The 59,115-nt window shown below is 32.9% G+C and overlaps 4 protein-coding genes across 4 annotated transcripts; 2 read left to right on the plus strand and 2 right to left on the minus strand.

The window, feature by feature from the left end:
* The first annotated feature begins 7,241 nt into the window (after positions 1-7,241).
* On the plus strand, positions 7,242-29,692 carry LOC134705400 (kininogen-1-like). Its single transcript, XM_063564138.1, has 5 exons — positions 7,242-7,576; positions 10,127-10,291; positions 19,489-19,725; positions 20,070-20,201; positions 28,967-29,692. Exons 1-5 carry the CDS (start codon positions 7,531-7,533, stop codon positions 28,969-28,971), a joined length of 585 nt encoding a protein of 194 aa, XP_063420208.1. The 5' UTR covers positions 7,242-7,530; the 3' UTR covers positions 28,972-29,692.
* A 1,538-nt stretch (positions 29,693-31,230) lies between these two features.
* LOC134705401 (acanthoscurrin-1-like) lies at positions 31,231-34,114 on the minus strand. Its single transcript, XM_063564139.1, has 3 exons — positions 34,021-34,114; positions 31,345-31,713; positions 31,231-31,314 (listed from the first exon to the last, which is right to left on the minus strand). The coding sequence occupies exons 2-3, from the start codon at positions 31,703-31,705 to the stop codon at positions 31,268-31,270; spliced, it is 408 nt and encodes a 135-aa protein (XP_063420209.1). The 5' UTR covers positions 31,706-31,713; positions 34,021-34,114; the 3' UTR covers positions 31,231-31,267.
* Positions 34,115-37,183: 3,069 nt separating this feature from the next.
* Positions 37,184-37,840, plus strand: LOC134705402 (uncharacterized). Its single transcript, XM_063564141.1, has one exon. It carries the CDS (start codon positions 37,329-37,331, stop codon positions 37,788-37,790), a length of 462 nt encoding a protein of 153 aa, XP_063420211.1. The 5' UTR covers positions 37,184-37,328; the 3' UTR covers positions 37,791-37,840.
* A 7,641-nt stretch (positions 37,841-45,481) lies between these two features.
* LOC134705403 (uncharacterized) lies at positions 45,482-51,353 on the minus strand. Its single transcript, XM_063564142.1, has 2 exons — positions 51,259-51,353; positions 45,482-47,130 (listed from the first exon to the last, which is right to left on the minus strand). Exon 2 carries the CDS (start codon positions 47,120-47,122, stop codon positions 46,172-46,174), a length of 951 nt encoding a protein of 316 aa, XP_063420212.1. The 5' UTR covers positions 47,123-47,130; positions 51,259-51,353; the 3' UTR covers positions 45,482-46,171.
* Positions 51,354-59,115: the final 7,762 nt, after the last annotated feature.

A 59,115-nucleotide genomic window follows, 5' to 3' on the forward strand; every position in this document is an offset into this window, starting at 1 on the left:
ATTGCAAAAAAGGGTGGGGGGTGGGGGGGGGGAAGATGTTACATATTTCCCCAAAATTTGGCTAAAAGTAGAATTTCAATCACTTGCAGTAATACCTTTTCTGAAACTGTGTACATATATCATTCAGCAAATCCAATGAAAATCATATGTCTTTCGTCTCATTTTTTTGTAAAATTGCGTCAAAAACTTCGTGTAGAAAAAGAGTGTTTGTAAACAGTTCATTAATTTCTGGTCTAGCTATGAAAATACGGACTGTCAAACAGAAAACAGCCCATAAAACATGTAAACAATAATCTTGATGCTCTTATAAACCATCTTTGAAGGCTAAATTAGCACTCATCTGTCTAAAAATGAATTTTATTACACAATAACTTTCCTATTTGAAAAATCCACAGGGGCCATAATGCGAAACTAAACTCCTAACTGTGTATTGCTCCCCAACACGACGGGTGCCACATGTGGAGCAGGATTTGCTTACTGTTCCGGGGCACCTCAGTGTTTGGTGGGGTTCGTATTGCTAAGTCTTTTGTTTTCTATGATGTGTCTTGTGTACTATTATTTGTCTGTTTGTTTTTTCTAATTCAACCATGATTCAACCATGTCTGTTTGTTTTTTTCTAATTCAACCATGTTTATTTTCAGTCTTTTAGTTTGACTATCCCTCCGGTATCATTCGACCCTCTTTCACCACCAGTGATGGCCTAAAAACCAAATTTAATGAATTCCACTTTTTTCTAAATTTTGTTGATCGTCATCTTTGACACAAGTTGTTACGGGTTTGAACAGCAATTTTCATAGATGTTGTTGAAAAAACAATTTATAACTGAACGAAGTATTTTATGATTTATTACCAGCAACGTGAATCTCGAATTGCATTATTTTTAGACTTATAACACTGTCGTAAAATCAGAACTGTTTAAAAAATTCACTGGCAGTCAATTACGACATGATTCTTTCCAAGTTGTATTCACCTGTTAACGTCAGCAACATACTGAATTGTCCGAAAAGCTACCAAACAGTACTGAAAAGACTTAAGTCTCGAAGGTATCTGATGGACTGAACACATTTACTGAAAATTTGTTAAGACCTTTCAGACGAATGATCGTTTTAAATTAAAATCTATCAACTGCATATTCAATTTTAAAATCTTTCTCTTCAATTATGGTATTACATTATAAAGAACACAAGAACGCTAAAATAAACAGTTCATCTGTATTTATTTAAGAATTAAATGAAATTTTAATTTTAAACATCTACAGCAAAATCATAGTTAATTTATTGATAACAAAATGTAACAAATGATAAATAAATTTCAAATCCAACAAAGTGATTTCAATATCGCCGTTGATATAGTAGAAAAGTCCTAAACATATCGTTATCCTGTTACTTATAAGTTATATCGTACATTATTAACCCCTCTACGGATCCATATAGGGTTAGTAAAATTCATAGGGGGTGATGCCGAAGGCCGAATCTCCTATGTATTTTGTTCATCCTCTATGATGCATAGGGGGTTAAAGTGAACTGTATAACGAATTTATTGCACGCGGAACTTTTTCTGCTGCGTTTCATAGAGAAATAAACAATAAAACACAACCCTATTAAAAGATGACAACACCGTTAACAGTAGACGTGACATCATGAACCCCCTATGAAATTTACTAACCCCTACGGCTCCATAAGGGGTCACCACTTGACGGTGTTAAACCAACCAAAACGTGATAATTAACCCGCGATGCGATAATAAGAGAGACATTAATATTACCAAAAATCTTATTTTTTTCTCTCAAGTAGTCACTGAACCATGAAAATGAGGTCAAGGACAATGAACATTTAAGTCAGAAACTTCGTTACATTATGCATCTATATACAAAGTAAAAAGCATCCATATCACCTTCCTTTTAAAATATAAAGCTTTTAAGACATTTGTTAACGCCGCCGCCGCCATCACATCACTATCCCAATGACTCGACAAAAATTAAAAATAGTACTCTATAAATGTCATTTGTCTGAAGCTGTTTTTTTTATTTTCATTCATACGCTCAACGCTGGGTTTTGGTTTAGCGATGAAAATAGGGAAGCTTGGTTGGCTAAGTGGCACATTCAATAACAAACCAATATTCTCATCAAATTCATATCTTATCCGAAATTCTAAATTGCAAAACTGTATCAAAAAACAATTATGCATTTGCAAAACAATATTCAAGAAACTATGCATAGAAAAAAACCAAAATGACAATGTGAATCTACATTCTAATGATATGTCAATACCGAAACAGTAGAAGATAGTTATCAAAGGTACTAGGATTATAATAGAAGAGCTATATGATAAACAAAGTTAAAAAAAATAGCAAAATTCTTTCAATATAAAAAAAGAAGATGTGGTATGATGTGTCAATGAGACAACTATCCACAAAAGACCAAAATGACACAAACATTAACAACTATAGGTCACCGTACGGTCTTCAACAATGAGCAAAGCCCATACCGCATAGTCAGCTATAAAAGGCCCCAATAAGACAATGTAAAACAATTCAAACGATAAAACTAACGGCCTTATTTATGTTAAAAAAATGAACGAAAAACAAATATGTAACACATAAACAAAGGACAACCACTGAATTACAGGCTCCTGTCTTTCAAGGTCATTTCAAATAGCACTACAATTAGAAAATGTTCTTGACTTTGAAAAACTTATGTTCACTGTACATTACTCAAATATTCCCTGATTTTAATTAATTATAGCATATTGACATCTACCAGTTACAAATGTAATGACAGCATTTGGTATTTAAAAGTCAAATCACAAAAATACTGAACTCCGGGGGAAATTTAAAACGGAAAATCCCTAATCAAATGATAAAACACATCATACGAATGGACACCTGTCATATTGCTGACAGAGTACAGGCATTTTCAAATGTACAAAATGGGATATAAACCTAGCTTTATAGCGCTAACCCTCTCAATTGAATAACATTCGCATCAAATTACATTATATTTTCAACGATGCTTGAACAAAACAGACATAAAAGGTTAAATTGTAAAAATAGGGGTACAGCAGTCATCATCACCGTGTCACAATATGAATTAGAACAAAAACATGAAATATCTAACAAAGAAGCACAAAAAAGCATCTATCAAATTTAACAACTGCATTTATTGCTTACTTATATATGTATTTTAAATCAACTCATGAATGTCTGAAATATTTGACGTCATGTGACTAAATTGCAAGGTTCACATCAACACTACTAGTTTAGAGTCGTGTGTTTGATGTCAGAACGTAAACGTCTTCCGGGGAGATAAACTAATTTTGTCATTCAAGTATTTTCAAAATCATAATTTCACATCAGGAATAGTAGTTTACAGGGTTGAAAAATTCAAAGTTTGATAGAACTAATTTCAGATAAAGACCAAGATTTAAAATTACCAGAATTTCTTTAGAATTTTCAAAAATGCACATATGGTTGATACCACCTCACACGTAAACAGTTGCACATCAACTATAGTGTAGAGTCGAGTGGTTGACGTCAGAAAATAAACGCCACACAGGAAGATATATCAAATAATTTTGTCGTTCGAAGTATTTTCAAAATTATAATAGAACAATAACATAATGGCATTATAATAGAACAATAGCATAATGACAGGATGTTTAAAACAAAGTATATCATAAATCAAAGTTCCAAAGTTAAGCTTAGATCATTAATCAAATGTTGTTTTTTTTTATGTTCGAATACATGTATTAATAAAACAATTGATCTTCTAGGTAAATTAAAGCAATATGAAGTACATTAATAAAGGCAACAGTAGTATACCGCTGTTTGACGTGTATAAATCGATAGAGAAAAAACAAATCCGGGAAACAAACTAAAAATGAGGGAAACGTATCAAATATAAGAGAACAACGACACAACAGAAACACAACATTAAACCAATATGATCAATAACACTTTCAAAAATGCACACGTTTGACAATATTAACCAAAAGAACGACTAAATTTTTTTTATCATATACTTGACTTGATAAAGGCATATCCGAGGACCTAAATTTATAGCTCGCTGAACCTCAAAATGGCATGAAATGCACATAGATTTGACAACCCTTTATCATGTGAGAGTCCCAATTAATGTATTCAAAATAATTATTTTAAAAAATTGTCTGAAGAAATGTTAATTCGTATTCATAGAAAGATATTGGTTCGCCCTTAGTACACGTGATATTACAAGGTTTGTTATATGAATCTAAAATCCAATGGATAAAAAATAGTAAAGATTACGACAATGAGATCAAGCGATAAAAGTAATGTAGATGTATGCATACAAAATATGAGTCTTTTGTAGATGAAACGCGCATCTGCCGTTCAAAATGTTTATTCTTGTATCTATGATGAGTTTATTTGTATCCTTCAATTCAAGTTATTTAATAAGATGGATGTATTCCACATAGCCTCAATTTTTGAATTAATCAATGAGATAATATCATCGATCTAATGGAACGTGAATTGAAGTAAAAATGCTGTCTCCTTTTTCGTTCTATTGTATGAGAATAGCCTCGTATTAATAGAGGAACAAGATGTGAAGAAGAGGCACAAAGTTGGTTCCTTTTAGAATGATAATTATTCGTTGAAAAACATAACAAATGGTTGTCCATCAACAAATCAAGTATTCTGATTATGTTACTTTCAGAAAATTGTCTGCAAGAATCAGGGTGATTTTTTTTTAAACATTTGAAATTTACCATCAAAAACTTTGATTCAGTATTATTTTTAGACGAGTCTATCATCTTTGGAAATTATGATATTAAAATTATTTCTTGAACCGGAAAATATATATCCCAAATGCAGATGCAGCTCGAATGTCGCACCATAGAAATTGAATAACACTTTGATTTTCTTTTATTTTGAGGTTTGGAGGGGCTTAATGAAAGAAAAGTCAAAAGTCAAACACACTTATTTTCATCAAGGCAAAGCTATGAAGGAAGACAACAGTAGTATACCTCTGTTTAAAAGTCATAACTCAATAAAGCGAAAACAAATCCGGTTCACAAACCAAAAACCGAGAAAACAACTATAAGAGGAAAACAACGGAATAATAGAAACACTGAACTGCTACAAAACAAACGCCAAAATGTATATCAACGGACTATTTGATAACAACTGTCACATTCTATACTGTGTATAGGACATTCGAGTATGTATTTGTTTCATTATAAAACTATAGAAAAATAAAGGTGGTATGAGGCAGAGAATAGCCTGCAGTAAAAGTTTTAATGTATTGTCGTATACGCATGTATTATACTGGTGACAAATACAAATCCTCTTCAAACATAAACGGATTGTGTTATTTGGGATCATTGAGGGCCTGATTGTGGAATTTTAGGTCCTCAATGCTCTTCAACTTTGTACTTGTTTGGCTATTTAACTGTTTCGATCTGAGCGTCACTGACGAGTCTTATGTAGACGAAACGCGCGTCTTGCGTATTAAATTATAATCCTAGAACCTTTGATAACTATTTACACCACTAGGTCGATGCTACTGCTGGTGGAAGTTTCGTCCCCGATGGTATCACCAGACCAGTAGTCAGCACTTCGGTGTTGATATGAATATCAATTATATGGTAATTTTAATAAATTTCCTGTTATAAAACTTTCAATTTTTCGGAAACTAAGGATTTTCTTATACAGGAATAGATTACCTTAGCCGAATTTAGCACACCTTTTTTTGGAATTTTAGGTCCTCAATGCTCTTCAACTTTGTATCTGTTTGGCATCATTATTCCATTCTGCAGACTAGCATTAACTAATGATTCTTTTATTCCATCAACCATACGTCTTTGGAATAATCTTGATGATTCAACTCGTGATGTGGAATCAATTAATAAATTTAAAACTGAACTAAAAAACCGTTACCCTCAGAGTAATATTTTTGTTCCGAAGCAATATGAATTTGGAAATCGAAAATTGAATATAATTCTCACCCAACTTCGATGTTTTGCATCATCCTTAAACTATGATCTATATAGGGTCAACATTATTTCTGACCCTTCCTGCCGCTGTGGTGTTAATCGTGAAGATTCCTATCATTTCTTTTATAAATGTATATTATATTCAAACATACGAAATAAAATGTTTGAAAGTCTTCGCTGGCTTCCAAATGATTGTAAAATTAACATAGAACTACTTACCTCGGGTAGTTGTCTTCTTACTTTAGAGCAAAACCGAAACATTTTCAAAAATGTCTTTGAGTTTATTAAAAGTTCGGAAAGATTTCAAATTGTCTAGTTAGCAAACCATGATCGCACACACATCATCATCTAAGATTTCTTCTCCCTTTTTTTTGTCCCTTTTATTTTTTTTTAATTGGGTTTTTTTTTTTTTTTTTTTTTATTATTATTATTTTTATTTTTTTTATTTTTTTTCTGTTTTCAAAATAATTTATTCATTTATATATTTTTATTTATTTTTTCTGTATTATTATTGTTTTCTTTTTCTTCAATCTCCAATTTTCCGTCTTTTGATCCATATTTATATATATATTTACTAAATTAGATATACCATTCTTTACATGCATGCTCATACATATATTTTTGTATTATATTGCTATAAATGTTAAATGGAGAAGACTTCATAAGTCTGTTTGACTTGTGTCTTATCCAATTTGTACTTTAACAAATAAAATATGTTTAAACTAAATCTGTTTGGCTAATTTACTGTTTCGATCTGAGCGTCACTGATGAGTCTTTTGTAGACGAAACGCGCGTCTGGCGTATTAAACTATAATCCTGGTACCTTTGATAACTATTTACATATATTTATGATCAAGAAAAACACTGTTCTAAGCTCCTAGAACTGTTTTAAAACATTGGTTTATATTTAAAGCAGGGCCACTAAGTTTTCAGTATCAGAAAGATGCTGAATTACATCCACATAATGATCAGAAATAATCTCATTTAAAAATTAATTACGTATGCGTAAGTTAATTTGACAGTATAGTAGAAATTAGAGTTTATCTTTACAGGTCAGACATGTTCTTTGGTTTTGCGATAGTTGAAATATTTTCCAATTTTATTAATAAACAGAGTTTATCGTTGCTTATTATTGTCGGATGAATAATAACCTTCAAATACATAAAAACATATTCATACTTAAAAACATGACAATAATACATTGTTTAATCAACAAGTATAAATATAATAAATATTGTCAAGGTTTTCATTTCAACGTCTTTACCGGAAACTTTAACAATGGCCGTCGATGTTACGGACTTATGTTTAATCATGAAACGCAGAGCATACAATGATTTGAATAATCAACTATTTAGAATAGTTAATGAACGAAAAGAAAATGAGTGCATAAGTGAATGAACGATAATTATAAGTTATTAATTACGTGTTATGTATTGTGTAAGTTAGGACAGCAAAACTGTTTAACACTTACTTACTGTACAGTTACTGCATGGTAACATATGGCTATTTACCTTTACAATATAAGTAAAACCGCAAAGTTGTGTTTACATATTAAGTGCTATGGCTCAATGGATATGTGTTCTGTTACTAGTGGTAGTCGCTTCAGGTAATGTTCCATTATTATAATATATTATTCTCTATTTTTTGTGCTATTTCACATTTTCTGACCTATGTGAGAAAAATATTTCTCCTCACTAGTGAAAAATCTTTTCTCGGATATTGATTTGTTGAAATTTAATTGTGATATTAAATTTTCTTGTTTTTTTTTAAATCTTCTTATTGTGACGTCATGGAAAATGGCGACCATTCCTGATGACGTCACATCAAAAGTACACAACTTTCCTCAAATCTTTAAAAAGGAAGGATTAAAATCAAAGTTTTTCGTATTTTGAAGAGCTGGTATACTGTTACAGATATAATTTCATTCCCGGTTTTTAGTGAAGTTCGTGTGGTTTCTTATTTATTATTTATAACTGTTGATGTACATGTCTTTTGGTTTTATTATTCTTTGTTTACTCTTGGTTTTGATTTTTATTGTCTTCTATGCAGTAACCTATTTTATTCAAATCTGGTTTGCTGCCTTTTTTCAAGTCGATATATAAATATATATATTGCATCTGTGAAGTAAATCAACTTTAAAAGGTTTAAAAACAATTGCAAGGCTAGTTAATTTGTTAAAACAGTAAAATTTTGTGACCATCGTCGCATGTTATCGACTTTTCGATGTTGATCACTGCCGCTTTACCGTACGTTACACCAAGCCAAACACTCCATTGTGTGATAGACTCTGACTTTTCTGCAATTAAAATTTTAAAGAGACATAACAACATTTTTTAATAGACTGTAATTTTTCTCAGATATAAGAGAAGAACTTTAAAATTATATTAATGTTCTGAACAACCCTTTTAATGGTTTTAGCTCTGATGAAAAGTTTGATTCTATTATACACTGGGATAATGTCCTAGTTTTATTAGCCAAGACATGAATTTTATGTTTAAACGAAGGAAGATAAATCTGTAAGTTTTTATTTAGTTATTGATTGTTTAAATGAATTTTGAGTTTTATAAAAATTTTAGTAGCATATAAAAAGATTTTATTTTTAAATATTTATTTCACATTATAGCATATATTTCTAGTTTTGAACAGGATGAAACTGCCTCATATGTCTAAAAGGCAGGGATCTTATATGGTTTTTAAGATTTTTATATTGTATATTATGATTTATATTGGATCGGGACACTATAATAAAATGTTAACGCACTTACTTCCTTATATAACTTAATAAAGCAAAATAGTAATTTACATCCGTTTTTTAAGAAAATTATCATTTAGATTAATATATATGCATCACATGTTTCATTTGATAATATCAGCATAACTTCAACTTGATGATTTATTATTGATTATAACGATTGAAATTCAAAGCATTGTGCCATTTTAAATAATTTTTTGACTTATATTTTGACTTAGTTTTCCTGTCAAGCCTCGCTTTAATTGGGGGAAATGATTTGTTTTACAAATAACGAAAATTGAGCATGCATAACTTCACATTATCATGCGTTCTATTGTTTGTCTGTTTGTCTTCTTTCATTTTTAGCCAGGCGTTGTCGTTTTATTTTCGATTTTTGAGTTGACAGTCCCTCTGGCATCTTTCGACCCTCTTTTACACAAACTTATTTTGCTATAGTTGCTTCATCCGAGTACAAAACATATGGTGGTTATCTTCCTACAAGTGAGTATACAATTTGTATACAATTTGTATACAATTTGGAATTACATTTATATATTTGATGGTTTTAAATTTACTTATTCAAGCCTGCAGAAAACCAAAACAAACTTATCCATACGTTTTTTTTATACCACGATAAAGCCAAATTTTATTTTGCTGCAATCAAGTTATATACAGTATTGTCTGATGATCTCCGCAGCAGCGAATGAAAAAAATCTTGGAATAAAATACATTTTATACAATTTTGAAAGTCCTTGAAAAATATAGTAAAAATTCCAGTTGATTCCAGGACGTATTACATGTATACCCATAATAAAGTGTCGCTTAAAAATTGTCAATATTTAGATATAATTACAACTGTACGTCGGGAATTTGTTAATTTGAAAAGGTACTGATTAAGATACGTAATTTAATTTAAATCACCTAATCGCTAAATTTGCTTAACAAAGACATATCAGGGGAAAATCATAGAGTTGTGCACATTAACTCAAAATGAGTTCAATTGTTCAATAATTGGTCTATACGTAAACAATTAGTTCCAAATGACGGGGATGTTTTGATGAATTAATTCAGCATGCAGTTGTATTTAATAATTCACTTTGTCATTGCATGTATACTAGAGTGTACATGCTTCAAATGCAAATATAGGCTTCGATTGCAGAACTCTAACTGCTTAAAAAGATAAAACAATATCATAGATCTGAATATAGAATACTAAACCAATCATAAGAAAGGTTAATCAAGACAAATGTGTCGCTTGCAATGTATATCAATATGTATATGTATCAATCCAATCTAATTTAATAAATTAAATTAAAGTGAAAATACCATTTCATTCGAATTAAAGATATGAAGCTCTATTTAGAGAATAATAATCTCTTTGACATTTTTACCAACAACGTGTGTATTATATTTTTTTTCAAATAGGCCAAAAAGTTCACAACAGTAACCCAGTAAACAATCTTGTAGTAATTAATCTTCGAGGAGTAATTGACCTGGAATTAAACCGTCATCCTGCTAGATTGGGATCATTCCTAAAAAAGTACCATGTATTTAAAAGAAAACATGGAAGATTTTCTCACAATGGAACAGGTACGTATAAATAATTGTATAACCAAATTCATTCTTATTTCACTTAGTGAAAGATTATTGTTTCCAATCTCGTTCACATTGACATAACATACTATAAATAATATATATCCTATATGTGTGTGTGTGTGTGTGTGTGTGTGTGTGTGTGTGTGTTGGTGTGTGTGTGTATGTGTGTGTGTCCGTGATTTCGTGGTAGAGTGCCAGTCTCAGGTAAAATGGTTTTTACGCCGATATATCAAACAAGAGCAGGTTAAAAAGAGTTAGTGTTAGCTGAATTGATGTCGGCAAATGTGTGCACTAACCTAAAATCGAAAACCGGTAGAATTTATTCTTTTATTGGCGATTATTTTTTTCTGAACTTTTTCTTAATTTAAAACTTTTTTTATAATAAAACATGGACAAAAAAGCTATGTGTGGTATTAATACTTTATCATACTGTTGAAATTGAGGTCAAAGGGTATCATGTCTTTCGAGCTAAGCTTGAGCTATTCTGGATTTATTCATAGAAAAATTCAAAAAAAATATATATGTATACAATTTCACTTCCAACTTTCGATTTAGATTGCATGCGGTCTACAGTCAAGAAAACTAAAACATATATGCGCTCTCAATCAAAATACACATTAAAGACCGTAGTTATTGTAATAAACGTATGACATACTTTAAATATAAAACAAAATGATAGTTACAACCACATTACTGGACTAACAAATCATTATGATAGTCCGTAAAAACGTGCTGCGCAATAACATTCACATAACTGAATACATAATTACAAATGTCATCACAAGGCATTCTGACTATAATGCAGATCCTGTATCTTACCTTTGGTAACATTGATCTAACAACACTCAGTTTTTCTTTCTATTATGCTGGTTCTTTATATAACTGAAAGACAGAGAGAACTTCGGGTACGTGCAAGAAAAAGTCTTGACATTTGGCTTAAAAAATGCGCTTATAATGATAAATAAAAAAATTACATCCACCGGTAATCTAGTACACTTTCAGGTCATATTTTACGATATAAACATGCAGACGACCTGATAATCGGTACAAATCGGCGCGAGTGAAATTAAGATCGTTGCAAATGCAAAAAGCCGTCGTTGTTAATATAATGGAATTTTATGCAAGGATCAGCTAGCTTTAAAACCAGGTTTAATCCGCCATTTTCTACATTACAAAATGTCTGTTCTAATTCAGGAATATTACAGTTGTTATTTCTTGAAGTTCGTTTGATGTGTTTGAGCATCTGATTGTGCCATTTGATTAGGGCTTTCTGTGTTGTATTTCCCTCGGAGTTAAGTACTTTTGTGATTTTGTTTTGAAATTTCCTCGGAATGCGGTATTTTTGTTATTTACTCATGAATTTTGCTCGAATTTCGGTATTTTTCTTATTCAGTTTTGAATTTTCCTCGGAGTTCGTTATTTTTGTTAATTTATCTTTCACCAGAGTTTACCGAAATTTCTTTTGTAGAAAGTTCACTAACCTAACATAGAAAAAACGGTAGGATTTATTCTTTCATTGGCGAAAATACTAACTTTTTCTTAATTTAACACTTTTTTATCATTAAACCTGAACAAAAAAAGTTACTTTATCATACTGTTGAAATTGAAGACAAAAGGTATCATGACTTTCGAGCTAAGCTTAAGTTATTCTGAATTTATTCATAGATGAATTCAAAAAAATTTATATGTATACAACTTCACTTCCAACTTTCGATTCAGATTGCATACGGTCTACAGTCCAGAAAACTAAAACATACATATGCTCTCAAACAAAATACACATTAAAAAGACCTTGGTTATTGGAATACACGTATTACATAGTTTAAATATAAAACAAAATGATAGTTACAACCACATTACTGAACTAACAAACCATTATGATAGTCCGTAAAAACGTGCTGCGCAATAACATTCACATAACTGAATACATAATTACAAATGTCATCACAAGAGAAATCTGACTATAATGCAGATCCTGTATCTAACAACACTCAGTTTTTCTTTCTGTTAGGCTGGTTCTTTATATGAATGGAAGACAGCGAGAACTTCGGGTACGTGCAAGAAAAAGTCTGGACAATTAGCTTAAAAAATGCGCTGATAATGATAAATAAAAAAAATTACATCCACCGGTAATCTAGTACACTTTCAGGTCATATTTTACGATATCAACATGCAGACGACCTGATAATCGGTACAAATCGGCGCGAGTGAAATTAAGATCGTTGCAAATGCAAAACGCCGTCGTTGTTGATATAATGGAATTTTATGCAAGGATCAGCTGGCTTTAAAACCAGGTTTAATCCGCCATTTTCTACATTACAAAATGTCTGTTCTAATTCAGGAATATTACAGTTGTTATTTCTTGAAGTTTGTTTGATGTGTTTGAGCATCTGATTGTGCCATTTGATTAGGGGCTTTCCGTGTTGTATTTCCCTCGGAGTTAAGTACTTTTGTGATTTTGTTTTGAAATTTCCTCGGAATGCGGTATTTTTGTTATTTAATCACAGAATCCATTTTTAGGCAAAAACATAACAACCAAATAACTATTGTGGAAATAACGGCCACAGTTCACTTAGAATGACGAGGTCTGACATGATTACAGAATGCCGACATGCTAGTTTTAACTGACAAATCTGTGCACCATTGGTAGCAATGGATGCTCAAGTTCCTCCAGGTTAAATTCTAAAGAGAACGAGGGTTATGATCCCCAAATACGTCGGGTCTTATTCGCATCACCCCCTGGTTTCAGGGGAGTAAAGATTAACATTTTTTATATTATAAAACACTGAATACATAGGCCATACTATGTATCATTAACAGTCAAGCTCGAACTGGTACCAATTCAGAACCGGCCACTCAGGGTAGACATGAGATGGTCTCAACAGAACTTCCTGCGGTACCGCAGGAAAGTAAAAACCTAATATGATCCGACGTACAATTACGGGAAACGATCATAACCCCTTAATCTTGCCAGATCCCGACATCCTTTTTGACTGTGACGAATGATTTTATTACAAAACAATGAACAATTAGAATCGAGTAATTAAAATAAATGCTGCATGATTTTTATCCAATGAAGTCAAAAGTTAAATGCATCTAGGCGAAGAACTAATACCAAGTAATGGTAATTCCATTTTCACACTGACTGTGTCTAAATATTTAGATAAAGGTGGTAGCCATTCATGAAAATTAGCATTGACATAATAATTATAGTTCTCGAACGTATCATTCAGCTAGCAAATCCATCGGCTTGATTGTCTCCTCTGTTTTGTCCAAAAAGTTATGAATCCGGCATGTTCTGGTCATTCTGAAAATATAAATAAAACAGCAGCAGACACAAGAATTGTTATTAGATGGCAGATTGCAAGGGGAGGTGGGTGGGTTTTTGAAACTTTTACATATCTACAAGATTGGCTAGTGCAATGTAATGCTGACGAGTCATGTGACGTTGATTGGCGGGAAACAAGCACCGGATCCGAATGAGGCAATAATCATTTCTCTTTAATTAAATTGGTTTATCTTATAAAAGCGATAAACCGTATTAATCACAGAATCCATTTTTAGGCAAAAACATAACAAACAAATAACTATTGTGGAAATAACGGCCACAGTTCACTTAGAATGACGAGGTCTGACATGATTACAGAATGCCGACATGCTAGTTTTAACTGACAAATCTGTGCACCATTGGTAGCAATGGATGCTCAAGTTCCTCCAGGTTAAATTCTAAAGAGAACGAGGGTTATGATCCCCAAATACGTCGGGTCTTATTCGCATCACCCCCTGGTTTCAGGGGAGTAAAGATTAACATTTTTTATATTATAAAACACTGAATACATAGGCCATACTATGTATCATTAACAGTCAAGCTCGAACTGGTACCAATTCAGAACCGGCCACTCAGGGTAGACATGAGATGGTCTCAACAGAACTTCCTGCGGTACCGCAGGAAAGTAAAAACCTAATATGATCCGACGTACAATTACGGGAAACGATCATAACCCCTTAATCTTGCCACTTGAGTGTGTCTATACACACTCACCAGAATCCCCCCCTTTTCCTACAACCTAAAGGTCCATTTAGGTGAACTAGCTAAGAAGGCATTATTCTTTGTTAATATGTTTGAATCTTAGACAATCATATTTTTCCTTTTGTAATAGCTTTGTTATAAAGGTGCTGTTTTTGAAGATATCACTTCTTTCGTTGTATTAACCATGTTATATATATATATATCATCATAAAACGCATTGTTTTAGCAGTAATACATCCACTGATAAACCGATCATGAATTACCAATGGGTTTACTAAAAGAGTTATCTCGCCTTAACCGGCTTAGTTGAACAAAATGTATTCTAAAGCACATATGTTTGGAACTTGTTAAATATTTCTAAGAGATATAATGCGATAAATCAGGAAGTTTCTTCATAAAAATAAACAGTATAATCAATAAAACTGAACATCTGTGTATACATTCGGAGATTTGGGTAATAACTAGATTGATTGGTCACTGCAAAAGTACAATGCAAGATGGTGGTATGCCATGAATCTACTCAATTGCTTTGTTAATCTGTAATATGCACTAATATTAGTTATCCTCTACAAAGTTTACGAAAATACATAATACCTGTATATATAATAAGTGCTATCCTAGACACTCCTTCAAAGTCGTGTACATTTGTATAGGCTAATCTATATATTAATTTTAAACAAGTAACGTGACCAATATTTTAGAAACCAAGGGAGTAGAACGTACAAAAAAAAAAAAAAAAAAAAAAAAAAAATACATAGAAAGTACCACATATCCTGTACTAACATTACTAAAATTGGCAATCACCTGCATTCCTAGTAGTACTTAAAATTCGGATACAGCTAAGCAGTATGTGCCGCTTTTTTGGAAAGTTCAAACTTGAATAGTTTTACGTCGAATATATTATGTGACCTAAAAGAACTAGGCGTTTCCTGTACTAAATTGGCTACCCCATGCATTCCTAGTAGTACTTAACAATTCGAATACGTGTTTTTGGAAAGTTCTATCTTGAATAGTTTTGCGTCGAATATATTTTGTGACCTAAAAGAACGAGGTGCTAGAGTAAAAGTCCATGGTATTACTTTAAGTAATGGATAGTTGATTTATTCCGACTAGAATTAAAAAGATTGTGTCCATCAGCTTCTAGATAAGAATGCTAAATGTTCCCTTTGATAGAAGGAAATAGATCAAGAGTATTTGAAATAAATTTAAAAATTCATCGAGTTTCCCCATCTGGATAATATGCGTGTTCGTTTGTAAAAGTCCTTAACAGTAACTTATATACCGCATATTTGTTTTGTTTCTAAAAATAGATGTGGGGAAGCCCATAGTTCGTGCCGACATGTAAAATAAATATGATAGTAAAATACAAACGTATTAAAACATTAATGTTTACATATCTGAGTTAGATAAGACAATCAAAAATAATCTAAACAATACATGTACATTTTGTACATGTATCATGTGTTTATATACAATAACATTATCGCACTTCAAAGTATAGAGGATGTTGTGTACCATGCTCTGTCTGCTGCTTCGTGAGTTATAAAGTAATTTGATAATTGTGTGAATAGTGCACATAATTCTCTTATTTTCTCTAAGTTGACTTGTTGGTAAACTAAATGTCCTGTCCATGAGCATAAGTAAGCTTTTTGAAACCTATACAGAATATTGCTTGTATAACTATATTTGCTTGTATCACTATATGAACTATAAAATTTAGGGTCTGGCTTGGTATATAGGATTCAACAACGTAAACATGAGCTCTGCAAATCTCTCACAAGTTCAACTGACGTGATATTTCATATCAAAATCAAATATCAAATTTAAAGTCATAAGAAACGAGTGACCGGTGAAAAATAATGTTCTTCCAATTCTTAAACCAATGCATACAAACATCATAAACTTAGTCTTCTGTGCTCGAAATAAACATTTTTTTTCGTGTAAATTTCGTATAATCGTCAATTTGTTTTTAAATCGGTCAGTGTTGTTGTGAAAATATGGCAGGTAATTAAAGTTCGTGTTTTGAAGCCGAAGTTTAACGATTGTCACCTGTTTGTCAACAATTGACGAAAAATAAACAAACAAACATGGAATTTGAGCACGTGTTTAACATGTACATTCAGATAATAGTTTATTTTAAGGACATCCATGCGTATTGTGGTCACCGGATTTTTACGAGATGGGTCACACTGAGGTCACCTTGCATACGGAAAATATATCGGGGGAATTGCTTGCTGGAAGGAAGCAATTCAAATAAAGTAAACTTCTTCTAAATATGAATAAATTACAGAATTTTCTTCAGAAAAAAGTATGTACATAAGTTTTACAATGAAAACTATCCATTGAGTTATAAAAAACATATGCATTATTTTTTTTGATTTGAGGTTTCTTATGACTTTAATATAAGCATATTTTACAACAGGAACACATGCATAATGTAAATAGCTAGGCAAACATGCAAAAATTAAAACAAGCAAGCTAACAAGAAAATAAACGCAAATTGAAAAGTATAAATATATACATGTAACTGAGAAGCTCCCTCGTGTAAATAGAATTGGTATGATTCAATTAGACAACTCTTCACAGTAGAACAAACGGCAAATAAAATAATAACAAAAAGTCATTTTACTGCCTTCAACAATGAGCAGAGCCCATGCCACATTAACTACAATTATTAGTAGTCACTTTTCTGCCTTCATTTATGAACAGAGCCCATGCCACATTAACTATAATTAGTCACTTTTCTGCCTTCATTTATGAGCAGGGCCCATATACTGCATTTATATCAATAAGTCAGTGTACTGCCGTCAACCATGAGCAGAGCCCAAGTCGCATTAATAACATTTAGTCACTTTTCTGCCTACAACAATGAGCAGTGCCCATACTGCATTAAACGAAGTCATTGTACTGTATTCAACAATGAGCAGAGCCCATGATACTGCATTAAAGTGTAATTAAAAACCAAAAAGAAAAATGTTAAACAAGTCAAACGAGAAAACAGTAGGCATAATTAATGTACATTTTTTTTTATATAGTAATGGCTAATGCCGATTTAAGTGTATCAAACAGTTTAGGAAATATTTAAGACTGTACATGTTCAAAGGATTTCCACTTGTAAATATTTTAATCTAAGCCATCGACTCTGATGGATTTAATCTAAAACTATCGCGTCATCCGCCACAAAATTTCTCTTCTAACTCTCATATAGTGTATTTCATCTATTACACGTCAGCTGAGCCATCTAACACATAGTGTAAAATTGTGTATAATAGTGGTAGAATCTATAAAGTAAATAAAGATGAGGAATTTGCACTTATTGCCCTCGTGTGTATCTTGTGTGTAATAAGGTGCGTCTTCAAAACGACTGCATGGTTATATAATTTATGTACATTAAAGCAGACATGTAAAAAAGGCCACGAATTAAATATATGACATCAAATTATAATAATAAATAATCCTTTCAGTAATCTTATCTTATCACCATCAGATTATCTTATTCCTAATGAGATAAATATCAATTAGAATAATTATACACCACAAAACATCAACTTTTTTTTAACCTAACATAGAAAAAACGGTAGGATTTATTATTTCATTGGCGAAAATACTAACTTTTTCTTAATTTAAGACTTTTTTATCATTAAACCTGGACAAAAAAAGTTACTTTATCATACTGTTGAAATTGAAGACAAAAGGTATCATGACTTTCGAGCTAAGCTTAAGTTATTCTGAATTTATTCATAGATGAATTCAAAAAAAATTATATGTATACAACTTCACTTCCAACTTTCGATTCAGATTGCATACGGTCTACAGTCCAGAAAACTAAAACATACATATGCTCTCAAACAAAATACACATTAAAAAGACCTTGGTTATTGGAATACACGTATTACATAGTTTAAATTTAAAACAAAATGATAGTTACAACCAAATTACGGAACTAACAAACCATTATGATAGTCCGTAAAAACGTGCTGCGCAATAACATTCACATAACTGAATACATAATTACAAATGTCATCACAAGGCAATCTGACTATAATGCAGATCCTGTATCTAACAACACTCAGTTTTTCTTTCTGTAAGGCTGGTTCTTTATATGAATGGAAGACAGCGAGAACTTCGGGTACGTGCAAGAAAAAGTCTGGACAATTAGCTTAAAAAATGCGCTTATAATGATAAATAAAAAAAATTACATCCACCGGTAATCTAGTACACTTTCAGGTCATATTTTACGATATCAACATGCAGACGACCTGATAATCGGTACAAATCGGCGCGAGTGAAATTAAGATCGTTGCAAATGCAAAACGCCGTCGTTGTTAATATAATGGAATTTTATGCAAGGATCAGCTAGCTTTAAAACCAGGTTTAATCCGCCATTTTCTACATTACAAAATGTCTGTTCTAAGTCAGGAATATTACAGTTGTTATTTCTTGAAGTTCGTTTGTTGTGTTTGAGCATTTGATTGTGCCATTTGATTAGGGGCTTTCCGTGTTGTATTTCCCTCGGAGTTAAGTACTTTTGTGATTTTGTTTTGAAATTTCCTCGGAATGCGGTATTTTTGTTATTTACTCATGAATTTTGCTCGAATTTCGGTATTTTTCTTATTCAGTTTTGAATTTTCCTCGGAGTTCGTTATTTTTGTTAATTTATCTTTCACCAGAGTATACCGAAATTTCTTTTGTAGAAAGTTGAGTTTTTGTTATACTTGAAAGCAAAGTCACATGATCTGTATTTTAATTATATTGATCACGTGGTAAAATCTGTTATCAGCCAAACCCTATTATTACTAGATGACCTGTTAATGATATATATATTGCACAATAATGAGTATGATGCGTACACCACTTCCAGTTCTTCTAAATCTAATAATGTCGTTGACCGTTTGATTTTCCCCTCGTTAAGTGCGTCATTCACCGATTTTGGTGAAAACATAAATAATGAGTTTCAGAATTTGATTTCGTGCATTTATTTTTTTCAGCAAAATGTTCTTTTATCCATAATTATATATAGTATGTAGATATGATTTTACTGTGAGCTATTCTCATTATTTTTAAACCAAATGTTTCAAAATTGAAATGCTGGCCTTTCTTGGAAAATTCAGAGAGTTCAGTATAACAACCTTTGTATGTAATTTTGAAATTATTGATAAAGGTCACGCCCATGGTGAACATTATGAATCCAAAAAATACCACAGTCACGGACATGGTCCCGATCACAGTCATGGACATGGTAATGGTGATAGTCACGGACATGGTAATGGTAATAGTCACGGACATGGTCACGGTCACAGTCACGGACATGGTCAGGGACATAGTCACGGACATAGACACGGAGTTTCTCACTATAGCAATTACGAAAAATATGACCGATTTTCGTATGGAGGCAGAGGTAAACTGAGTTCATTATAAACATAAATAAAATCAACTTAATTAAACAAATATTGAAACAATCTATGCATAAATACGGTGATATGTATACCATGTATAAACACAAGATATATTTTAGCATAAATATTTTTAGTAATTAAGTGTCCCATTGCAAATCTTAATTCATTTACACATATTTCAAAATATTTCAAACTGAGGAATTATCTATTTGTTTTTAATTCAATGTTATGATGTGTTTTTTTTACTACTTATGTCTTCGTAAAATTATTATAAAAAATGACTGTTTTGATCATGGAAACATCTTATCCATTGCGATGCATTAATAGAACATTGTTTCTACTACAGCATATAAACTGACGTGTAACAGAAAGCGATTCTTCAAATTATGGAAAGACTGTTTTACTACTCACCATCACAGTAGAAGTTACTGTTTTGGATTTTTAAGAAAAAAACATCTCTTTGTTACTTATGGAGCAGGTTAGTAGTGTATTAACTATATGTATCATAACTTTTTGTATTCATTTATTATAAATATAAAGCTGGTCATAAAGGGATTGGGGGTTTACGATGTTCTAAACTCGAAGATCCGTTTTGAAATTACGAACCAAGAGTTAAAACAAAACAAAAACCTGCAGTTGTATATAGTTTAGAACAACGAGTTTTTAATATCTTTATAAATAAAAGTAAATAGAACACACCCGCGAAATCGCGGGCACTCAGAGCGTAGTTTAAAGTATGTAAAGTGTTGTTGGAAGAATTTTGTAAAATATTGAATGACTGGAGAATTTTAGCAAAAGTATCATAAGTCATAGGTTATTGGGGACAGGAAATGATTTTTTATCCCTCCTCCTTTATTTCCAATATTCCCATTTTTGGTTTTTCTATCAATTTCAATATGAACATACATTTAGTATGTTATGAACATTCAAGTAAGGAGCCTGTAATTCAGTGGTTGTGGTTTGTTTTTGTGTTACATGTTTGTTTTTCGTTCATTTTTTTGTACATAAATAAGGCCGCTAGTTTTCTGGTTTGAAATGTTTTACATTGTCAGTTCGGGGCCTTTTAAAGCTGAGTATACGGTATGGGCTTTGCTCGTTGTTGAAGGTCGTACAGTAACCTACAGTTGTTAATATCTGTGTCATATTGTATTGGTTTCTTGTGGAGAGTTGTCTCAACATGGCAATCATACCAAATCTTCTTTTTTTTGTAATCAATGAATTTTGTAAAAGATTTAATGACTGGAGACTTTCAGAAAAGGTATCAAAAGTTCACATGAATATTTTTAGCGCTTATCTGTATATTATGAACATTCATTACTATATAAGTCAGTAGTGTATTTACTTTCAATTCGAAGTTTACTAATCGATCCATAGTGGTCATTAATATAGTATACATACCTTCTCTATTTAATAAATTCTGTGACTGCCGTGGATAGTAAACTTGAAACTGATAGAATTCTGAAAATACACTTTATTATTTGTATATGTATGTTCAAAGTATACAGAAAAACGAAAACCGGAAGTCTAATCTGACTTAAAATTTCGTCCAATGACGGGACAATATCCGGATGCCTTTTTTCACGTTTTTCTCCAAAAATAACTCAATCTGAATAATCATATGAATGGATGACAAATGGCACTATGCACTGTACCTATAGGACACAGAGGCGTATTAATTTATTGTGGAAAGAAGAGAAGCGACACCAAAAATGAGGTCTTCTCGTTTAATAGTATAGATAAGTTTTGTACCAAGCATGTGTTTTAAGACGACATAAAAATGTATTCAGATTGATAAAATTGAGAATGGAAATGGGGAATGTGTCAAAGAGACAACAACCCGACCAAATAAAAAAACAACAGCAGAAGGTCACCAACAGGTCTTCAATGTAGCGAGAAATTCCCGCACCCGGAGGCGTCCTTCAGCTGGCCCCTAAACAAATATATACTAGTTCAGTGATAATGAACGCCATACTAATTTCCAAATTGTACACAAGAAACTAAAATTAAAATAATACAAGACTAACAAAGGCCAGAGGCTCCTGATTTGGAACAGGCGCAAAAATGCGGCGGGGTTAAACATGTTTGTCAGATCTCAACTACTTCCGTTATTACGTATAATCCAGTTTTTTTGTTTTATAAGAGATTTAGTTAACGTGCAGTTAACCTGTTGTTGGTGAAAATTAAAAACAAATCAGTTACAAAATGTGAATCCACGCTTTTGCAATATTTTCGCTTTTTCCTGTGAGTATATATATATATAACAAGTCTATAAGAATACAACATCACCAAAAACACAATAAAACGAACAATATGTTAGATATTTCGGATAACAGATATCCTTCTTCGGTAATTGCACGATGAAAAATGAATCATGTCAATTCAAATTAAGACTCTATCAAAATCTTGATTTATACAATTTAAGCGATCGCTGGAACAATTTTAAAATTTTCAAACACACCGCAAAGACTACAAAAATATGCCAAAAACAAAAAAAGTTATTTACGATGTGAACTGGCACAACTCTAAATTCCCAAAGGTGTTGACAGTTGAGATGTTAAACAACTGCGTGGAAATACAGTCCCAATAAACAGTCCTGACCGATCTAAACTGGTATGATATTTAAAATATGACAACGGTAGGGCAGTTGCATCAGAGACTGCGTATTTAAACATCTAAAAAATATAGTATTTTGATGATAAGAAAATTGAGTAATAAATGTTTACTAAGGTTAAGTAATAGAAAGTGGCTGCGTACTTACACATCCTTGCCAACTGTAATCAAAACTAATATAATTAAAAAAATCATGAAAAGTGTAAGGGTCCAGTACGGAAGCCGTAGTAACTGGCCACAAGTGATGACAGGAAATTAGTGATGGTAGGAAAAATGAGTGACTCTTCTATGTTTTTTCATTAATGCCCTCTGGGGAAACTGTCCTCAGCTTTCTTATCCAAAAACTTTCCCGAGCAAGTCTGTCGTCCTTTGACCAATCCTCATTGTGATCTATGATAGTGATGGTTAGTTTTTTAAGATCAGCTTGGGCGTGCCCATGTGATCTTAAATGACGACTTACGGGGAGGTCGGGCTTGCATGTGTAATCGCTACGATGACCATTCATGCTTTTGTTGAATGGCTGTTCTGTCTCGCCAACATACTGCATGCCACATCGACACTGAAGAATGTATACAACATTCTGGGTTTTGCAAGTTACATTACAAAATATTGTGTACACAGACCCAGTGGAGTGGCAAGTAAATGTTTGAGTATTCACCATTTGTTGGCAAGTCAGACATCGTTTGTTACCACACGACTTGCACCATCCTGTAGTTGAACAGCTTTTTTTAGAGGAGACGGCAGCTTTTACAAATAAGTCTTTTAGACTTGCTGGTCTCCGAAAAGCTAAGACAGGAGGATCGGGAAAGATTTTGGATAATTTTGGGTGATTGGCAATACTTTGCCAATTGGCACGGATCAAACGTGAAAGGTTTGAAAAAGCGGGATTGTATGTTAACACAAATGGAACTATTTTGCTGCGCCTCTTCTTTTTGTACTGTAACAGGTCTTTGCGGCTGTTATTGTTAGCACGCGCAAACCCCTTATCTATGTCCCATTTCTTATAACCTCGTTTGATTAGAAATCCGCGAAGTTCCTGTAACCGCTGAGTGACAGCCTCCTCAGAGGAGCAAATCCGCTTTACTCTGAGAGCTTGACTGTACGGGATACTTTTTGTACAGTGTTTGGGGTGACAGCTTTGGGGAGAAAGGTACTGATGTTTATCTGTAGGTTTACAGTAGAGGTCTGTTGATATGACACCGTCCTTCATAGATGTAGTTGTGTCTAAGAAAGATATCTTAGAGTCGGATATTTCATATGTAAATTTAATTGACTTGTGGGCGTTGTTTGCATGTCTGATAAAAGCATCCAATTTTTGTTGGGATTCGATCCATTTCATGTCAACATCATCGATGAAACGGAACCAAGACAGAGGTTTGGATAAAGATGATGAAATAATATGTTTCTCTAATTTGCCCATGAAAATATTGGCGTAAGACGGTGCCATTTTCGTCTCCATCGCTGTCCCGTTTATTTGAAGGTAATTATCACCATTAAAGCTAAAATTGTTGCATTTAAGGACCAGAGTAAGCAGCTGGACTAAACATTCGGTTGGTGGTTCTAAATTGTTGCGAGAGTCCCATATTTCCCTACACGATTGTATTCCGTCTTCATGAGGTATGTTGGTATACAAGGAGGTGACATCTAAAGTAACAAGGAGGGTTTCCGGAGGAAGAGGGTTGCACTGTACAAAAAGTATCCCGTACAGTCAAGCTCTCAGAGCAAAGCGGATTTGCTCCTCTGAGGAGGCTGTCACTCAGCGGTTACAGGAACTTCGCGGATTTCTAATCAAACGAGGTTATAAGAAATGGGACATAGATAAGGGGTTTGCGCGTTTGCGCGTTCTAACAATAACAGCCGCAAAGACCTGTTACAGTACAAAAAGAAGAGGCGCAGCAAAATAGTTCCATTTGTGTTAACATACAATCCCGCTTTTTCAAACCTTTCACGTTTGATCCGTGCCAATTGGCAAAGTATTGCCAATCACCCAAAATTATCCAAAATCTTTCCCGATCCTCCTGTCTTAGCTTTTCGGAGACCAGCAAGTCTAAAAGACTTATTTGTAAAAGCTGCCGTCTCCTCTAATAAAAGCTGTTCGACTACAGGATGGTGCAAGTCGTGTGGTAACAAACGATGTCTGACTTGCCAACAAATAGTGAATACTCAAACATTTACTTGCCACTCCACTGGGTCTGTGTACACAATATTTTGTAATGTAACTTGCAAAACCCAGAATGTTGTATACATTCTTCAGTGTTGATGTGGCATGCAGTATGTTGGCGAGACAGAACAGCCATTCAACAAACGCATGAATGGTCATCGTAGCGATTACACATGTGTAACGGGGTATTTTCTGGTCAAATACAACGAAAACTATTCTAGGGTTCTGTTCTTTTAATACACAAATATTTAAGACCCTACAACATATAATAACAAATAATAAATATTCACATGACAAGACAGTACATATAACATATGGGCAAAGGGGAATAACTACAATTCATATTTATTCCTTTAGATATCTATATACTGAAATAAGTCCTAAAAGCACTCAAATCTAACTCTTTGGTTAACTTTCCAATACATTATTCATATGTATGTCATAATAATTAATAATTATATACATCTCAAATCTATTAATGAGTTGTCCATTTTATAAATATATTTGTATACAAAGTATACAAATTCTGACCAACATAAAGATATTACATAAACTACACTTCACATAAACAGACAATTACTTGAATAAAACATAGACAGTACAGACATTACAAATAAACAACATAGAACACAATGCTTACCATGTATATGGTACAAAGGTCAGTGTACTAGCTGGAGTATCACAGTGCTGTGTACATTAAAATCTGAGCACTACTCATTTGACAACTTGATAAGGTATCAATCCATATCCTGAATAAATACAAATATAACATTCATAAGTCCAGTGGCAGGACTATTTCACCAATTTAATAAAATATACAACTACATCTAAAATATGTAGTTTCAGAGTTCTGTATTATTCAAATACCAAATTTATCTGTCTTTCACTTTTATTGTAACTTTATAATATTTAAAGTACTAGAATGTTTTATATTAAAATGTTTAATATGACTCTGTGTTTTTATAAAATGATTTAATCTTTTACTCTTTCATACTCCAAATATTCCTCCATTCAATACATACAATCAATCCTTTCACAAAGTATTAAAATGACATACTATTAGTTTGTTAATTAGAAATAAGGTTAATCAACTGACCTGAATATAAGAATATTGAGAATCCAAGAATTATAATACAAATATCATCAATGTCAGAATTGAATATAACAAGCAGGTAATTTTCACTACATTCCAATATGTCTGCAGTATAAATCTACCAGAAACAACGAAAACATATAGTAAGACCTTTGGCCTAAAGATTGACCAATCAAAAGGTTAGAATCTTCCCTCCAAAATGATATGAAAGAAAAGAGGTTCACCAAAGGGAAAAGAGAATGATACTAGAACAATAGTACTAGAAATAGAAACAATGAATAACCAAACTATCAAACACTCCAATAAAATTAATATCATCAATATCATATTTGATATATCAATCAAATATGACTCTGCCACACATGCTAGCCCGACCTCCCCGTAAGTCGTCATTTAAGATCACATGGGCACGCCCAAGCTGATCTTAAAAAACTAACCATCACTATCATAGATCACAACGGGGATTGGTCAAAGGACGACAGACTTGCTCGGGAAAGTTTTTGGATAAGAAAGCTGAGGACAGTTTCCCCAGAGGGCATTAATGAAAAAACATAGAAGAGTCACTCATTTTTCCTACCATCACTAATTTCCTGTCATCACTTGTGGCCAGTTACTACGGCTTCCGTACTGGACCCTTACACTTTTCATGAATTTTTTAATTATATTAGTTTTGATTACAGTTGGCAAGGATGTGTAAGTACGCAGCCACGTTCTATTACTTAACCTTAGTAAACATTTATTACTCAATTTTCTTATCATCAAAATACTATATTTTTTAGATGTTTAAATACGCAGTCTCTGATGCAACTGCCCTACCGTTGTCATATTTTAGATATCATACCAGTTTAGATCGGTCAGGACTGTTTATTGGGACTGTATTTCCACGCAGTTGTTTAACATCTCAACTGTCAACACCTTTGGGAATTTAGAGTTGTGCCAATTCACATCGTAAATAACTTTTTTTATTTTTGGCATATTTTTGTAGTCTTTGCGGTGTGTTTGAAAATTTTAAAATTGTTCCAGCGTTCGCTTAAATTGTATAAATCAAGGTTTTGATAGAGTCTTAATTTGAATTGACATGATTCATTTTTCATCGTGCAATAACCGAAGAAGGATATCTGTTATGCGAAATATCTAACATATTGTTCGTTTTATTGTGTTTTTGGTGATGTTGTATTCTTTTAGGATTGTTATATATATAAAGGTAACATATTGCCACCGAAAGCTCTTTTTTTGAGAGCCCAGGTGGTCGTGTGGTCTAGCGGGACGGCTGCAGTGCAGGCGATTTGGTGTCACGATATCACAGTAGCATGGGTTCGAATCCCGGCGAGGGAAGAACCAAAAATTTGCGAAAGCAAATTTACAGATCTAACATTGTTGGGCTGGTGTTTAGATGAGTTGTATATATATATATATATATATATGTTCTGGACCATATGAGTATCTGGACCATACGCGTATGGTCATGACCATATGGGTATATACTCATATGGTCCGACCATACACGTATGGTCGGACCGTACGCGTATGGTCGGGATAATCAACACGTATACTTTTAAACTCTTCATTAGGTGTGACCCTTCTGATTGTTACGTCACTAAAAGAAATATTTAAAAAAAACAGTTTCGCACAGTTAATATTTCTTACTATTTGTAAGTACAATTATAAAAAGATGCCAAAATTAAATGAACATATTGTACAAGGAATTTTATTGTTTAAAGTAGGTGACATCACCGGCAAGGATCATGATATTTTTTAAAGATCATGATATTTTTTAAGACATTTTAAAAGTAAAATATTAAAAGTGTATGTTTCTTTATTTTTTCTATTCCTTTTTTCTATACTTCTATTTAATCTTAAAATTATAAGACGGTAAAATAGCATTGAAGAGCCATGAAATAGCCACTGTCTTTATCTAAATTGATCTGTGAAATTCATTTTACGATATTGGAGATCTAGAGTTTCTCAAAAACACCGTAGACACATCGGAATTGTCCGAGTCGATATCACTGCACGCAGCCAAAACAAGCAATCTCAGAAAAACTACATGTATGGTACCGTGTGATTTTCATTTTAAGTATACAAAAGCATACACGTATACAATTAGCGATGAAAACTAAGATCAACTGACTGTGGCATCAATATTTAATGTTTATGTAGCTTTTGACATGTAAAATTAATACATTTTTTTGTAAACACATTTGTTTTTAAGCTAAATTTTATTGTATTATTTCTATTGTAAATTTGAAAAAATACCTATATGGTCCAAATACTCATATGGTCCGGCCCGTTAATAACCAAACGAGTATAATACTCATATGGTCCGACCATACGCGTACGGTCGGACCATACGCGTACGGTCGGACCATATGAGTATACGCATATGGTCATGACCATACGCGTATGGTCCAAATACTCATATGGTCCGGAACATATATATATATAAAACGTCTGAAAAATAGTCAACGATTTTTCCCACGAGGGCGCTGGATCGTTACAAGTAACGATACATGTACACAATAAAATAAATTATATAAACGCCTAAAAAGTGTACATAACAACACCAATAACATAAAAAGGAACTATAAATGTAATTATTTATAAATATTTCGGATAACAGATATCCTTCATCAGTATATATGATTGTGATGTTGAATGAATCAATTATCAGTCTACATACAATCATGTATACTGATGAAGGATATCTGTTATCCGAAATATTTATAAATAATTACATTTATAGTTCCTTTTTATGTTATTGGTGTTGTTATGTACAATTTTTAGGCGTTTATATATATATATATATAGAGCCCATGTGGTCGTGTGGTCTAACGGGACGGCTGCAGTGCAGGCGATTTGGTGTCACGATATCACAGTAGCATGGGTTCGAATCCCGGCGAGGGAAGAACCAAAAATTTGCGAAAGCAAATTTACAAATCTAACATTGTTGGGTTGATGTTTAGACGAGTTGTATATATATATATATATATATATATATATAATAGGTTGATTTGATTAGGCTGGTGGCTACTTTAATTATTTGTACATCATTATTTCAAATGATGACATTTTTTATCTCAAACCTCTCTCTTTTAAGTTTAGAATTAAATATAGAAATGATAACTCCTCGAAAGATATCGCTGTCTGCTATGTTCATAATAATGGCATTTCTTTTTATCAATATGAACTAAGGTATGTAATGTCACACTAAAATAAACACATCTCACACATAGTGTTATAAATGCAGAGAAAGGGGAATTAGGGTCACAAATAATGGAATTTGTTCTTTGATTGGATTAAAGATTTGAAAATAAATAAATAAATAAAATCTGTGGAAGTAGTTGCTGAAAACTGATTATTGCTCATTTTTCTATTGTAGAATGAATAGTGACACAGAAAACTGTTAAAAATTAAAATCATCTCAACCTATAAACATTTTCGTTATACCAATTAGAAATGCTTATAATGGGTAAAGAGTATGATATGAGAACGCTTTCGCCGATTTGATTCGAAAAAGTTTCTACCAGTATAGTTAAGAGGTAAATTCAGGGGGTAAATTCAGTAAATAATGTCCCATCAACTTCTATGCTTATCTTTGTCTTGAATTAAGTTTGTACCTGATATAACTTTAGAAATTAGAAGCTTTCATATATCCTTCATGAATACAAATGTAGCCCTATCTTTTGCAACAATAAAAACAAAGGGTCATGACTCATGATGCATTTGTGTGTTACATTCACATGGCCTTGTTTACAAACACTGTAGATTCGCACTTAATTCCTTTAATGACCCTCATAATTTTCAACCCTGTAGTAAAAACATTAGTACATTCAGCATTATTTTTTATTTATTTTTCTAACTGTAGTGTTGATCCATCTATAAAAAAAATATGTATTTCAAACATCAGAAGAGCACAGGACTTCAGTTTTATATGGAAAGTTCTCCCCCAAATGAACGATTCCCAATGACGTATATTTATTTCCTGAATTTACATCTGAACGGGTGGTCGTATTTGGTTTGTACGTTCGATTCCGATATTAATATACTATGATTGCCAGATCTTCTGTCAAAGGCCGATGTTTTTCTCCGGACACTGTGGCTTTATTCTTTGTACATCAACAATCAATCGTATGGGTTGAAATAAAATTAAAATACTAATTTTCTAACAGGAGCCTGAAGGCACCCAAATATCACACATGATAAATCGATACGGGCGAGAGATTAAACCACAATCGAGGGGGAGAACAATACAAAACAGATGATTTTCAATGTCAATTTTAAATCACTTTTTTTGTATCTTTTTACAAAACACATATAGAGTCATGTATACTATATATTTGATTATGCTTCTCCACATTTAAATCTCATAAGATCAGGTCTTGTTTGTGGTCTAGAGAAGATCAAGAAATAAAGTTACGAATTTCACGAAATGTTTCATGATCTAGGATCTAATCTTTCTTCTCGACATCTTTGCCCTGTTTGTGACAATATTATCAGAACGCCATTTTAAAAAAGAGGTGGATAATACCAAATGGACATTCAAAACTTATAAGTACCAGGAGAACAAATTACAAAACCATGTCAACCACGACAAAACCCTTCAAAACTCATAAGTCATGGGGAATGAATTACAAAAACATGTCTACCACGACAAAACCATTAAAAACTCACATGTCTTAAAGGACAAATTACAATAACATGTCAACCGCGACAAAACCATTCAAAACTTATAAGTCTAAGCGAACACAAATTACAAAACCATGTTTACCACGACAAAACCATTCAAAACTCCTAAGTCTATGGGAATAAATTACAATACCTTGTCTAAGCTTCAATATAAAATGGAGAAAATACAAACAATTCCAAAACACAATACATAAAAATCTTAAGATTGAACGTTAATTAACAACACGAGATTTGCCAAAAATTCAAGTATATACACGCGGTGTTGTGTATAACGGTATAAATCTTCGTTAGGAGGAAGGCACATTGAGAAAAAGGGGTGTAACATGTGGTTATAACAATTGACACATGTCTGTGGTCATCTTTGACTCATATATTCCATACCTGAACGGTCAACGAAACGTTCAACCAACTCGGGATGTCTTCCGAAAACTTTCGAATGGATTATTTCAACTTCCTACCCATGAAAATCTAATTTTATTGTAAACAGCAATCAAAGAAATCATGATAGGACACGAACACACTGAATATCATACCAACTAACTGGAATTAATATGAGGACGTTGCTGGAATATAGCTACATGAAAACAAAATGTTTCAGACATTTGTGTGTCTTCGGGTCTCTATGTCCTACTCTCTATGTCTAGCATTGAATCAAGCATATGAAGCTGCAATGCTAGTTCATATAGATGTCAAAGATTCCTCAATATCGATGACCACCACGACCATAAAAGAGGGACAGTCAAACTCATAAATCGAAAATAAACTGACAACGCCATGGCTAAAAATGAAAAGGACAAATAGACAAACAATCGTACACATGACACAACATAGAAAACTAAAGAATAAACAACACGAACCCCACCAAAAACTAGGGGTGATCTCAGGTGATCCGGACGGGTAAGCAGATCCATGATAGTTATGTAAATTAGTATATGTAATTCAAAGTGAACAATAAAATTGTGATCTATTTTTAATATGTCTTCAAATGATAGACTTATTTTCCATATCCTTTTCCACCATAACCGCCGCCTCCTCCGCCACCTCCTCCATAACCACCGCCTCCTCCGCCACCTCCGCCATAACCTTTGCCACCATAACCTCCTCCACGGCCACCACCGTATCCACCGCCTCCATAACCGCCGCCGCCACCACCTCGTTTTCCTCCATAACCGCCGCCGCCTCCATATCCACCTCCACCGCGACCGCCGCCATAACCTCCTCCGCCGTATCCTTTACCTCCGTATCCGCCTCCCCCACCTCTTCCTCCGCCGCCATATCCTCCTTTACCATATCCTCCTCCGCCGCCGCCATATCCTCCTTTACCATATCCTCCTCCTCCACCGCCGCCATATCCTCCTCCGCCACCACCATACCCGCCTGCATAAGCACAAGCAACAAGGGCTAACAGGGTTAGAAGAATAAAGGTTCTCATCTTGGTAGCTGAAAAATTAATCAACAGAAAAGATAAGACATAAATTGATATGTATTATATTGGGAAGTATCAGATATAGCATGGCGTTCTAGTACCTTATGTTTTAATTCTTACTCAAACGAACTAACAATGAAGGTTAACAAAACATAGTTTTTGATAAAAAAAAAAAAAAAAAAAAAATTATATATTTGGACATCGTGCTATTACCGGAGAAGGATAACTGTAATCCAAAATATCTAATATTGTTCATTTTATAATTATTTAATGGTGATGTTGTACCCTTTTTGACTTGTTATATATATATATATGAACTGTGAAAACTATCACAGCCAGAAAACACAAAATATTTCAATAAATTGGACTGTGTCATTACATTGTGGGAAATATCAAATACAATTTCACGCATTAGCAATAATATGAAGGAATGGACAGACGAAAAAGCTTTCAGAGAATAATTGATACATCCCTTTTCATCAGGTGTATATACCCAACATACTGGACTGAAGGTTATGTTACACTTTTTTTTCAAAAGCAATGATGCAAGGTGACCCTAAAAATTACAGTGGAATAACAATAACAGGTGCAATTGAAAACTTTTTTACAGAACTTAAAGTTAACGACTACACAGATTTCTCCAGGAACATAGTATCAGATATAAAAGTCAAACTGATTTACAAAGGAAGTCAGAACGGCTAACCATATGTTCATACTTAACTGCCTCATGAACAAATACTGTAATTCAAAAGGAGGTTTACTGTTTGCATGTTTTGATGACTTTCAAAAAGTTTTTTATACTGTTGTTTATACACCAATTAGAATTAATCTACTTGAGATTCGGGTTCGGTTTTAGTCAAGAGTATCATGTGAAAAATATCAAAATCTAGTCAGTGTTTTCTCCATTGGTTACTGACTAGTTCCTCAAGATATTTAAGACTGATTTACAAAAACTATGTATCAAATGAAAGTGGCCCTGTCAATGTTGATGATAAAGATTCACATTGTTCACTGTTATTATCTAGATCAGCACAAGGGCTACAGGATAAATTTTGATTAATTTTGCAAAGATTTGGTTTCTCGACAGGGATTGTGATTTTAAACAAGACAGACAGACATGTTGTGCAGAAATTTACATCATAGAATATAAACCTGGGATGTGTTTTCTAAATATAAGTCCCTGATTTATATTTAAGCTCATTGGGGCTCACTTAAGTGTGCTAAAAGCAAAACTGTACAAAAACTCTTTAAATCATAAATAACTATCAATTGAAGAAATATTTAACAATTGTATCACTTAATCTACACATTCAAACAAGTATTTTTGTTTTGATTACACTCTTTCCTCCAAATGTAAGAGGGGAGATGCATGTCATGTATCTACCGAAATAATAAATTCAGGTTTATCCCTGGATAAACTTTACATAAAATTAGTATGCTTTGGGATGTTCCAAAAAACTACAAATGTCTAAACTTATTACAAAATATTCAAAGGAATTGCACTGGTATTCATTAGAGAATTTAGGAAGTAATTTTCCTCTATCCAAAGGGGCATAGGAACGACATAAACACTTCACACTTGTCGGCATTCTAAAAACATACATAAACCAAAGATTGGTTTTGAGAAATAGCTCACATTGATGAATATTTTTTAACTCAGAAGAAGTTTTACAATGCTGTTGTCTTTATCCAGGTTAAAAACAAACTGGGTAGATATTATAAAGGTTTTCCGCTACACAACAGAATAAGAAATGAAAGTAGTTTAAATATATTAAAGATCCTTTTGGGCTATACAACTTTTTATATTACTACGTAATAATAATTCTGTATTATATTATACAATCTGTCACACTTGCATTGGTTATAAAAAAGCGCTTTCGAAACCTAAAATTCGAAGAAAAAATATTCGCGTATTTTTATTTTTCTTTAAGCACCAAAGGAAAAACTAACTGGATTTACTCTATATGTTTTTCACTCATTACGTACAGTCTTATACCAATGATTAGATGAAATTTAACACATACTAGTATACTTTTCATAATTTTAAGACCTACTTTCCTAATTCTTGTAGAGTATAACATTGGCATGCTTGCTTTGTTTATATAAACGTTTACCCAAACGTTGTATTTACGATTGACGTATTCAAGCAGTATATATTGACATAGTTAAATCTGTATTTATTATATTTTAATTTGATAGGAAGTGATCCAAATTACAATTGTACATTATACAAACAAAGCAAGCAAACTAACCAAAGTACTGCTCTATATGCATTAGGAAATTAGCTTTAACTATTGTGCATTATTTACTGATCAACTTACCTTTAGTTTGGAGACTGGTGAGATGTGCAATATTTTGGAACTCGGTCCATTATATTTATACACAAATTCGTTCCAGCAGATGCACGGTACTAGCACAAAATTTGCGACATGCATTGCCTAAAGATATATGGAAACACGAATGTAATTAAGGAAGTCTATACAACATATCTCTATTATGATCGAAGGAAGATTGTTAAAAATTAGATTTGGTGTTTAACTTGTCCCTGAACTGTGTGTTTGTACTTTCTGGTTCATGTTCTCCACTGGTGTGCTTTTACAATACTTATGACCATTTAATAGGCATAGAACTTCAAATGAATCAGTAAACCATTTTATACTTTATTCTTTTTGGAATATAAAAAGGCATTTCAAATTAAAGGAATACCTAACTTACACACTATTCAATAAGTTTCATCATGGAAGCAATGTAAAAAAGGAGATGTGAAATGATTGTCAATGAGACAACTATCCACCAGAGTTTAAAGTGGATGCCAGCAACATTTGGTCACTGTCAACCATTGAAAAGAGATAACAAAAGCCAAATTAACGAAAACCCAATATGACATAAAGTAAACAAACAAAATCAATGACTTTCAGTATTCAAACAAAGACAACCACTGACTTTCAGTAGTAAAACAAAGACACCCACTGACTTTCAGTATGAAAATAAAGACAACCCCTGACATGAGACAGACATTTACATAATGTAGTGACATGGTTGTGGTGTATGCTTTTATATTTGGGGGCTGTTTATCACTAGTTTTTATTATTAGATTTATTCTATTATTTCACTTTTATCATGTTGTGGTATTTAATTCCCGACCTTACGGTGTGTGTTTTCCTCATGGTTGAAGGCCATACGGTGGCTTATGTATTGCTTACTAAAACTTCGTTTTAACTCTGGTGGATAGTTGTCTTATTGACCGTCAGAGTATTACAACATCTTCCCATGTTATTGTTGTGAGTGAGCATGGGACCACGGTGCAACTGAACACAATATAAAACTAATTGTAAAATTCAGTTGAAAAGATATATATCTCCGAATATGTATAACCAATCAAATAATAAGAACGGAATAAATTACTAAGTTTAGACACAATCCGGTAAATAAAAGTACAAAGATGGGATATGACGCGAAGATTTAAAGTGCAGCGATAGGACCTTTTTCTATTATACATTCACTTGCCAATTCTGAAATATGTCCAAAAAAGATCAAACATTTCTGTTTTGAAGCAACTATTTTCGTAATGAATATTTAAATCTGTATTGTATAATTTCTTGTCAGTCGTATCAATTATGATTTATAATAGTCAAACTGAATTATTGGAATAATTTAGAACCAGACCATTAAACATATTTATTTTTCGTTAACATAACACCCCTCTAATTAGAAAGTCAATTTTCCATTTAATGTGTTCAATGTATGGCACAAATTTATCAATGGCTAATTTAAAAGGTCGCATCGTCTTCTAAAAGTGTGAGAACAAAATACAAATTTCGTGTGTCGCCTTTTATTCGGCGGATATTAGTATGTTGTTGTGTATTAACTTAATTGTAAGTGTGTAAATACTTATAAAGGTAAAATTATTCTTCACAGTGTTTTTAATATTTAACTGTTTCCGTATTAATTTTCTCCATGCATTCTAATTGATTCAAAGCCATGCTTAAATGTTTCTAAAATGATAACAAAGTTTTATTGCTAAAAAGACGAAATCTTTCAAAATGTGCTTAATAGTGACATGGTGAGTTCATTTTTAAACGTGACCTTGTGACCTTAGGATGAATATCCTAGTTACTGGAGTCCCAATTGAGTGTCGATTATAGATCTTTCATATTTTCTGATTTTATATCCAACTTTTCTGACTGGAAACTGTAAGAGCTTAATATTTATAAAAAATGGCTGAAAATTTTGTATTGACCTGTACAAATCTTCGATTTTGTATTGTTGCTGAAAACTGCTTATTAAACAAATTTCTTTCAGCTTTTTGAAACGTACATTGAAATTTCTTTAAAAAAAAAAACTTCGTAATTGATTTGACCATTCAGATGTTTGACGGGTACCACAGATGATTTTTCTTTTGTAAACGATGTTGCAAAAATATAAGCCTGATATATATCTTTTTTTTATTTATTTTCTATATGCTTTTATAACCAATGGAAGACTGAAACCGTCTGTGATATGGCATAGTCGAGTTCGGTTTACAGAAAATATCACACCAGTAATATCCCACATCAGCACAAACCACGTCTATAATAATTCAAGTCTGCACAAACCTGCACCAATTATAATTCAATCAGACATTACATAATTTTTCTGCAAATCTACTGTAACCATTCGAAGCCAAGTTTGTTTATCCCTAGGCATAAATAGTCTAGTCAGATTTGACATGCATTTTTGTATATTTTGGTTAAAACTGCACTTTCCATTCTTAATTGTCTGGCCTTGGAATCGTTTTCATCGACTTACGAGTTCAGTGTTTAATGAATCACACGTCTGGTGTAAAAATCAAAAGCCTTTTATTATTGATAGATTTATACATGTATCAATACTCTTGTTGTCATCACAAACTTAAATCTCACCAAATCATAAACCAAAAAATATGCACGCCATTTAAGAAATGACCTTTATTGAATGAATACTCAGCCGGTAGAAGATGAAAACGCACATAATCTAAGATTAATGTTATTGATATTATTACATGGCTTTGATCTTCAATTCACAGTTGTTTGATCGTCAGTTTGAAAAGAATTCCGTTCAACCGACGATATCGGTCGTCTAAACCTTGCAGTGAATTTTTTCGTTCAGTGTTGAAGGACTCACTGAGATGATTCTGAGATAAGAAACAGCAATACAAGATTTTTTCTTTGCTTTCTTTGTGTTTTGTTGTGTATATAATGTTTTGTGTCATGAATGAATTCTCCATATCCTTTCTTTTCTATTAAGCATGGATAAACAAAACGCAATTATACACAATCAATGTGACATTTATTTAGTAAAGAATAAAGAATATCAAATGAACAGAGAATGAATAATTTTGACTTAAGTGAAATTCTATATATCTGCCTTATTGTTTAAAATCCATAAAGGGGTGCATTGTATTTCAAACGTATGTCCCAGAACACTGATTGAATTGTGTAAAATAGAAAGAAGAGTATACGAGTATTTAATGTTAAAGATTGGCATACGTTAATTCATTCTCAAAACGTGAATATAAACTTGTTGTCAAGTGTGTTAAACTTTCGAATTTGGACAATTTATCACATATTTCGGATACAGAAACATCCATTTAAGGTAGTCAAAAGTATCTATGGCTCACAGATTCCGATCAACTTACGGAAGTATATCTTTGAAAGATTTGAAAAATATTTACAGTGGCCCTGAACGTGTGAACAGAATAGAACTAGCATGTCAAGAATCTAAATTAAATCGAAAGTTAGAAAAGAGAGAAAAGATGATAGAGGAGGTCAACAAAATGACATTTGAAAAGAGATATAGGAAAAGGCTTAACGACTATGTACCGGAATTTAAAACCTATTTACCAAAAGCTCCAGCTTTCAGAGAGGCAGATAACTCACAAGTAGACGAGATCGTGGGTAGGTTATATAAAACACAAGAGAGACTACCAAGAAAATCTGCCAAAAGTTGTGACAGTCAAAAAAGTCGATCTAGCAACAAATTGACTTATTCGGAATCGGAATTGAACATGGTTTATGAACGATTACACCAAGCGGAAACACAAACTTTTCGTAATAGACAAGTTTTCCGCTGAATAAAACGTTTGGTTTGTTAAATATTTATAATTTTTGCATGAAGGCAATAAAAAAGGAAAATGTATTCATATGCTAGTATTAATGTTTTAGACAAGTGGGAAGATAACAAAGGAGTATCAGCACCATGACGAAAAAGAAAATTGAGTAAACTACAAACAACTTCACAAAACACAAATTATTAAAACCTACAGATTGAGAAACTCAAACCCAAAGAATACAGGGGTAACCCCGGGTGCAGTGGAAAGGTAAACGCTGAATTAGGGAATTATTGAAGTTTTTACTATTTCTATAAGAATTATTTGCTATTGTCTGTATCACAGTTGTATCATTACCACACATGAATACGTCAACCTATACAATCGTTGGAATGAGGAGTTTTTTCACTGGGTGTCACATCCCTGATTAATAGCGTTTATAGACTGTGGTACTTTGTAACGTTTAGTCCAACTTAGTTTTGTATGAGGTGTAGTTGTTAGTTTCAAAATATGGCTTTTTCAGGACTGTTTTACCGAAAAAAACCATACACATTATAAAGTTCCCTACATTATTCAATCTAATTTTATATGGTTAACCAGCACCTGACGTGGTGGTCATGCTGTAGCGTAAAATGCGGGCGGTACATTTTGTATTCACAGTCAGTTGCCCAAAAGTAATTGTTTATTATGCTCTAAATGTTTCGCTATGAAGCGTGTCGTCTTCTAGTATGAAGTGAAACACTGATGTTCAAAACATGCGGTTTTGTGGTACGAACCACATGACAACATGTTATGCAATCAAGTAAAAGTGCTTATTTTATGTCACCGGCGCTTGGTAAATTAGTGAGCACTTTTCAATTTTCATTTTTTCCATTACTAATGTTTCATACCAGTTAGAATTAAACAAAAGAAATGGAACTCTTTGTTTGAGAAGGTAAAAAAGCTAAAGCAATGGTGCTATGCGGACAAATTTGTCCGTTTTCAAGAGCTTATGTGGCACCGCGTCATCTCTACAATGGCTTCCATGAATATCTGGCGTAATTGGGTCAAGATGCGTATTAGTTTCTCCATAGGCGGTAATGGCGGTTAATGTAACGTTTTCTTCTGTTGCTCAGTCCATATCGTTAACATGGATATGTGTGATGGCTCGTTTCGAAGCTGAGACATTTTGACATATGTTAAAATTTTCGGGGTACGAAGTGAGATTACTTTTTCCATAAATCAGCAAACCCCTAGTATCCTTTTGTGATGCGGCTTCTCATGGTAAAAAATCCCATTTTTAACACAATAAGTTCTTTGAAAATTTAATACTTTGAACACATAGCTCCATAGATTTTACACATTTATTCTGTGTTCCCCTACTTTCTAAACTGACACAAATGGTTAAGCTCAGTCACTTGTTTGTCATAGAAAAGTGTCAAATATCACTACACAGAGATTTTTTGTTTACACGTGACTTTTAAGTTCCTCATTTCAAGGCGCATTAGGGATATTTTCCCATATTGCCATTTGGGAGATAAATATGACGAAGTAGAAGACTGTGAAATAGTGATGGCCGCACGTGGCATGTGCATTCAACTCCGATCTTGATATACTATTGTTAGATTTCCTGCCAAAGACCGGTGGTTTTCTCCGGACACTCTAGCTTGGGTAGTAATACATTAACAATCAATCGTGTGGGTTGAATTAAGAATAAAATAGTTATTAAGTAATGAATGCACCCAAATATCACACATAATAAATCGATACGGGTTGGAGATAAAACCACCACCGAAAGGAGAACAATACACAAATCAGATGATTTACAAAACTATGTCAACCACGACAAAACCAATCAAAACTCAGTCCAGGGGGAAATAAATTACAAAACTATGTCAACCATGACAAAACCATTCAAAACTCTGTCCAGGGGTGGAACAAATCACAAAACTATGTAAACCACGACAAAACCATTCAAAACTCAGTCTAGGGGAACTAATCACTAAACCATGTCAACCATGACAAAACGACGAAAATATTAACAATTCTACAAGACACTATATAGAAAATGAAAAACTCTTGGATAGCAAGTAGTTTTTTCTCGATATGTTGTATCCGTGGTATCTTGTGATATATTGTGGTATCTTCGGATAAGTCTGATTTGGAGATGTCACAATTGAGAAAAAGGGGACTAACATGTGGTATATAGGGACTAAAAAGTGGTAAAGAGGGAATAAAAGTGGTATATACATTGATATAGGGACTAAGAAGTGGAATATAGGGAATAAAAAGTGGTATATAGGGACTAACATGTGGTATATAGGGACTAACATGTATATAGGGACTAACATGTGGTATATAGGGACTAACATGTGGTATATAGGGACTAACATGTGGTATAAAGGGACTATCAATTGGTATATAGGGACTAACATGTGGTATATAAGGACTAACATGTGGTATATAGGGACTTAAACGTGGTATATAGGGACTAACATGTGGTATATAGGGACTAACATGTGGTGCATAGGGACACACATGTGGTGTATAGGGACTAACATGTGGTGTATAGGGACTACATGTGGTATATAGGGACTAACATGTGGTATATAGGGACTTATATGTGGTATGAAGGGACTTGTATGTGCATATAGAGAGTTTCAAGTGGTATATAGGGACTTTCATGTGGTATATATTAGTACTTTCCCTTTTGAATTTTCCTCGGAATTGAGTTTTTTTTTGTGATTTTTCCTTTTTATAACAATTGAAACATGTCCTTGGTCATCTTTGACAGAGATATTCCAAAACGGAAAGGTCAACGGAACGGTCAACCAACTTATGATCGTTCCGAAAAACTTTCGAATGGATGATTTCAACTTCATACCCATGGAACTCTCATCTTATTGTAAGCAGCAATCAAAGAAATCATAATAGGAAACATACGCTTTTGAATAATACCAACTTGGAGATTAATTCTCTATATGCAGGCTGCTGTAATGTTGCTACATAGAAACAAAAAATCACAATTCGGAAGCTAATATCGACCCAATTTAGGCAATTGTCATAAATTTTTATCTCGATCGACCATCATTAACAATTTAAAGATTTAAGAATGTACTTAGGTGAGGTTAGGTAAAGATTAAGAAATTAAGAAATTAAAATTGAAACTATAAGCTGGTAGAGCATCAGTTAATGATAAAGACAAGTTGCTTTCTTTAAAAAAAGAAATGCAATCGTAAACCCAAATGCTTGTTTGTCATTATATATATATTAGATAATTGTTTGATAAAGATGTATTACTTTTGTTGTGCATAAGAATCAGAAACTGACATTGCCTTAATGTAATACCGGCTTCACACATCAACGTATAGATCCGACGTAGGTCGGCCGTGGTAAAAAATGCTTGCACGCTACCAATACGCTAGTAATTTTGATGCATCCAACCTGTCACTCATATCTGTATCGTGTGCACAACGAGATTAAAGCGTGTATTGGGTGTGCGTAAAGCGCACCATAGCGTTTCTCCTAGTCTTTCTATATTCCCAACTGCAGGTCTGTCTATATGCGAATGTTTGTCAATAAGTCTGTCTATATGTGAATGTTTGTCAATAAGTCTGTCTATATGTGAATGTTTGTCAATAAGTCTGTCACATTCGCCCGTCTGTTTACATGTTTACAAGTCCGTCTATGTCCACTGGTTCGTCTACATGTTCACTAGCTTTGAAATAGCTTTCGGTAAGTGCGATTATTTCAGTGATTTGTGTCTATTGTTTTTATGTCCATTCTAAAGCCGGGAACATGTAGTACAGTGGTTGTTGTTCATAATTCATGTCGGTCAAGTTTTTTTCGTAAATTATTTTGTTATCAATAAGGCTGTTTAGTTTTGTTTGATTTTTGTTTACTTACTACCACGTCATTGTAACTCTGGTTGGTACTTGTATCATCATTAGTGCTGGACCGTGGTCGATCCTATGCACCTTTGAGGCAGGCGGGATATTTTTGTAGATCTTGTACAGCTCAAACTAATGGGAGTAGTTCCTGTACTTCTATGTCTAGTCCCATGTTGCATGGTTGGAGAGGGTGTAATATCTTCTGTAGGTTTGATGAAGTTTCACCCGTATCGGACTTCTTCTCCTGAATGAAAGCTTTAAGGCGACGAGTATTTTTGTATGCAATTTGCCCTTAACGTGTCTCAAACTTATCTGTAGCGTTTTCAACGCTCGTGTAGTGTGTATATTATGTGCGTGCAGTTTACAGGTATACGCTTGACAAACGCTAATGAGCTGGATGAAATTTTTTATGTTTCATTAAAAGTTTCCTGAAGTAAAAGCGTTCACCAAGCGTATACCTTTGCATTTCGACGTACTTCAAACTTATGGAACGCGGGTTTAAACGCTTGCGTATTATAAAAGCGTTCCTCTGATGAGCAACCAAGTTACGCATACGATGATACGGACTTTGCTAATTTTCTTTTTTGACTGATTGTTTTACATTGTCATTTCGGGGCCTTTTATAGCCGACTATGCGGTACGTGCTTTGCCTGTTGTTGAAGGCCGTACAGTGACCCATAGTTTGTATTTCTGTGTCATTTTGGTTTCTTGTAGATAGTTGTCTCATTGACACCAAACCATATCTTCTTTTTTATATTCGATATCTTATCGCCGACCTTGTTAAGTCTGCTAATAATGCATGCATGATTCAATTTTAGGTTATCAGTCGTAATTAAAGTGGCACATTTAATTCGTTGTTTCATTGCTTGACGTATCATCTCTTACATTTGCATGGTCAAATGTGTATTTTTTTAAAATAAATTCTAGATTTAGATTTCAGTCACGGCTTTGTCCCCCCTTCATATTGACTGATATCTATACTTATCAGTCGCATTTTAATGACGAAAAGGATTCAGAGGTTATTATGTGACCTCCTTGTTTTTAAAAAAAGTAAATAATGTTGCAATATTTAAACAAAGAAAATAACTTTAAATTTGCAATATTAATGAAAATAAATACGGACTTAACTTTCATAATTAATTTTAAAGTTATTTTCAATAAACGATTTTTTTTTTGAAAAATCCTCGTTTTTACACCTATTTGAGGCACGTATTTATATATAGATTTAGGAGATAACTGTATTGTATTTTAAGCTCCGACGGCATCAATTGGGGATTTGATGGTCGCAAATTAAGTTTACTGGCGACGCGTTAAAATATCTTGTTTATTTTTTGAGAAATTACATATCCCAAAATAATCGGAATTCAAAATGGTAGCTTTCTTAGTTACGGACTGGTAGAACGTGGAATCTAACCCCTCAAAATATTTATCAACGTCCAATGAAAATTATCGTTACAAATTAATTGCATTAGAATACAATATTGTTATCTCCATTCTAATGAAACTGACAGAACACAACGTTAAAACATGTATATAAAATCTGTCATATGCCGTCTGCGCTTGCGCGTACGTCCCATAACATCAATTGTCAATTCTAATGCAACAACGTTTGTAACGTTCATTTTGATTGGATAACGTCACTTTCTTACATGGCATCAATTGACAATTGATGCTATGGGACCTACGCGCAAGCGCAGACGGCATATGACAGATTTTAAATACATGTTTTAACGTTGTTTTCTGTCAGTTTCATTAGAATGGAGATAACAATATTGTATTTTAAGCTCCGACGGCATCAATTGGGGATTTGATGGTCGCAAATACCCGTTTACTGTCTCCGCTACCGCGTCGCCAGTAAACTTAATTTGCGACCATCAAATCCCCAATTGATGTCGTCGGAGCTTAAAATACAATACAGTTATCTCCTAATTGATGCCATGTAAGAAAGTGACGTTATCCAATCAAAATGAAAGTTACAAATGTTGTTGCATTAGAATCTTACATTGATACCAGTGGATTATCGGATTTATCCAATCGAGATAGTTAAATTATCAATTTTAAAGTTCGAGCCGCCTCGGCGAGTACTTTAAAATTTATAATTTAACTATCGAGATTGGATAAATCCGATAATCAACGAGTAACTATGTAAGAATCTGTTTCTCTAATGATTAAAAAGACATTTTCTTTTTTTGTTTACCGAAATCCCCTTCGAGTGCCTTTCACATTGCACGAAGTTGTCAATTTCATTAACACCTGTTATCATATTTTGGTTCATCCAGTCAGCCAAAAAGGTCATGACCCTTAAAATCATCCAATGATCTTTTGAGATCACCAGCAACCACACGTTGATTAAATTTTTTTATACAATGGGTTCGAAAAGGGATAAATTTTCATAGAATTAGAGAAAATTATATATCCATGTCCTTGGTCTATCCTAGATGTAAAATTTCAAAAAGTGCTAATACTTTTTTTAAAGATTTTATTTTCAATTGTTCTCGTTCAAAATATTTCATTTTTTCATATTAAATATCTCTTCAATTTTATTTTCAATAACCATTTTTTTTTAATTAAAGTTGCAATATTTAACCAAAAAAAATAACTGTTATTTAATCATATGCAAGAAGGACTTTAATTTCAGTATAAAAAAAATAATAGCTTGCTTTTTACAACATGTACATCTTCACTAAACGTAAAATCTAAAATAAAATGCTACTAAAACTCTTTCTAAAGATTTTATTTTTAATCATTCTTGTTCAAAATATAAAGCGCATTGTTTACATGCAATCTTATCTCATATCTAAACACAGCTGGTTACATCGTTTGACTAATTAAAATACTACGCATGGAGTTAATATTAGCAGCTTGTAACCGTGTGCAAGAAAATGTTATATCATAATAAATTTCAGATCATACGTAAAATATCTCTATAGCAACTTAAGATGCTAATGCATATGCAACAGATTAGTAAGCTATTGCGCATGTATTTGAAAGGTAGTCATAGCTATTGCGCATACATTTGAAAGGTGGTCATAGAAAGAACAGAAGTGTTCCGAATAACATCCGGTGTTCCGAAAGACTACATTACTCGTCCAATATATACTGCGTAAACCCTCAGGGGTTTACGCAATAAGCTAAAAATATTGATAGGTCATGGACCTCCTTTTCAAGATATTTGAGATTTAAAATATGTCGGGAAAAGGCTGACTCGGACTTTTACCTTATATTTGAATCGGTATTTTTTGGGTCTCAAAACAAAAGAAAGAAAATCAAGAATCTTCTAAAATTTTGGTAAATGACCTTTCATGAGCTATTAAGTCTTATATGAAAAAAAATGGGTGTTGTGGGGCAAAATACTTTACATTGTATTGTATGGAAAAACACAAATGAGTCTAAACATTTTACACAAATTCTAACACCTCACCTAAGTACATCCTTAAGTCAATGTTTGAAACATCAAAATGTGGAACTTTTTTTTTAATGAAATTTCCTATCCTACGATCGTGAAAGAAACAACCTACCACAATATATATAATTTTTATTCTGGCAAGATTCTTCATGGCAGAAACAGGATGAATTGCAGTTGTTTAATAATTTTGTTCATTCCAACCTCTCCATATGTGGACAGGTTGTTAACATCGAGCAGTCAAAATTATAGATCCAAAGGACACAAACCATTTACACTATCACAATAAGTGTTATTATATAAACCTCCTTATCAAAAGTGACACGATAAATGTTTGAAGTTGTACATAGGTTTCTTATGGAAACAAGGAGATTTTACTTTTTAAAGTCTTCTTCGTAGATTTCAAAAAAGATAGTAAGAAATTTCAATAGAAAATGGCTGAGGTAATTTAAATATATTAGAATGTAGTGCATAAGTAGGATATAGGCAGATACAAAATAAACAGATTAGTTGTCTGAATAGATTTATACTTTCGTCCTTGATGAAAATGACAGCTTAAGTAATATTGATAGACGGATGTCTAGTGATGACTTGAGACCTACATGTGACATGTAAGCACATATAGGGGACGACGAATGCCAAGTGACGCCCCTAACACATTCTATGTGATCCTGGATACTACTGTGCTTTATGATTATGAACTTGACAAACTTGAGTAAACGTCCTTTGTATTCAACAACCAAATCAAAAGTGAGAAGCTGACAGCCTGCCATTGTAATCTGAGAAACTAATCCCTGATATAGAAGACAGACCAAATTAGGTATGACCTTTGACCTTATAATGGAATCGACTGCCACATCTCATGGAAGACACCATCCCGTCTGAATAAACAACACTTATACTTTGCAAAAGTTACAATTATTAGAAGAAAGAAATCCTACGATCATTATTTTACGATACTGATGAAAAGAAATGCTAACACATGCTACAATATTGGAAACGTCTGTCGTTTACTTCACCCATACATCACCCCTGGCGATTTAGAGTTTGTCGTTTGAATACACATTTGTGTTTCGGAGATTTGAGTATCCTGTATCTATATATCATTGTCTGATATAATCTACGTCACCATATCAAACTATTCCACCACCTCCGCCATTTCCTCGTAGACCACGGCCATTTTCTCCTCCAACGCCGCCATTTCCTCCTCCACCACCCCAATATCCTCCGTATCCTCCTCCACCACCACCATATCCTCTGTTTCCTCCTCCACCGCCGCCGTTGCCTCCTGTATTGTCGTTATTTCTTCCACCACCTCCGTCATTTCCCCTTGCATTGTCGTTATTTCTTCCACCGCCTCCGCTATTTCCCCCTACATTGTCGTTTTCTCTTCCACCACCTTCGCCATGTTCCCCTGTAATGTCGTTATTTCTTCCACCGCCTCCGCCATTTCTCCCTGCATTGTCGTTATTTCGTCCACCACCTCCGCCATTTCCCCCTGCATTGTCGTTATTTCTCCCACCACCTCCGTCATTTCCCCCTGCATTGTCGTTATTTCTTCCACCGCCTCCGTCATTTCCCCTTGCATTGTCGTTATTTCTTCCACCGCTTCCGCCATTTCCCCCTGCATTATTGTTATTTCTTCCACCGCCTCCGCCATTTCCACCTGCATTGTCGTTATATTTTCCTCCACCACCTCCGCCATTTCCTCTTCCACCGCCCCAATAACCTCCGTATCCTCCTCCACCTCCGCCGTTTGCTCCTCCACCGCCCCAATAACCTCCGTATCCTCCTCCACCGCCGCCGTTTCCTCCTGCAATACCGCTATTTCCTCCATCACCTCCACCATTTCCTTCTGCATCGCCGCCATTTCCTCCACCACCGCCACCATTTCCTCCTCCACCGCCCCAATATCCTCCGTATCCTCCACCGTCGACGTTTCCTCCTGAATTGCCGCCATTTTCTCCACCACCGCCCCAATATCCTCCGTATCCTCCTCCACCACCGCCATACCCACTATAACTACCTGCACCATAGGTACAAGCAATAAGGGCTAACAGAGTAAGAAGAATAAAGGTTCTCATCTTGGTTCCTGAGCAAATAATCAACATAATAGATGACACACAAATATATTTTAATTGTATCAGCAAAAATCAGATATAGCATACAGTATACGTACTAGTATCTTATGTTTTAATTCTTACTCAAACAATCTAACAATAAAGGTTATCTAAACATATTTTTCATAAACAATATACAAAATACAACTGTGAAAAACAGTTAGAAAACACAGTTTATAAATAATTTGGACCGTGTAAATACAGAGTATGAAATATCCAAAGCAATTCCGAAATTCATTAAATCATCATGTTTTAGTAATAATATGATAAGGAATTGACAGATTTTCCATCTAAAAGTTTTAAGACAATATTTGAAACCCGCCTCTCATCAGGTGTAAGTGTATGAAAGTCATTTTATACCATTTTTGTGAATTCAACGTTGCAAGTGACGTAAATAATTATAGAGGAATAACAATAACTAGCGCAATTGAAAACTTTTTAACAGAATTTTAAGTTAACGACTAGACATATTTCTTTATTCAAAAGCATGTTGACTTTTTGCTTGTTTTGTTGACTTTCAGAAGGCATGTGGTGCCGTTATTCATACAGCAATTAAAACAAATAATCTACTTTAGATTGGAGCAAGATCTTAGTTCTTTAATATGGTCAAGAGTCTGTATGAAATTAATACAGCATGCGAAAAATATCAAAATCAAGTCAAGTGTTTTTCTCTATTAAATACTGGCGTCAAACAAGGTTACAAATTTAGTCCTGATATATTCAGGATATTTATAAATGATCTACTAGAACTTCTTGTCAAGAAAATATAGGCCCTGTCATAATTTATGATAAAGATTCAATTTGTTTAATGTATGCTAATGATATCAATTTATTATCTAGATAGATCGGCAGGAATTTTAAAAGTAAATTGACATTGACAAACTTGCAAAGATTAGTGCCTCAACAAGAATTTTAATTTTCAAATTATTAGGCCAAGAAGTTTTACAGAAATTCTCATTACAAAATATAAACCTGGAATGTGTTTCAAATACAAGTACCTGATTATATATAAGCTCATTTAACTCAGTTGGTTCGATCTTGTAATAATTTGCCTAAAGATTTTATCATTAAATCTTAAGATATATTGGGGTCTTAATATAAATCCCTAGATTTTTTTTAATAATTTGTAAAAAGATAGTTTATATCATGCTTTTTACAAAAATATAATAAAAAAAAGTTGGTCATCCTTCTTTTTTTCACCCTTCAGGTTGGGTTAAATTATCAGATTTCGATTAGAATGCTCATCCAAATCCCTAATGTGTTTGATTTTATCAAAACTACACCATAAAAATTCCAGATAGAATATGAGAAAATATATCTAATGATATACTTTCAGATAATTAAAAGAAAAAATGGGGTCCCGGACTCGTTTTCTTGCTACATTATAAAATAGGTCACTTCATAAACATAAAACATTCTTTTATTAACATTACTGTGTCTGAGTTATTTCCATTTATGTGGTAAAGTTAAAAAAAAAATATGATCAAACATAAATATATTTTTGGTTTGTTAAAAACAGTTCTAAAATATGATGAAACGCAAAATTTTCTATTTCAAAAGTCTCAAACATGATTTGCATACTATTCTCGAAATTAACACATCTCATCAGAAAGGGGGGGGGGGACAGAAATGTAAGAAAATTACACAAAAGACAGAATCAATAGACAATGTCGATCAACATTTAATGGAAAATTTGAAACCAAATAGAAATGAAAAAAAAAAATGCCAACACAAAAAGACGATAAATGTTCGGATGAATGCTGATGAGGATATAGTAGTTGGAATTGAAGACATTATATTTCGAAAGTCGTGATTAAGAAAAGTAAAACATGACCAGATAAACTTATAGCAAAATTAGAAGGGACCGGTAAAATTATACGGTATGATAGGGAACTTGACAATATATTAGAAGTGTGTTCGAAAGATAATGATTACCGTACATTTAAGAAAAATGTAGAAAAAGACTTTGGTGATGTGAGAGACTATGAATTTCGCCCAGACGATACGGACCAAAAAATAGAGTTGATGGCCAGGTTTGCATTTGACAATGAATTGTTTATTTTGGAGAAATGAATATTGTTGTAAATAATTTTATTTTTTAGCATAGTGAAATACTCGTGTTTGTTCAATTTCAAGAGATAAGTCTTTGGTTAATAACATATGCGGCTGATTTAAGAATTTGGATATGTTAAAGGGGCACTAGCTGTCAAATTCATGGTCACCAATTTGACTCAAAAACTCATATTTGATTTATAACAATGTAAAACGTTTATCCAAACTACCAAAAGTCTAAAATAAACAGTATACAGAGCATGGTACAGATTATATGTAGGTTCGTTTCGTGTGTATGTTAGTCCAGACGCCATCTAATTAACTATTGATTTGACCTCAGATGACCATATTAGCGATGTAAACATAAATAACGATACGAATAGATTAATGCAGCACGTGCAATTGGATTTGTATAGGTCTGTTTGATTTTATCTTATAGATTAAAAATGTATGTGTCTCATTGTTTTTAACCGTATAAGAATGATTTTATCCAGATCGAATCAGTAATCAAATGATTTATCGTAGTTTCACTTTCATTGTTGACATTCTTTTTCTTTAAATAACTTGTACACGTATTATGCATGCGTTGTCAATCTCTAGCGAGGGGTTAAATTGAAGTTCACATGAATACGGATTTAATGAGGTCGGCTAATTCACTTGCAAGTGAAACAGTAATTATCAATATTTCATCGTTTAATTTCACAAAATTAAACCATTTTGGCTGTTAAAAGCGAATTATTATTTCACTATTTCACTTTCATTATTGATTGAACAAAAAAAATCTTACGTGAGATTTTTTATATATTTCGTAGCTAGTGCCCCTTTAAGAAATTGTAAATCCATCCGCATATATTCTTAGTGTATTATTTTTTTCATCTTGCATAACGTTTTGACTGAAATCACTGCTTACGGAATTGAATACGAATGATTGAGTTTTATTTGATAAGAGATAGTATTTTGTTGGTTCAAACGGATGAAAATTATGGAAAAAAGAACAAAAAGACATATTTTAAAAGTAAATACATGTATATAAAGTATATAACTGTAATAGTGGATGGATATTTTGAAAGTGAATATTCAGATATCGCAGATCAAATTTATTCGTTCATTGTGTAATCATACGTTTTTTGATTGAGTTAAGTCTGCCAATTGATATTTTATCGTATGTTTTTCTATGTTGTGATGTTATGCTATTGTTTCAGAAAAAGGGAAAAGGTTTGGGCCCATTAAAACGTTTAATCCCGCTGCAAATGTTTGCACCTGTCCTAAGTCAGGAATCTGATGTACAGTAGTTGTCGTTTGTTTATGTAATATATACGTGTTTCTCGTTTCTCGTTTTGTTTATATAGATTAGACCGTTGGTTTTCCCGTTTGAATGGTTTTACACTAGTAATTGTGGGGCCCTTTATAGCTTGTTGTTCGGTGTGAGCCAAGGCTCCGTGTTGAAGGCCGTACTTTAACCTATAATGGTTTAATTTTTAAATTGTTATTTGGATGGAGAGTTGTCTCATTGGCACTCACACCACATCTTCCTATATCTATATAAAGTATATAACTTTAGATATACATGGATGTTTTGAAAGAAATATACAAAGTATATAACTGTAATGATGAATGGATATTATGAAAGTAAATAGATAAATTATATTACTGTAAAAATAAATGGATATTTAAAACTGTGATAATAATGTATATAAATGTGTGTATATGGATTTGATATGTGTGTATATAATAATGGTATGTATATATATGAAATATGATGAATAAAGATAAAAAAAAAAAAAAAAAACAATTTGGGTACTCCTTATAACAGAATCATGGACGAGTCGTTTGGAGGTCTATGAAATCCAACTTTTATATGATTCAGTATAGATTTAAAATTGCATTGATGCCACCATAAGGTGAAAAATGATACGTCTACAAAATAAACACAGAATGGAATCTTTTGTCTAGATCATAAATAAACGTACGTCAAAAAACTGGCAAAATAGGTGCAATTTGGGTACCCTCACGTTAAATAGTTACAAACTAAAAAAATCCAATCTTACCTGTATTTTCAGAATTTGCTTTGTTTGGATCTGTGAAGTTTCAGATTACTGATGATTACAGCTTCGTTCTTTATTTTAACGACCATGAGACTGCTCCAGGCGTATGAAGTTAACCGACTAATGAAATTTAATTTAGTAACTTTTAACAGAAAAATATATACGCAAAATTTAGTAAAAGCCGAACCAGCTATATACCAACTGTTGCCAATAACTAAAGAGTATTATCTATTATATGCTGTCTTTGAATACTACCTAGCTTTTTGTATGTACAGTCCCTTCGGGGAATACCCAACACCCTTTGTTGATAAACAGATTTAGCTGGTTTAATTTTATATAAAAAATAAAATAATAATAATTACTTGACATGTTGACAAAAATATATACAACTTCATGAGATTTTAACTACAGTATTAACAGGATTAATATCATTTGATGTAGAGCAGTTTGACAACTACTAATTATGATCATTGAGATCATCTTTACCTTTAGTATATGTTTAACACATTCAGCTGATTTTTAAAGAGTTAACTCCGTTGTATTTTTTGTAACCGTTAAAAAGTGTCACCCATTTCGGTTGTTCGCAAAATTGTCTCCCTTTGGCATTTTTTTTTTTACTTGCCAACATTTATAAATAGAGATATGCATATGCGTTACTTTAAACAGATTGTCAATACTAAATCAAACAAGACCAATTAAATTTTCACAATACATGTGTGAGCGACATTAATCATATTGCCTAAATGTTGTGTACATTTAAAGAATCATATTTTTATTTTGTACTAGCTTTAGAAACAGGAATTACAACTAGCTAAGTCCAGTTAATTCCTGTTTCCTAGCAAGTACAGATAGAAAGTTAAAAAAAAACAGACAAAAGGGAGAGGGGGTGTAGTTTTCAGGCAAAGTACTAACTTGTTATATTTCAAATAAAATGAAATACATGTAAAAATCTAGTAAATGATACGTACATGTATCCCCTTTGGGATTAATCATTTTATTTGGTCATCCTATCGAGTATGCTTTCAATTTTATCTGATAAATCATACTGTAACACATTTATATTTATGTCTACCATCTGTTCGCTTTTTTTCTTATCCCAGGAATGAATTACTCGAGCCGTATTTGGTACAACTTTTTGAAATTTGGGGTCCTCAATGCTCTTCAACTTCGTACTTGTTTGGCTTTATAACTATTTGGATCTGAGCCTCACAAATGAGTCTTATGTAGACTGGTGTATTAAATTATAATTCTGGTACCTTTGAAAACTATTGAGTGCATCTTTGTTAAATATTTGTTTGTTTTTGTTGTGATTAAGATTATGACAAGGTGTTGACTGCTGTATTTTGACACTTTAACCTATCAAGCCTGTTTTATTCATGCAATGTGTTGTCAATTTAATAGAATTCGATGCGACTGTCATACAAGTGAGAGGTTAAGCGCTTTAAACCCAGGTTCAATTTACCATTTTCTACATCAGAAAATGCCTGTACCAAGTCAGGAATTGTCCATTCGTTTGTTGTGTTTTGGCTGTAGACTTTTTCATTTGATTAGGGATTTTCCTCGAAGTTCAGTATTTTTGTGATTTTGCTTTTTGTCTACTTTATCATGTTAATATGCAAAAACCGTCAAATAAAGTTTCGTCTCGGATACAACTTCCGTCTGCTCTTTTAACCAGTTCCATTACTACAATAGAAAAAAATATTATTAACTGTTGTAATACCATAATACAGCATATGGCGGAATACAATAGCATTGGACTATTTAGATAAATTCCATACTTTTGTATACTTGACTTCCATACGATCATTTCAAACAGAAGTGTTTTAATCTAACTCTCCTTTGATTAGTTTGATAACAGATTTATGTGCTGTAACTCATATTGATCCTTCTTCTGTTATTAAAAAGGAAAACTTGCTAGATATTCTGAACTTCGAGGAAACGGTTGACGATATAAAATTTCTCCTTGACTACATTTCTGTACTTGGTTTACCTTGATGATATTTTCACTTTAAATATTCACAGGAAATAAGTCTAATATTAACAGCAATAATTGTCCTTTTCTGGATTTGGATGCTTTTGTTTCATTCTGTTAACTCAGTGTATACAAATATTTTCTACAAAAGAAGCGATTTTTTTTTGTAAACAGTTGTTAATTTTCTTTTTTTGAGCAATGCCTTTTCTTTTGTCTATTCTTTTTTGTTGAGTGATGTACTTTCCACGCCATTTGCTCTGCCCCTTACTGTGGAGACGTGTTATATTCCAATGAACGCAATCTTTATATATTTGTTACGTACTAAACCTCCGATAATTGATGTTTCTTTTCTTATGCCCGCGTCACACTGTCCCGATTTTTATATACGATGGACACCCGAATGCGAAAATTGTAAGTTCGTACGAAGTTGGTCCCGATCTCGTTCAAATACCAAAAAGTGACCGAAGCAAGTACGATGAATAACGAAGTCTATACGATGGTGCCGAAATCATATACGGTAGCAAAAGATGGACATACGAAGGCTAACCGAAAACGGGTATGTAAGCTTCATATCTCAGGCGAAGGCTACACGATGGATTACGATGATGGCGCGATGGCAATACGATGTCTAAAAGACGTCGTGTACAGTGCACAATGCATTTAAATTATATGCCGAAGGACAATACGCGTTTTAGAATGTCTGATCAATATTGAATATATATTATATTGTACATTTCATTTCTGGTTCTAGAACCAAAATGCTCAAAACTTGGTATGGTGTTACTCGTTAAGAATATCTTAAGCGCTATTGACTTTAAAGTTCAAAGGTCAATGTCACAGTGGCAGTTGTAATGTAAGGCAATATCACCCTTGTGGACACTCTAAAACCAATATGCTTCAAAAGATTTTAACCACATTTAGGATATTGTTCCTCCTTGTAATGATCTGACATTTTTTTACGTTCAATGCCAAAGGTCAAGTTCATGCAGATGGAGTTACTGAATGTTTTGGTTGATTTCTAAAAAAATAGTTTGTGTATCAAATATGCATATTCAATTTACCATTTTCTGCATGTGTCATATACAAATATAGTGTCCATATTTGTCCCCAATATGTTACATACGAGGGGATGCCACATTCGGCATTGCCTTGTTTGAACTGTATAATGTGTGCACTAGTCTGAATAATCACTCATAATTATACCCATGTTTACTGATCTATCTTAAAGGTAAGGCAATGGGTTCGTTGATCCCTTTAATTCAAAAAGAACTCTTTCCAGGAGATTATCATAAAAATATAGACAAAAGGAAGGATGTGGGGAAAGCAACATATACGGCAAAATATGACATAAAGAAAAAAAATGGTTATGGAGTAAAAATTCGTATGACAACAACTCAGACGATACATAAAAAATCAGAATAATGAAGAAAACGTTGGTTTCCCTATATACGTGTTCCTGCTGTGTTTGTACACGAGGCGCGTTTATGATTTTCATTATGTTACTTGATATGAAAAATTGACAAAAAATAACATTTTACTTGTAAAGGTAAATCCTGCGCCTGTATTAATAGCTGCTCTTTTTGTTCCATTTGAATTTAAAATAGAAACAACGCTGTCGCCTTTCTTGTTCTCATGCAATCATATGATATGAGCTCCATGTTTTGTGAACGTCTTTCCTAACTGTCTTATTAGACTGACCAGTCCATATCGCGCATGGCACTTGAAATGTATTTTAGCGCGAAAATTAACTTACATTTAGCTGGATTTATTGCCGTCGTAGTTCCATCTTGTCCACTTCGTATTTTATTCGATGGCAACACGACGGGATAACGAGGTCTTCACGAAGTCGTGTTGCCATCGTAAGACCTTCGGGTAGCTTCGTTATTAATTCGTGTAGACATCGTAGTGTCAAAACTGCCCGATGGAAACGATGGAAACACGAATGCAATACGATGTTCAAAGGTGCATTCCCGGTGACATTACGATGGTGAGGATGGTGATACGAACTCAATACGAACCCTCAACTTCGGACGCACCTTCGGGGATTTTTAACATGTTAAAGAATTTAGAACGCTTCCCGAAGTTGTCCCCGAAGGCTAGAAAAAGTTGCCGATGGTTCTACGATGTTTAAAGATGGCACTACGAATAGTCCGATCTGGATACGATCAGTCCCGATTTTGAAAATTTCCATAATCGTGTTGCCATCGACGTAAAAATCGGGACAGTGTGACACGGGCATTACAGATACACGTTGAGATACATTTTTGAAGCCGATAGAGGGTTTTTAGTTTTCCTTCGTGAATTATGTTGTAGAATTATAAATCAAATCAAATCAAATCAAATCATTTTATTGGTGTAAAATCCAAATATTGGATTGTTACCAGGACAAACATGACAATCATTACAAACATATAATATATAAATTTAAACAACATTCATATTATTATAAGACTATATATTTAAATGTTTTGGAGGAGGTGATACCTTTGCAAATTAAAAGTCCAAGTACAAACATTCATATTAATGCAATTGTTATAAAATATATCATTACAAATACTATAAAATATTATACTTACACTAGTTTTTCTTATCAGCTAGGCTGTTTCTTAATACATATAAATCATTTACTCCCTTGACAATAATTTTAGTTACGTCATACTCATTATAAGTAAACATAAATACAAATTTTTCCTCATCAGACATTTTGGTGAAATCTGGAATTATATTCTCTAATTCTTGAAAAAGTTTTTGCCTACATTTTTCTAAAATTTGACATTTTAAAGTAAAATGATATTCATCTTCTACATCCTTTTTACAGAGAGGACATAATCTTTTTTCCAACGGTAATTTACGGTGTCTACCCTGTTCAATATTTAGATAACTATTACTTATTCTTATTTTTATAAAATTCGATATCATGTATCGATCTGAATCTATTAATAAAAAAAATTCTAATTTGTATTCTTTTTTTAATTTTCTGTATGTTCTTAATTTGTTTCCATTTGGGTTATTTTGGTCGTTAAAAAGACTGTCTTTCCAGAAATCTGTATACCTTTCAGCTAATTTTTTACATGCAGATTTAATAAGGCACTTTTTAGAGAATGTACATTGATTTTCCCATACATGATTAAACCCTATTTTTGAAAGAGCATTTTTTAATTTCACCGCAAAACCATTATTTAAATTTAAACTACATTTATAGGCATTTGAAGCATAACTATCTTTTTTTGCATTTATCAAATGGCACCAATAGCCAATCGAAGCCTTAACAGCATCAATAGCAATAGGTAACATACCTATTTCTGCTAAAACTGCTGTGTTTACTGCAGCTTTATTTACACCAACAAGATATTTAGCAAATTTTATTTGGATTTTTGATGGTAAAAAAGACAAATATCTACATTCAAGACTCGAATTATCTTTAACTAACATATTAAGTGCCCATATTTCACTGCAATAAAGTAGTATAGGTTTTAAACAACTTTCAAACAGTTTTAAATGTGGATAGGTATTAAGTTTATCTGAGAATAGGAGCTTTCTAATGCAAAACATTGCCTTCGAAGCTTTTTTGCAGAGATGATTGACAGCATAAGTGAAAATTCCTGAGGGCTTAAATAAAATACCCAAATATTTATATTTATTGGTCAAATCAACTGTGTGTTCATTAAATGTAAAGTTATAATTTTTAAGGACTTTACCTGATTTATTAAAAATCATAACATTAGTTTTGTTTAGATTTACAGTTAAATTCCACTTATCGCAGTAAGTGTTGAGTTTGTCTAAACATTGTTGTAAGCCAGACTCTGATTCAGATATTAACACTAGGTCATCTGCATATAATAAACAAGATACATTTTTATCATTTAATACAGTAGGGTCACAAGAGCTGTCCAATATGTTAACTAAGTCATTTATATAAAGAGAGAACAATGTAGGGGTTAAAATGCACCCTTGCTTTACACCAACTGTGGAGCTGAAGGATTGTGTTAACCCTTCACTAAACTTTACTGAAAATTGAACCTCTCTATACATGTTTTGTAAAATTTTGAAAAATGATCCATTTATATATAACAACACAGTTTGTGAAAAAGTGCATTTCTATTTATTGTGTCAAAAGCTTTTTTTAAAGTCTACAAAACAGACAAAAAATTTCTTTGATGATTTGAAAGCCTTGTCAATAATAGTTTTAAGTGTTAAAATATGATCACTTGTTCTGCAACCACTTCTAAATCCAATTTTTAATGCAAGTATCACCTCCTCAGTTGTCATGTCATAATTGAGAATATCAGAGCTAAATTGATCAATAAACTTATCATCATTAGAAAAATTATCCTTCTGATTTACATTCATAAGCTTTTTTAAGTATTCAAACCATTCCTGATGAGTAATATTTTAACTAGGATCAGAATTTGTATTGGATTTTAAAGAATTTATGGCTTTCCAAAAATCTTGAGGGTTGCGTTTTTCTGCCTCCAAAATATTAACCAAAACTTTTTGACGAAATTTCTATATTTCTTTCTTACTAGCCTATTATACTCCTTTTTCTGTTGTAATACATATAATCTCAAAGTTTTATCCCAAGGTGTCTCACACAACCTTCTACTTAAACATTTAACATTTCTGTACATAGTTTCACACTCCCCATCATAATATGGTTTCTTTATTTTTCTACGTTTCACTCCTTTTTTATTTCTACTCTTTGCATTACCCACAAAAGCTGCATTATAAAGCATAGAGGATACTTTTGAAACAGTTTCATTTACCCCTTTTAAAAGTGGACTGTTGGGATCCAAAAAATTATGATCATTATTATTATTATCATTATCCAATACCAGTGTGTCTATTTCTTTTATAATTAGACTAAAATCATAGCATAAAATATTAGCTTTAAATACTTCTTCCAGAGCTCCTTTTATTTTTATTCTTTTCAAGTTATTTTTCTGCAAATTGAACACAGTCTCTTGTACTGAATGAGATAAAATCTGCACTGATATTGGACAATGATCAGAAAGTGTAGGGCAGTATTGTCCAACTGTAAAATTGTTAATATTGGATAGAAATGATGCACTGCAGATGCAATAGTCAACAATAGATACCCCCATATGATTGTAAAAAGTTATTTTCCCTTTAAAATCTCCAAGTGTTCTCCCATTTAGAATTCTTAGCTGGGACTCTGTACATATCTCAATTACTGATTTACCATAAGTGTTAGTACTTTGTGGAATTTCTGTATTTCTAAGTTTATGAATACAGTCAGCTTCATAGTTGACTGGTAGAAAATCATCTAAAGTATCGTCAACTTCATTTGTAATAAAATCTAATTCATCACATTTTACATGCGCATTTAGGTCTCCTAATAGCATTATCTCCCCTAAAGTACCATACTTGGCTACATCATTGTATAATTTGTCAAAAAGCTGTTTGTCGCAATTGGTACGAACAGTATAAGATGAGTTTGCTGGTGAAATATATAAAAAAACAAACAAATAAATCCCTTGTCAGACCAAAATAATTTTTATCAAGCTTCAGCCACATGATATCATTAACAGAATTATCAATCAATTTAATTCCTGTCAAAATTTCTTTTCTAATGAATACTGCCAATCCACCCCTACTTTTATTTGAATCAGATCTACAATTGACATGGCATTTGTATCCGTCTAATGCCAAAATATCTTTAGAAGAAGCAAGAGTTTCTGACAGTCCTATAATATCAGAGGACATAATTTTTTTAAAGTTTTCATCATCTAGTTTAGAAGTCCTAAGACCCCCACTTAACCTTCTAAACAAACCATTTACATTCCAACTTGAAATGGATATTTTTTTGGACACTTTAATACACATCACAATATTCCCAATTTAAGATAAAAGCATAGACCTGATATCCT

Source organism: Mytilus trossulus, chromosome 2 (genome assembly GCF_036588685.1).
Source record: "Mytilus trossulus isolate FHL-02 chromosome 2, PNRI_Mtr1.1.1.hap1, whole genome shotgun sequence".
Taxonomy (NCBI): domain Eukaryota; kingdom Metazoa; phylum Mollusca; class Bivalvia; order Mytilida; family Mytilidae; genus Mytilus; species Mytilus trossulus.

Excerpts from the sequence above, each read along its gene's own strand:
- LOC134705400 (XM_063564138.1), top strand. The coding sequence starts at position 7,531 with ATGGCTCAATGGATATGTGTTCTGTTACTAGTGGTAGTCGCTTCAG. Across the intron at positions 7,577-10,126 it reads ACTAGTGGTAGTCGCTTCAG|GCCAAAAAGTTCACAACAGT; the intron begins GTAATGTTCCAT and ends TTTTTCAAATAG. Across the intron at positions 10,292-19,488 it reads ATTTTCTCACAATGGAACAG|GTCACGCCCATGGTGAACAT; the intron begins GTACGTATAAAT and ends TTATTGATAAAG.
- LOC134705401 (XM_063564139.1), bottom strand. The coding sequence starts at position 31,705 with ATGAGAACCTTTATTCTTCTAACCCTGTTAGCCCTTGTTGCTTGTGCT. Across the intron at positions 31,315-31,344 it reads TGGCAAAGGTTATGGCGGAG|GTGGCGGAGGAGGCGGCGGT; the intron begins GTGGCGGAGGAG and ends GTTATGGAGGAG.
- LOC134705402 (XM_063564141.1), top strand. The coding sequence starts at position 37,329 with ATGGCTCACAGATTCCGATCAACTTACGGAAGTATATCTTTGAAAGAT.
- LOC134705403 (XM_063564142.1), bottom strand. The coding sequence starts at position 47,122 with ATGAGAACCTTTATTCTTCTTACTCTGTTAGCCCTTATTGCTTGTACC.